Below are 72,089 nucleotides of genomic sequence, written 5' to 3'. Positions count from 1 at the left end.
TAAGTGTGATTTTCGATTTTCAGATTTCAGAGAACAGTATCAACAAGCTCCCGAACTAGAAGAAAATGTTGAAGATGAAACTAAGAAACCTTATTCATTTTTTAAGTTTGATTTGTTCCAAATCCTATATTACAACCCTCCGAGGGGATAGTCACTAGAAATGACGAGCTATGTCGCCTTTAAATGACAGCAGACACAAAATAAGAATCGCACGGTTCAAACTAATGGAGGGGTTGCAGGATATGTTGATACATTTTCTTCACCCACTTACTATGGACAAGTTCCCCTATTCACCTTGTTATTGACCCATGCAAACACTTTTTGAATGAAGCAGTCGCAGTAAAAGCGACAAGAAGCCAAACATGGATCTCATGATATGAACTCTTAATGACAAACAATATATCATTTATATTATTAATCTCCAACTGAAGTGTTCTAATTGTTTGGGTATATTCTTTACTTAGTATATTTCGTCTAAAAACAACCTAAACCTATGTGATTTATCCAAGTATAACGTTTATATTTTGGATTTCAACCTACAATGTCTAAGTGATAAACCCTTTTATTACCTCATATCGCTCACGTGTGCTCATAAAATCGGGTAACAATGCTCAACAATTAGCTATAATCCAAGGTAGCAAGTGTTCTGTAAACCATCAACTTAAGTTAGTTTAGTCATAGATAGGATTATAGTCCAGGTGAGTTTGTAACCATAGTTTTACAAGATAATGTCCTATTTTAACGATTAAAATAAGTTGTTATGTGTTATCATAAGTGAGCATGTTTCTTATTTTTGTTATAGATTTAAAATGTCTAGCTCATTTTATAACACATTGTGTGTGAATTAAATGGAAAATGTGGAATTATCGCACTTTTCATCTAATTATTTCTTTTAATATTAATTAGAACAAATTTCAAATTAATTAAAATAAAATTAAAATTAATTTTATACTTGAATTTTATAAATTTAAAAATCAATAAAATTAATTTGAATAAATAATTAATTAAACCATTTAATTAATAAATTAATTTAAGATCAAATATTAAATTAATAAATCACCTAATTCAAATATGTATAACTAAAATATTTAAATAATATTTAATTATTATCAATTTTCCAAAACCGTAACGTTTAATCCAATAACTGAACATTAGTGATAATCCAAAGCCTAATCCGAATATGAACATTTCAAATTCAATCAACACGCTATTCTGATGTTATACCATTTACGAGTTAGTAGAGGGACCTAATGAACCAACAGATCATGAGCTCCAACGATTTGAGATTAATCAGCTAAACTCCATAAACGTACCTAATCGATATTCGTTAACTACCGAGACTCTCCACTATTTCGTGGTCCATTTTCTTTATATTTCAAGTCAACTTAGGATTGAAATTGAGTTACCTTAGGTCATTTACGTTATAAAGAAAATGGACTATTTCGTGGTCCGGTCTTATGCAAACATATTTTGCATAAGATGCCCCCATTCGTATGTCTCTACATGAATGATTTCGAGATCACATCGTTTGTATCAAATATAAAACAGACTGCATCCATAATGTCCACAAGATAAGATGTCCAACCCTATCCTTATACTTATAGATCATTTTGGCTATATACTTATACTCGGTCCACTTTTATGTCTCTACATAATATTTGAGTATTCATGTTATAGCCATGGATTTCTCTTCCCCTAGGTCACGATCATTGCACTCGCCATCGCCGTCATGTGGTTGCTGGAAGGGCCAATCAGTATTTCTCAAAGTGTGGTTTTTGTTCTAAAGACCCATAATTTCCAAGTAAGCCGAATTTGTGATGGTTATTGGTCAATATATTGATTGAATATCGTCTTTGCTACTGCTTGGATTTTTGTCGGCCTCTTATTATTGGAGAAATTTGTTATATATTTAGCTTTAAATTTTGAACTTGGATTTTGGGATGCTGCTGATTTGATCTGTATTTCCATAATTCTTGATATAGTAATTTTATTTTTTTGTAGTTTGATTTCTTAATTGTGAGTGGTGATTAGTACTTGTATGTTTAAATTTTCAGATATATTCAAACAGTCGGTAAATAATTTATGTCTATGCAGGTAATGGATTGAAGATTGCAAGTCAGAAAGATTGAATAAGATCTACTTAAAATAATGTAATTGAACGTGGTCTAGTTTCGGGTTTGTCCATTTCTTCTGCTTTCTTCTTATCTTTCTTGTGATATTTCGATTTCATTTTGTTGTTTCTATTGCCATATCTTCTTTTTTTTTTTTTTTTTTTTTTTTTTTTGCTGAATTCTTCTCCCCCTCTCTACCCCCCTCGTTTTTCAAGGGTGTTTCGAGCTCAATTTGAGGTTTTAATTTTCTGGAATTTACTTCCTGTGCTTTGGTTTCTTCTAATTCTTGCGATCTCGCTATTTCTTGTTTGGATTTTGTTGTTAAAATACTACTGGAGATAGAACCTTTTTATTTCCTTCCATTTTAGTCTTACTTTTGCGTTTATGAAACTTAATTTTTGTAAGGCTATCTTTAAGTTAATGTTTAATTTGTTGCATTACTCCCGAGATCACGAAGGAACAACTGGTTTTTTGTTACTCTTGTTGTTCCTTTTCTTTCCTGTTTGACTATGCAATACATATGAATTGTGGTGTTTAAGTCAGTCTAAACAATTATTCTTTGTTTCTCAATTTATTAATTTTTTTTACCACTCCTGAAAATTTTGCTCTACCTGTAGATTTTTCAGTTCCATCATTTATTTGCTTTAAATAAATCATTTATTTATTTTTCCGTTCCATACATATGAATGGTCTAGTACCAATTCCCTCAATTTTACTTCAATTATTTACTTAAAATGTTTATTTTTGTATGTAAATTCTAATCCCAACTCAAACGAAGTTATTTCACAGGATTTGAAGCTAATTCGAGCCAAACTACACCAAAGAACCAATTAACAAGAAGATCCAAGACAAATTACCACTTTGCCCCTCAAGAGGAACAATTCAACACACTTCAGCAATGCTTGCAGCATCACAACGCTCCCTACAACAATGAGTCTGACGCTAGCTTGACACTTAAAGACAGAATACACCTATTTGCTGCAAATATAGGGCAGAGTTGCAACTCTTCACCCAGTGTCGTAACGCTCTGGATTTTGACCGAACTTTCCACGCGAGCGCGCGTCTTGCACAACCCAGCATCACGACTCAAGCCCAACGCTTTTTGGCTTTGTTTTTACGATTTAGCGTTGCAACGCTAGCCTCAGCATCGCAAAGCTACACCTACAGATGTAAAATCAGTAGTTTCATTTTCAGCGCAAGAGAGATAAACTTCATTTTTCATTACAATTTTAGATTACAATTGATGCCTGGAAAACTCAAGTCCAAGTGGCTAGGTCCTTTTGAAATTACTAATGTTTTCTTTTATGGTGCCGTCGAAATAAAAAGTCTTGAAATAGGAAAAATCTTCAAGGTGAACGGACACAAGCTCAAAATCTACAATGAAAGGCATGTAAACCAAGTCCAGTTGAATTCATGTTTAGCTAATTCCTCATATACTTGACACCTATATTCACCAATATCGAGTAAACGACGCTAAAAATTTGCAACAAGACAAATTTTCTCTTTCTTTCTTTCTTTTCTAATTTTTCATTTTTCTTCTTTCTTTCTTATTTTAGCATTTTTAATAAATAGAATAATTGATTATTTTCTTTTTCTTTTGTAGGTGATTATCTATCTATCTATCTATCTATATATATATATATATATATATATATATATATATATATATATATATAAAGATGCTCATCGTGAAAGAAAAACAAAAGTAAGAAAATTCTCTCTCAAGCAAATAAATGAACAACAAAACCAGGGAAGTTTCTCTCTACATCCCTTCCTTTTTGTTTCTTGAATTCATTTACTTATTTTAAACATTGAGGACAATGTTCCATCTTTAAGTTGCGGGTGGGTAAATATTGCATGTTTTTTGTATTCATTTTGGTATTCTTTGATTAGCTTTAAAAAATAAGCCTCACCAAAAATTTTTGCTTAATAATGATCCATATAGAATCATATATGCATGTTTGAAATGTTTGGAACCCTTGAGCATCTGAGCTCGGGTTAATAGATTGTTGATTACTTAGACTGATTACATAGATTTATGCAACTTTGATCTAACATATCTGAATAAATTTAAGACTCTGATTCATCTTGATAGCGTAATTTTGATTATTTGAAAAACATGTCTATTGAATTCTTTATGCTTCAAAAGACCATTTATGCCTTGAATGCAATAGATTCATGTTTGCTCATTCAAGAATTTTATTCACTTTGTTTTGTGCATCATTTCTTTTACACAATTTCTTGATTCTTATTAATAAAATTTTGATGATACACTCTTTCTAGTAAGGATACAAATAAAATTTTAGACCTTTTAAAATTTTCAAACAAAATTTTGAAACTCATATTTCAAAAGAAACTTTCTTTTCTTTTTAATTTCATAAAAAATCAAATACGTAGTCTTTTAGATTTATTTAGAATCTAAAACTCTTGGAAATGTCATATCTACTTAATTTTATTTGTCACCCCGATAGGACAAATTTTGGTCTAAGAACAACCATCTTGTTTTAGAGGAAAGTTTAGATATAGAGGAATAACAAGGGCCTAGTGTTAAATTAAAAAAAAAAAAAAAAAAAAAAAAAAAAAAAAAAAAAAATTGCTAAAAAAAAAGCAAATTTGCAAAATTAACATAACCTTCACTAATATGTGTGTTTGTGCATGGGCAGAGGTGAAAAGGGCTATCTTCATCGTGTTTCTGCTAGGGCTCACGAGAAAAGAGTGATAAGTTCCCGAGGGTGCGAGTGTGAAAGTTATCCCTCTAAGTAAAAGAAATGCCAATTATATTTTGTGTGCGTGATTATAAAAAGGCACCCTTGTGTTAGTATTGCCTTTCTCAAATGCAAGTTAGGTATATCCTAGACCGATAACCGGGCCAGTGTAGGGCGAAGAGGAACTGAAAGTTGGATGTCTTCTTTCTATTAGTTTTGGCTTTTAAGTAAACTAAAACTAGGTAGTCTTTTCATTTATAATTTTGCAAGAAAAAGACTTTTTCTTTTAAAAAATAAGCTTCAACCTTTTGTTAGCAAAACTTTGAATTTCTAATTAATTAAATTAGAGTGAAAGAACTCTAAATGTAGAGAACCAGTGAGCAGAAGTGGATCATTCCAAACTTCATTGTGAAAAAACATAAACATTTATAATCGATCAGAAACAATTATGCATCAAAGATAAAGTACAACATGCTTCATAAACAAAATACAAAAGATCGAGTACAATACCTTTGAAGAATCATTTCTTCACGTATTTCTCTCGATCTATCACCAACGCGTCCAATAGCACGAACGCAGCGAGCATCTGGAAAATCCTGGATCACTAGCGAATATAACTCGATCATAGACCCTCGAACAGAATTGGACACACCACTCGATTACTTTGGTATTCTCGGTGTGAGAATCCAAGAGTTGTGAGCTCTGTATGGATTTGGATAGAGGGATGGAGGAATAAATGATCGAGTAGACGTTCGAGTATACGACAGAAGGAAGAATTCTATGGTATAGACTTAATTTTCGATCGTGTAGTAAGCGAATAACTATCGTATAGAAAACTCGATGACTTATCGTTTACTCTCTCAACAAGTAATCTAATCACTTGTTTCGTGAAGCCTGGTTCCATGAATAATGAAAACTATTTTCATATTTATCCATCCGTTGCCATAAACCATCTAAAACAACACATTAAGGTTGGTTATCGAAGAAAAAGAAAATTAATTATCTTATAATTAATAATTGTAAATAAATATAATAACTAACTTATCATATTATATTTATAACCTATAGTTTTAATATTGCATCATATGCTACATATAAATCATAGTTCTTTTTCTCTTTTATGGAATTTAATATAAATCATATTTATATTAATTCCTCCAATCAAATCAATTATATTATATATAATTGAACTAATTTATTTATATCATATATAATCAAATTCTCTCTTGTTATTTCGAACATTTCAAACTAACCCAAAAATTGATTCTCAACTTGAATCCATTGAGCTACCAAGGGGACCTTATGGACCTGTAGGTTGAAGCTCCAATGGTACGTGAATAACTAAATAAACTCTTTAATCACGATATTCACCATCCGTTAACTGTCAGACACTCCACTAAAGACCGATAGCTGTAATCTTCGCACTATAGATATATTTATGTGTCCACCAAATATAACCAATCAACAGTACAATGACTTTTCACAAATTGCTCGTAAGTACAACTAGGTCAATTTATTGTTTTGCCCCTATAGTTACATCTAACTCCTTAAGTACTACCGATCCCTCTAATGAACAATATATCATAGTCCCACTATGACTAAACCTTTCTCGGGTCATAAGAAGGTGTGGCGCCACATTGTTCAAGCCCGGAATCAGCCCTTAAGGAAGCAATTTATCTACTTGCCCTTACTTTGGGAAATGAGTGAATTTTGTCTTGTGTAGCTCAGTTTTTAGCTCCCCAATCAGACGAATCCCCAAAGTGGTAGGTTTGAGTTTGAGATTTGGCCACTTGCACCGATGCAAATCAAACGACCACCTTCATAGGCAGGTGTTCACAACTCACTCAAGAATAAGGTCATGTTACATATGATCCGGTCTTATACAAACTTCTTTGTATAGAGCATCACCGCTCGCATGTCTAATACACGAATGATCAGGATTAGACAATTTGTAGCACTTTACAACATTTGTAACACCTACAAAGCGAGCCACACTCGTAGACACCAGGATAAGGTTTCCCTCCTTTATTCATATACTACAGACCATTTAGGTTATCACTTAAAGTACGATCCACTTGTATGTTTCCACATACATGCTTAAGTTACAATAATAACCATGGATCTTTGTTTATTGGTTTGTGGTTAATGCAACTAAAATATCTCATATTTTATAAACTGACGTGAATAAAATATCTCATATTATAAATCACAAAGTGTTTGTTCATACATGTGTTTAAAAACTACAGGACCTTACGATATTTAGAGCATCAACCCCAACAGATAGGTCTTGTAAAGAGCTATCTTATTAGTACGAATTCTCTCAATTTTACTTCAATTATTTGCTTAAAATGTCTATTTTTGTAGGTAAATCCCAATCCTGACTCAAAAAAAGTTAATTCGAAAAGTTTGGAGCTAATTCGAGGCAAAAGACACCAAAGAACCACATAACAATAAGATTTAGGACAACTTACCACATTGCCCCTTAAGAGGAACAATTCAACACACTTCAGTAATGCTTACAGCATCGCAATGCTCCTCACAACACTGAGCCTGACACTAGCTTGACGCTTGAAGACATAATGCACCTATTTGCTTCAAAAACAGGGCAGCGTCGTAATGCTTCACTCAGGGTTGTAACGCTCCAGATTTTGACAAGACTATCCGCGTGCGCGTCTTGTGCAACCACGTGTCAACCAAACGTCATGACTCAAGCCCAATGCTTCTTGACTTTCTTTTATGATTTAATGTTGCAATGCTAGCCTCAGCGTCACGACGCTACACCTGCAGATATAAAATTTATGGTATCATTTTCAGCGAGAGAAAAGAGAGAAAAACTTCATTTTTCAGTCGACAAGAACTTAGAACAAAATTAGAGAGAAAATTATTGAACTTTGTGATTTATATGAGAGATTCTTGTAACTTTTACAATTTCCTAGTGAATTGCTTGATGGAATTCATCATACTTTCAAGAACTTCTTCAAGATTTCTTATCTCCATGGCTAGGTAATTCTTTTTCTTGGGAATTCTCTAGGTTTATTTCTTGAGTTCTTTTTTATATTTTCTTAAATTGTCTTCATACTTGAATGTTCTTGGGCTGATTTTGAATGGAAATTAATGAATGATAATTGACGCGTTAATTCCATTGAATTCTTGTGTGTAATTCTTACTTGGCACTATTACATAATGGTGAGATAGGTTACAAAATTAAATTTTCTTTTGTTAATTAGGACTTTTTCTGAATTTAACTCTTGAAATTCCTAGTTAGAACATTCATTCAATCATTCTTGAATCTTACTCTAATGTGTTTCTTGAATGTCACAATCTTGATAACCCATGTCTTTAAACCAATCTATTAAAAGAACATGATAAATGCTATATGGAAGTGTTTTTTACTTAGATTAAGGCTAATTGATGTGATTCTTGTTAATTAGCTATTTGGGTATTTATATTGGGGATGATGCCCTAAACTCTCGTTGGATCCTGTAGTTTGTATACACAGTTTTGAACAAACGGTTGTGATGTAATAATATTTAATATTTTCTTCACTTATTTCTATGAACATTAGATGTTTTAATTGTTTTACCACAAACCAATAAACTAAGATCTCTGGTTTTCGTTTGTAACTTAAGCATGTATGTGGAGACATATAAATGGATCATGTCTTACGTGATAAGAAAAATGGTCTATAGTATATGGATAAATGAGGGAAACCTTATCTTGGTGACGCTACGGATGCGGCCTGCTTTGTAGAATAGTTACAAGTGTTGTGACTTCCTACAGATGGTTTGATCCTGATCCTTCATGTGGAGACATGCAAGCGGAGGCGTCCTATACAAAGGAGTTTGTATAAGAATAGACTACGATGTGTTATAATCTCGTTATATAACACCGTTCATGACAGAGACTTCACTTTACTAGGATGACCATAGGTAACATGACCTCAATTCTGAGTGAGTTGGGAACTTCTGCCTTTGAGAGGCAGTTCTTTGATTTGCATGGGTGCGAGTGGCCAGATCGCCGATGCAAACCTACCACTTTGGGGATTCTTCGATTTGGGAGCTGAGAACTCAGCTACACAAGATGGAATTCACTTCTTCCCTAAAGCAGGGGTAAGTAGATAGATTGCTCCCTTAAGGGTTGATTCCAGGGCTTGAACGATGTAGCGCCATACACCTTCTCATGGCCCGAGAAGTGTCCACACGTAGTAGGACTATGTTGTATTGTTTATTAGAGGGATCGATGGTACTTAAGAAGTTAGATATAACTACAGGGGAAAAATAGTAAATTGGCCTAGCTGTACTTACGAGCATATATGAAGGGTTATCATACTATTGATTGGTTATATTCGATGGACATAGACATATACTTGTGGTGAGAAGAGTGCAGTTGTCGGTCTTTAGTGGAATGCCTGGCAATTAATGGATGGTGGATCTCGTGGCTAAAGAGTTTAGTCAGCTATTCACGTACCGTTAGATACATTATTTTGAGGAAAATGATATAAATATCATTTTGAAGTGTTCAAATTGACAAGAGAGAGTTTGATTATATATGATATAATGAAACATGTCAATTATGTATGATATGGTTAACATGATGTATGAAATACATTATTTTGAGGAAAATGATATAAATATGATTTATATCTAGTGGAGGAGAAAAGAACTATGGTTAATGTATTACATATGATGTGATATTAAACCATAGGTTATAAATATAATAAGATTATATTTATTTTTTAATTTGACAATTATGGGATAATTGTTGCCCGACTTTTTCTCCGTAACCGAATGATAGTGGGAGGTTCCATTCAGTTTTCATAACTGAAGGATAAAACGAAAATTGTTTTCATTTTGTAACAGATCAGACATTCGCTCATGAGTGGTATATACTACCTATTGCATAGCAAACCGAGAGCATACACGATAGCTCAAAGTTTTTAAACGATCGTATACACATGCGCATTCTTCTAAATGATCGCATAGGATTTACTAAACGATCGTTTAGCTCTTTCTAAATGATTGTGCGCCCGAGCGTCTTACTAAACATTCATCTATACGATCGCACCCCTTTTACTAAACGATTGTGTACCTCTATCTAAACGATCAAGCATCGTCTATATGATAGACAACCGACTTCTCCCACTTGCTTGGTCGTGGTATACGATTTTCTTTTCCTCATTCCTTCTACAAAATCCAATAGAGCCCAAACGTCCTAGATTCTCACACCTAGAATACCGAGGGTTCCAAGTGGTGGTGTCTTCCTTGCTATCGTATTGGTGAGGAATCTACTTGTGGGTGGACGATTTGGTGGACGATTGCTTGGACGATCTCAGCGAGAGTGAGAGGTGCAGTCCGTGTGACGAGAGCAAAATTTTGGTGAAGAAGGGTTCTTCAACTGCTATGTATTTCGTTCTCTATGTTGTTTAAGTTTCATAACATACCTTAATTTGTTGTTAATGCATAACTAGTCTATTTGATTGTGAATGCGGTAATTCTGTCACAATGAGTTTGGAACGATCTTGCTTCCGCTCAGAGGTACTCTTTGATAAAAGTTCATTCACTTTAAGGGTTTTTCCTTATTAGATCGTGGGATGTTGAGTTTTCAAGCAGTTATTCAAGAACAATGATAGGATTAAACCTGGTACAAGAATTTTCAAGCATCTTTTTCTATCCACTTCCTTCTAACAAGAATAGTGAGTTTGTGTTACAATTTACCTTTATCCTCATCTTAGCTCTCTTTTAATCTCTTTCAAACAAACCCCTCCAATTAATATTTTTCTTTAGTTCAAGAACTATTTTTGATCAATTAATAGAGGTTCTCTTAGGATCGACCTCTTACTTACACTTAACTACGTGTTAGTTTTGGTAGTTATTAGAGTCTTATAAATTTTAATTGCTTGGGTAAGATAGAACTAACGACACATATTTTGCACCGATCAATAATAATTTATTTTATTTTATTTATTTATAACTTAATTAATTTAATCAAATGAAATTAATTTTATATTTTGAATTTCACAAATTTCGAATTTTAAATAAATATATTGTTAATTAATTAAACATTTTAATTAATTTAATATGAAATATTAAATTAATAAAACACATAATTCAAACATGAAACACTAGTCATGCAATTAATATTTAAATCATATTTAAATATTTTCCTCCCTCCAAAATTGTTTAATTCGTTAATTAAACATTAATTATGTTGAATATAAAAATCCAAACCCTAAATCGAATTTGAACATTTCAAATTCTCTCAGCACCCTATTCTAAGGTTGAATCCTTTTACGAGCTAGTAGAGGGACCTAATGGACCTACAGATCATCTCCAACGATTTGAGATTAAATGATTAAACTCTTTAAACCGAATTAACAAATATTTGGTAACTATCGAGATATATATTTGTCCACTTGATTTAACCATAATCTGTAAATCGATTCTTCACAAATTGTTCGTATTTACAGCTAGATCAAAATTAGCGTTTTATCCTTATAATATATCTTGCTCCTTAAGTCTCCACCGATCCTCAAATGAACAATTGGTTTATGGTCCTACCAATAAATCGAGCCCCTCTTAGCCATAGAGAAGGCGGGACCCTTTTGTTCATGACCAAAAGTCAGTACTTAAGGAAACAACTATCTGCTAACCCTAAAACGGGTAGGAGTGAATTATGTCTTGCAGGACTATGTCCCCAACTATCTATCTGATCTTACTCCTAAATAAATAGATTAAAAGGATAATCTTGAATAAATAAGATTTCATAATAAGTAAGGATTGAGATCGAGTTACTTTAGGTCATTGAATTGAAATAGTCAGTTTTGGCAGTAAATGATCATTATAAAGAAAAGTTACTATTTCATGGTCCGGTCTTATGCAAATATCTTTTGCATAGGATGCCTCCACTCGCATGTCTCCACATGAACGACTCTGGGATAAAATCGTTTGTATCAATATACAAAGTGGGCCGCATCCATAGTGTCTCTAGGATAAGGTACCCAATTATGTCCATATACTTATAGACCATTTTTGCTATATACCATAAAACTTGGTCCTCTTTTATTTATCTATATAAAGTTCAAATATTCATGTTATAGCCAAGGATTCATTAGTTTATTGGATTTATGAATCTATGATTGCAATTTATATATTCAATAACAACTTTATTGAAATACTTTCAATAACATATTTATTATTGATAGAATATGTTTCAATGTTTACAAACTACGAGTTTTAGGACATGTAACACAACATTAGTGATCTCCTAGATAGATGGTCATTGTGGTCTGACCCCTCAAATTTTGTCAAGACTTTCAATTTGTCCATTAGAATTGATTTGAAATTAAGTATATGTAGAATTTATTTGAAAATATGTATATATTAAAAATTTGTAATGTCTTAGAAGGCAGTTGGAAGTGGATTCCTCTATATTTACTATGTTTTACTATTAAAATAATGTTTCAAGTTTTTTTTTTTTTATTCTTATTATTAGCTGTCGATGGTTTTATTTGTTCTTCTAGCAAACTTAATGGATTTCAATGTATTATGGTAATTTTTTGAGCTGGGATCTCTAATTCTTGGTGGATCCTACTATTTTTTAGAGCATGGGAACATAAATAAAGCATATGCATATGGAAGGTGGAGGGGTTTGTTTTCGTGTCTGCTACATTTTGTTGCAATGGCATTTGGAGGGTGACATTAAATAAAATGGTTGATAGGATTTTCAATTCACATTGATATTTGGTTTTTAACAATTTGGTTGATAGGATTTTTCATGTGTTTTCATTTGTCAAGTATCTTCACATAATTTTGGCTATATGATATAAGGAAGAGTCTTATATTTGATGTCCTAAGCCTAAATATGAAGTCGTTGAGCTATTATTTGAAGACTTGTTCAGTCTTATATTATTATCATTGTCAATATTCATGTATAGAGTTGTACTCTAAAATTAGTTTTTATTTTGTTACTAGGTTTTACTAAAATCCATTGGAGCAATGAAGCTACAAAGCAATTGATTCATTTATAAAACTTTTTGTAGGGTCAGTGGCAAAATTTTGGTTGCAATGTATTTAATTCAAGCTTGTTTGTAGATTGTACTTAGTTAGCTTATTATAAAACCTTTACCAAAGATTATTTAGCCCACCTCTTTGTAAAAACACTATTAACTTTTATCATTGTATATACATATAAAAGTCCTTTATGTTTATGTTTTTTTTGTGTGTTTTAATAGGATAAGAAGTTGATTATAGATACACGCGTGATGACAGAGTTCCAAAAAATAACAAACTATCAAGTCATGTATAATATTGACAATACAAAAGTGTCATAAATATGAAATTTTGTGACAATAAAAATGTATTATGATAGAACATTTGTAGGCATAAAATATTTGTCATGGTCCAAATATTCTTGACAATAAAGTATCGTATTTCATATATTCTTCACAAGAAAAAAAATGTCATTATATATTCATTTTTTGACATCTTATAATTGTCATCAGCACACATAACCTTATAGAATTGAGCCAATTTGGATTCAATCGATGATAATGATAACATATCATAGTAAACTTGATGATGGTAGTTATCAGTAATTGTTCATTGTTTACATTTATTTATTGTCATGAGAAGAACAATTATGACATTTTATAAAACTTGTCATTGATATTCATACTTTTACAGATGATACAATAATTGAAAATAATTGTCACGAATTTAAAATCTGACAGTTTTTAAATGTCATGAAATCTCAATTTTGTTGTAGTGAATCTAGCTTGAGTTTTAAGATTTTTTTTCTACTTATTAATGTACTTGTGAGCATTAAACATCGTTTATATATCTGTATTTGTTGATTTGAATTTTGATTTAATAGATTATTATAATATTTTATGGTCATTGTTGACTGCATGATTACCACTTTAGATACATTGACATACAATAAGTAATATGTAATTGTCTGTTAATTTGCAAGATGCAATAACTTAGGTTAGCTTGTGAATCAACAACGATAAACATTACTTTAATCAACCTAAGATTGAATCAAACGAATATTTAATTGAGCGCTTGAAAATTGAATATTCAACTCGTTTTCTTAGATCTTAATGCAATGAGGACAATTTCGGTTGGCATGCTTTCCATCAATTTACTCGGGACTAATTAGTTAATTAGCATGATTAATTAGCTTTTGATCTAATAAATTTTGTTAAGTACAAATAAATACTCAAATCTAGTATGAGAATTCGATGATGGAATATATTGAATAGAAAATTTTCGCAATAACCCAAGCTAGGTCTTTTTTCATTGATCATCACAACTTCTAATTGCTCTCTTATTTTTATGCATTTTAATTCTTTTTGCAATAATCAATGTCAGAATCCCCTTAGTTACCTCGAGATTGTGGTCAATTAATTGAGAAATTCTTTGTTCCTTGAGTTCGACCCGTGCTACAACTACTGTACTTTTTGGGAGAAACAGTCAATTATTTGGTTATAATTTAGATGATAAATTCCGCCGACCACGTTTATATTTTAATAATTTTAATTTGGATTAAAGGAGGAGATGCATTTGCATACTAATAAAGTAGTCATTGTATTTATATTCCAATAACTTGCAATAAGCCAACACAATTCATAACTATAAATAACAATGACATAAAGAATATGAATTCATTTTGTAGTGAATACAGAACATCAAGTAAAAGTCTTTGAAAATTGAATTATATCATCCCACATATATTGCATTGTTTTGCTACTCTTATAGAAGTCCATTTTGAGATATTGTGATCAAACTCCTTAGCTAAATATAGCTTTCATGATTGGACGTGGTTTGCACTTGGCTACCAATCGTCGAGCTTTGGGCATAGTGATCCCTTCACCTTCACTCATATCAACCAATGAAGAGCCCTCTCTTTCCCACTCAAAGCATTGAATCATCGTCGCCAAAGTCAAGGTAGCCATCCGTTGGGCTATTCCTATTCCAGGACAGGCTCTCCTTCCCAATCCAAATGGTAAAAATTTATATGAGTCAGTTCCAATAGGATTTGTATGTCTTTCAGGCTTAAATTTTGTGGCATTCTCCCATAATTTGGGATCTCTATGAATAGCCCAAGCATTAATCAATACCATTGTGTCACGTGGTACATCGTAGGCTCCAATTTTACAATCTTCGGAAGCGCAATGGGGAACAAGCAAAGGAGCTGCAGGGGTCAATCGAAGTGTTTCGGAAATTATTCCTTGTATATAGTTCAAACTTGGCAAATCGGCTTCAGTTATTAGTCGCTCTTGTCCAATGGCACTGTCTATCTCAACTTTTGCTTTCTCCAATACATTAGGATTATTTAGTAGATGAGAGAGTGCCCATTCTAAGGTTACGGCTGTTGTGTCAATCCCAGCTATAAATATGATCTATCAATTCAATACTCACGTTAAGAAATATGACATTACATGATACAATGTCATACACAAATTAATGGATGAGAGAAAAGAAAAATGTCATAAAAAGGTTGAATTGCATTTTCAAAAGGAAAAACGTGATGTTTTCAAGCTTTTGAATTTTCAAAAAGTGTTATCAGTCGATGACTGTGAATAAAAGTCATTAAATAGGAATGACTAATTTTACTTACAAGGCATGTTTTTATTTACAAAAATAGATTAAAGTTAAAGAAATAAAAGCACAAAGCGAAAACATGTCTCTTCTCCTTTTTTTTTTTTTTAAGAAAATTATTTGGATGTATCTTAAACTGCACTGTTAGGAATACGATAAAAAATCCATACCAGTTAGATAAGGGGATGATCGCGAGTATACAAGTAAAGACAACTATATAGTTATTATCATTTATATACCCATTGGTATGAGCTATTGTGGGTGAATCCAAAAAGTAAAGTCATGAAGGTGTATGCCCAAAGTGGATAATATCGTATCATTGTGGATATCAATTGTCCCTAACTTAGCCATGTCGGTAGAATCTTCGTGTGCCCTACAAAGATGTAGTATAGCCTTGAAAGTAGGTCATAGTGTAATCCATGGTTGAACTCTATCAGATAGGCAGTGTGTTCTAGTGAAGATGAGTTACTCTAGATAAGAGTTATTAAATGAATGGATGCCTATTTGAAGGGAGGATTGTAGGGAATGCGACAAAAGTCCCACATCACTTACATAATGGGTTGATCATAAATATATATAAGTAATGACAACTATCTCCATTGTATGAGACCTTTTGGGATGAACCCAAAAGCAAAGTTACGAGAATTATACCCAAATTGCACAATATCATATAATTATAGAGATAATTCAAGGGTTGATATCCCTGACATGCACAAATCTTTTCGTAGCCTTATTAGTTATCATTACCCAACCAATGTTTGTCATGTGACAAAATTTAAAGAAAAATAAATATATATTTTTAAAGATTTTTTACCATGTAATTAAAAACTACTCTTTTCAAACCTTTCTTTCATTTTTTTTCTTCATTAAAAAAATTTGTGTGTTTTATCCGTCATTAAGAAAACATTAATGAAAATAGTCCTACTTTGACATATGATTTTTTTTTAGAGCTAGTTGCATAAATAGAATTCAAGCCCAAAATAATAAAATATGTAGTATAAAGATAAAATAATTGCATATATAGATCAAAAAATGATAAAATACTAAAATTTTTAACCCATGCCTAGCCACCATTTTGCTCGCTTCTTCCCATTTTTCTCAAATTAAAAACTATCGTTGATAGTAGCTATCAGTGATAGCCAATGATAGCTGCTATCAACTGCTAACGATAGTTGCTATTAGCGATAGCTTTCAATTTGAGAAAAATTAATGCAATCTTGAAATATTAGCTTTTAATTTGCTATCAATTATCAGTAGCTATCATTGATTCACTTTCATCAATTGGAATCAATCTTGAAATATCAATACTTAAAGCTATCAGTGGCTATTAATGATAGATTTATAAATAATGATCAACTTTGAAAGAAGACCAACAACTTTGATTACCACATTAGCTATCACTAATAATCTTTTATCATGATCATCACTGATAGCAGCTATCAATCGCTATCACTGATAGACTTTCATCAATTAGAATCAACCTTGAAATATTAACACTTAAGGCTATCAATGAGAGACTTCTATAACCAGTTATCACCTTTGAAAGAAACTCGATATATAGATATCACCTAAGTTTTATCACCGATATCACAAACATCATTCATATTGTGATTATCAGTGATAGCTTCTTTCACTGATAAGATATTATCAATGATCTCACTGATATCATGCTATCAGTGATAGTTCTCTATCACCGATAACGTGCTATCGAGTAGCTTATATCACCGATAATATGCTATCGGGTAGCTTCTATCACTGGTAACATGCTATCAGTAGTAGTTTCTATCAATCATAGCTACTAGACACCTTTCGCCAATTTCTTATCTTTCCCAAACATTTATAAGTCCCTTTGCTTTTCGATGATAGCTTCTATCACTAATAAACATGCTATTAGTGATAACTACTAGGCATTCCACTTATATTTTAGTTCGAGATTCAACTTTATTAATTAAATTCACTAAGTTGGCTATCAATGATAGATTTTTATAAGCGGCTATTAACTATGAAAATATAAGAGACAGTTGCAAATATAGACATTAGGCCCAAAGTATTAGCAGATATAACATAATGTAAAAAAAAATTGCAAATATAGTGAAATTTAAATAGTCAATCAGTGATAGACCATATTATTGGTAGAAGTCTATCAGTGATAGATCATATCACTGGTAAGAGGTTATCAACTATAGAAGTCTATCGCTGATAGACTTGGGAGTCTATCAACGATAGAGGTTTATTACTGATAGACTTGTCTATATTTGTAATTTTTTTAAATGATGTTATATACTTGGTTATTATTCCTAAAAATGCTACCAATTGCAATTATCCAAAATATAATCAAAGATTAAGTTATCAATGATAGAAAATATTATTGGCATTTACTATTTATATTTATTATTGTTATAAAAATCAAACTTGATGATTGACTTGTTGGTGTTAAGTCACTTATGAATTGAGTACTTTCATGTATTGGGTACCAAACTCAGCCTTATAATTCTTGTGAAAAAAAGGGGAAGAAGAAAAAATTCAAATAAAAGAAAGAAAAAATTTTAAAATAAGAGAAAGAGAAGAATAAAAAATAGAAGAAAGGAAAGCAAATTAAATAGAAAAAAAAAAAGAAGTAAAAACTGGATAAATGAAAGAAAAATTAAAAAAGAAAAAGAAAGAAAAAAAGCAAAAAATCGGAGAAAGAAAAGAAAATAATATAATAAAAAAAGAAAACAGAATAAACAAAAATTGGAGAAAGGAAAGAAAGTAAAAAAAAAAAAAAATGAATAGTAAAAAACAGAAGAAAGAAAATAAATAAAGAAAAGAATAAGCAAAAATCGAATAAAGAAAAGAAAATTAAAAAGAAGGAAATAAAAGGAAGGAAATAAAAGAAAATAAAAAATAAAGGAAAGAGAAAGAAAGGAAAAAAGGAGGAAATGAAAGAAAATAAAAAAAAAATGCAAAAATGGGATAAAAAAATTTTTAAAAAAAGGAAGATGAAAAATTGAGAAACAAAAGAAAATGAAAAAATGAAAAATGGAGGGAATAAGCAAAAATAGAAAAAAAAAAATGTGTACAACAAGATCAGACAAGAAGGGGGTGAAATAAGAAATTAAAAAATAAAAAAATTTACTAATCAACTCATCCATGTTTACAAATATATTAAAGATCTAATATATTTTTAAATTTTTTCTCTTATTCTCCTATGTATTACAAATATCTTTTTTTATTACTTGCCATTTCAAATTTTCAACCAAGAAAAAAAGACAATAAAAGCGTATATGTATAAATATATATAATGAGTTTGATGTGACTTTCATATGTTTTCTTTGCAGGTAATTAATTAGGTGTTGCACAGAAAAAGAATCATTTAAAAACAACAAATTTTTACTAGGTAATTGTATGGACGGGTTTTCTCGGTTTCTGGATAACAAACACTTCGATACCTTTAGAATGTCTAAAGTTAAGTCAAGCAAGGTAAAGGGAAGGGAGATAAGAGAGTGACGAAAATAGAGAGATACATACCTGTATTAGGCCTTTGATAATCTGGTCACTATAATTCTCAGGCTCAGTTTTCTGCAAATGAAGTAAACGATGAATCATAGCATTCCCTTCACCTTTCTCATTTCTTACCCCATCAACTAAGTCTTGGAGAAGTTCATCCATTGTCTTTCCAAGCTTTTTGATCTTCTTCTCCAAGCCACACGGATCAATCCAATTCCATATTGGTATGAAGTCTCCTGGATTTGTTGCCCCACCAACCTCCATAATCTTTGTCACCACCTCTCTAAATTCCCTCGAATTTCCCTTATCCTCTTCACAAGGCTTCTTCCCACCCACCATTCTTATAATAGCATTGTACATCAGATCTAAAAACATACTTTCTGGCTCTACTAGTGCGAATTCTTCCAACGAACTCCCACGTAATCGAACCATCAACCCTTTAACTTCGTCTTCTCGAATTCCCGAGAATAGATTTAGTCGATTCGTCGAGAAAAGCTCGAGGGCGCTAATTCGACGAAGGTTTCGCCAGTGTTCACCATAAGGGGCAACAACCATGGTGGTATGGTTGTATGCCAAGTGCTTTCCAGTGCCCAACAAGGGTCGATTTGCGAGAATGATATCGTTCTTTGTAAGACATTCTTGGACAACAGAAGGGGATGATACAACTACGACGAGTCGTGAACCGAATCGGAGAGAGAAGACATCTCCATACTTTTTGGAGAGATTGTGAAGGATTCTATGGATAGGATGTTTGACAAGATGGAGATGACCAATAATGGGAAGAGAGAAAAGTGGTGTTGGGGGAAGGTTTTGGCGATGAAGTTGAAGAAAAAATCTCAAGGCAAGGAGAGAGAATAGAGAGAGGGAAATGAAAAGGAAGAGAATATCCATAATGGTTTGCCGTTTTGGCTTTGGCTTCTCCTTCTTCATGGTGATGTTTATATAAAGACAACGCTAAAGAGACCCACATTTCGAGTATTGAATGTGAATGCAGACTTTTGGGAGCAACCAAGTTTGATTTGATTTACCACTAACTTGAGAGTAAAGGTATCTAATATGAGATATAATCGAGTTCGCTATTTCCCCATTTTTATAGGTTTGCCATTGACATTTTCACTATTATATATATTATAAAAAAAAATCCATGAAATATAACAATAAGCAACAAAAATGTTATTGATGTGTATATGGTATAAATAATAACAATTAAACTTTTTTAAGAATAGGATAAAATACCTATTTACTAATTTAATTTCTTTAATTATTTTTTTAAAATTACATTAACATCAACATTTTTCAATATTTTCAGATACATTTTAGTAAAATTGAGAACTCGATATTTTAATTTCGTTGATATTGACATTTTAGAACTTGTTCAATGTTAAATTAAGTTTATGTTTTAAAAATTTATGCTATAAAATATCTATTTAAAAAGAAAAAGAATTTGTGACGTTATAAATACTAGATGACATAATAGGTCCAATGGAGGATGAAACAAAGATAATTTTCTAGAAAAAAAAAAATATATATATATATCTTTTAGGAAAGACAAGGATGGTGCAACCAATCAAAAAATGGTTGAAATAATGGAGGATATACTAAAATATCTTTAAGGATGGTGCAACTAATGGAAAGACAAGAAGTATTCATTAGTCACAGATTTCAAGAATGGCCTATTTTGTTTTGGAAAGTACCGATGACTTTTCAGCGATGAAGACTTTCTTTTTTCCTTTTTTTTTTTTTCCTCTTTTGAAAGGGATTGAAAAGTTTATAAGGCTGCAGAATAGTACGAGGAAGAAAATTCCTCAGGTACGTACTTTAATGGCTAAATTACAAAATTTCGTATGATAATGTGTTATAATTTAGTATCTATAATTTTAAAAGTTTAAATTTAAATTTAGTTTTTATGGTTTGAGAAAAAGTTACAAATAATCTTTATGGCTTGATAAATCTAGTACGTACTTAAACACCTTGGAGAACCACATCCCAAAAGCTAATTATTGAAGTAGGGGAGTCAAGCCACTTAAGTAGTATATTGGTCATCTCATTCTAATTAATGTAAAATAAAGGTAACCTATACTATCTTGGTCCCTAACAAAATCTTTATAAATAATCCCTACGGTAAAGATTATTTATAAAGATTTTATCAAACAACAAGGACTAAATTTAATTATAAATTATAAGGACTAAATTTTAATTTTGTCTCAATTATGGAGGTTAAGTTTATAATTAAACCTTCCGAGATATTTTGGAGGATTAAATGTACCGTTCAAAAAAGGGAAAAAATGTAATATATGGTTAAAATATCAAGTACGGATAAAAACAAGGGGTTTTTTTCAAATATTTAAAAATATTTATATTTTGTAGAAAAAAGTTTCTAAAAATACAAATATTTTTGAAACATTTTTATTATAAATGTATAAATATTTTTTTAGATTTTTCTATTTATAAGAATTTGACCAACTTTGAGAATAAAAAATTTGTTCAATAAATTTTAAAATTAGTTTAAGAAAATACTTAAACTACTTCCGTGGGTATTTAACTAATTTTCTTCGAAAAATGCTTGCATGTCGTATCATATTATATATTATCATACTATCTTAATAAGTTCACTATTTGTAGAAAGAGATAAGAGAACTGCGTGAATCGATCTCTAGTTTACTTAGTTTCCTAATATCCTTCTTTGGAGATTATTGATAGAGTTATTGGAATTTCATGTGGGATAGAAATTGGAGAAGTAATGATTCAAGTGCTAACGACACACTATCGGAAACACTCCTAATATCCTTTTCTGGGTACTTTATTCTGGAAATACTATTGAATGCGGCACATTTTATATTTAGTATAAACGATGTGATCCTGAATCGTTCATGTGGAGACATGCGAGTATGGGCGTCCTATGTAAAAAGTTTCTATAAGACCGGACCAAGAAATAAGTCACTCTTATTTATAACGTTGTTTACTGTATAAGATTGACTATTTCAAAGCGATGGCCTAGGTAATTTGACCTTAATTCTGAGCTAACTATGAACTTCTATTTATTCAGAATTATCCTTAGATTTGGATGGGTAAGGGTTGGCCCAATAGCACTGGCTCAATAAACTCCCAATTTCAAGGGTAAGACTAGGTAAATAGCTGGGGACATAGAATGCAAGATGGAATTCACTCTTACCCATTTTTAGGGATAGTATAGAGGTTGTTCCTTTAAGTGCCAACTCCAGTCCTTGAACATAGGGCTCCACCATCTCATTGGCTCGATAGGGACTCGGTTTGATGATTAGATCACAAACCAATTGTTCATTAGAGTACCAATGTGACGTAAAGAGCAAGATGTAATCTCAAGGGTAAAATAACTTTTGACCCAGCCATTATTAGGAACATCCTATGAAGGGTTGACTTAATGATTATGGCTATATCAAGTGGATATAAATATATCTATAGTGAATGGAGTGCAACTACTAGGCCTTAGTGGAGTGACCCGATAGTTAATGAATGCTGATTATTTCGGTTTAAAGAGTTTAGTCGATTAATCTTGATTGTTGGAGCCCATGATCTGTAGGTCCATTAGGTTCCCCTACTAGCTCACAAATGGATTAAACCTTAGAATACAGTGATAAGAAAATTTGAAACGTTCAAACTCAAATCAAAGGAATTGTTAATTATATGTGATGTAATTAAACGTTTAACTATTGAACTAAACAAAAAGTAGGATAGTTGAAAAATATTTAAATGTGATTTAAATATTAATTACATGAATGGGGATTCATGTATTAGGAATTGATGGTTTGATAATATGATATTTGATACCAATTTTTTTATTAATTAAATAGTTTAATTAGTATTTAAAATTAATTTTATTAAAATTAATTATTAGAATTTCAATAACTGAAAGTGAGGATTCTAATAATTAATTTTATATATGAAAGTGAGGATTCTAAGCCAAAATCAATTGAAAAATATTGACGTATGTGAGAGTTTCTGAACGTAACTTAGATGGCCAAACAGGACGCAAACAATCAGCAGAAATAAAACGAAAGCAGTAAAGAACAATAAGATATATAGTGGTTCGACCAGTTTGGTCTACATCCACTTTGAGAACCAACTTGAATTAATTTATTAATGAGCAATAACCAAGCAGAACTGATCCCCCATCATTTTCCTGAAAGTCAACCAAGAAATCCCGATTTGGAGTCATGTGAAACGTGCACCCTGAATCCATGATCCAAGCATTCTGAATGACCCTACTGGACACCATCAAAACCTCTGCTGAATCATACCCATCAGAAATATTTGCTATACTAGAATCCCCTGTATGCTTGCTACTTGATGCTTCCTTGCTCTTATTCAAAGGGTAATTTTTTCTAAAGTATCCTTCTTTATGACATAGGAAACACTTTTTGCTTTTTCCCTTTGATTTCGACCTGGATCTCGACTCTTTTCCTTTTCTATTCTTTTTCTCATTTTTGCCTCTGGTCATGAGTAACTCTCCATCTTTGCATTCCTTTTTAATCTCGAGATTTCTCGTTCTCAAGGCATCCAACACTATATCCATGGACAATGAATCCCGTAATTTTAAGTATCCACTGATACCGAGAGATCCGCACACAACGTTGCCTCTGTCTAATGAGAACAACCCGCTGCAAAACAGCCCAAAACAGTGTGCTACCCGCCTCTGACCGGCGAACCATGCGTAGACCCGCGCCTCTCTCTCACTGCCGCCGGAACCAGCCTCCACGGCGAAACCAAACCGCTGCCTATGCCACAAACTGATCTGCAAAGCAGCTGCTACGATCGGCGACCTTGCGTGGACACCCACGCTGAACCCGCGGACATATGCCCACCGATCGATCATGATCGACTTCCACCGGTTGCCACTTTTTTTTCAGTCTCGGCAACTACCCAATTTTTGCCTCAGACACTTGCAGCTTACGATTTTCCCAGGCGGCTCCCTTTTGTTTTCAGTTCAGCAGCTGCCCTGCTCTCCCAAAGAGAGTTACACAAAAATACTGCCCTATTTTTTAAGAAGAAGAGATAATTGCAAAAATGCCACTGCTCAATAATTACGATAATGCCATTGAACTTTTAAATTTCCAAAAACCCAATAAAAAACTTGTTATTTTCTACCACGTAGAAAAGATTGGCTTCAGTCGAAATAAGCAATTAAAGTAAAAAAAAAAAAAAAAAAAAACTCTGTTAAAATGTCAAGTTTTCGGACCAATAATTCGAACACTAGAGGGTGTAAAACCCGTGGGATAAAAATGGGTATTTGTGACAAAAAACAATGAAAATAAGGAGGTCACAAGATATAAAGCAAGACTAGTTGCACAAGGTTTTTCACAAAGACCTCGTATTGATTATGAGGAGAAATATTCTCAAGTGGTGGATATAACTACACTGAGATATTTAATTGGTCTGACCGTGTATGAAAGTCTTGACATGTACCTTATGGATGTGTTGTTAACTACCGATACACTCCACTATAGCTCAATAGTTGCACTCTCTACACTATAGATATATTTGTGTTCAATTGATTTAACCATAATCAGTAAGTCGATCTTTCCACTACTGGAAAAAAAAGGCCTATGATAGCTTAAAAAAATGCTATAATAGGTCTTTTATAGCATTTTCAGCAAAGTCATAACAACCCAAGCTATTAAAAATATGTAGCTTTTTATTGTGTTTTTAAAATGCTAAAAAAAATTCGACCTATTATTCTATTTAGTAACATGCTATAAAATATTTGACTTTTTATAGCATTTTATAAACAACAGTTGATCTTTGCAACATTTAAGATAACATTTTAAAAAAAGCTATAAAAATATTTGTATAGCCAAAATTTGAGGTTATTGTTTGTTTATTATAACATTTATTTACAATATAACTATTTCTTTAATGAAAGCTTTAATGAGCCTTGAATGTTAAAAAAATTTGGTCCATAGCTTTTATAATTTTTTATAGCCCTTTAGGAACCTTTTATAGTTTCTCAATTATGTTGATGATACTATTATTGTGTGTCATACCTTGCTACACATTAAAAATGAAAAAAAAAATTATAATCTACATAATCAAAATGTTCATATCTAAATAAGCATTCATATAAGATTCATATTATCAAGAAAAAAGAGATATATATTAATTAGTATCATACATTTGACAATGAACAAAACATAAACTTTATAAATTACAAAATATTTATATAAAAATTCCAATCAATCCAAATTAGTTGCATTTGTCGTCTAGATATCACATGCATTGATAGTTCTTTAACAGCCTACAAAAAGTCATTATGTAATAAAAGATTAAGTAAAATTATTGAAACAAATAATGAAAATAATATATAGATATACGGACAAATTCAAACTTTATACTTCCAATTTCATCTTGGATGTGTGTCTTAGGATGGTAGAAGAAAATAAAGATGGAAGAAACAAAAAACTTATTGATATCTATACACAAAATTCGTAAAGTAACTTCCAACCAATTTCAAGTACACAATATCTATCTAAGCAAATCATATAGTCACAAAGATAACTCTCCTAAACTTTTTCACCCTCAACAACATGGTAGATTCCTTGAAGTTATTTTAACCAAATATACATTCTATAATCAAGAGATCACAAAAGTGTCACAAAGTTAAGATTTTACTTTCCATTATCTCAATAGTAAAAAGATGATAAAACAAAATCAATGACACCATTCTAGCTCTAATATTCACACCTAAACATCCTTCAATTTAAAATTACCAGACAACTAAATTGAACTACTTTTGTACAACTAGTGAAAGCTAATATCTATGCAATGAAAAAAGAAATATGAAACCAAGCATGAAAGATGAAAATCAAACGTTTAATTGCATTCTAGAAACCAGCTTTACATATATACTAAACCATAAAGGAAAATGTATATTAAACCACCATTTTACTCGAGAAAACTCTATACAGTCAATATCCTCAAAGAGGTATAAAGAAATGCATACCAATTAGAAGCAAAGTGTAGGATACAAATTAGTTATTGAGGAAAAGAAAAGGTGAACCAAGTAAATTGAACATTTGAAATAAACCTTACAAGCTACTTGTAATCTACTCATTTATTACATCATCTCACGATGACTAAACTGCCGAAAATGACAGACTGAAAATCCCACGCACATTAAACATTCAAAGAGAAAGTATAGAATAAATGCTTCTTGATGCTTACTTTAAGTATAAAATTAAATCAAGAAAAAAATTAAAAGATCATCATCATCCACATTCAATATCAATAACAAACTTTCAATTTGAGTTAATCATAGGAAAATTTTAACATGTACTCTGCTAAAATGACTAAGTTCAACATGGTTAAGAAACATATAAAGTAAAAAGTTAAATGTTACCCACCTCACAGTATTCCTCCAAAAGCCAAGGAAACCCATAACCATTTGAAAACATGAAGCCACAATGAGAGCCCCTTGAATTTGTTACATGGTTTGGATGAATATCTGGAAGTATAAACAACGAGTAAATTCCAAAATGGTTTCAGATTCCTTCCGAGCATTAGAACCAATAGAATTAGGAGAAAAGTAACAAATGAATATCTTGAGATTCTGTCAAGGAAGTATATCTCTTAGCCAAAACCATGAACTCACAACCACAATTGACAATCTAGTCCCAAACAAAGACTGAAATAATGTGTTCAGGAATGTAAAAAATCCACAAATTCTTCAACATGCATTGATTATGAAAACAAAAAACAAAGTTCACAAATCCAATTTTTCCTTTCGTTTTGTTTTCTTTGTTAACATCTCTTCCATTATTTTCTTTCATTCTCTTTCTTTGTGAAGTGTGGGTGTCCTAGTTGGGATATAACTGGTCCATTTTTATTTGAATTCGGAAACATACAGAGTCCACCACAAAAATTTCGGGCTTTACACAATAAAGCCCTTTAATGTTGCTTTAATGAATTTTTCAACCGACGTTAAAGCCCTTTAATGTCGGTTGCAACTGAAGCCCAAGAATCAATTGAAGCCCTTTAAACCGACATTGAAACCCATAATTTGTCCGTTTTATCAATTATTGTCTTTTTTTTAAAATTCCGTTGTCGAATCCATTTTTTTCGGTCAAAAAGTTAAAAACGACATTATATGTCTTGTGTTGGGTCAGGAAATGTCCGTCAATTTTTTTTTTTTATTAAAAAGTATAAAAAATTTTGCATCACAAGCCATCAATATTTTTCTTCCACCTATGAATTTATCCACAAACAAGAATTAATATTTCCAATCCATTACATATACTCATCAAATATGAAATAAATACACTAATCACCAACATTTGTATAACAATAACAGACTTTCATAGAATACTTACACCGGGCCATCATTTCTCTTATTCACAAATATCAATTAATACTAATTCCAGGAATACTTAACACCAAATACCCCATAAACACAAAAATATTATACATAAATCTTCCAATAAATAGTTCATGGTTAGATAAGTTTGCATTCATTCTAAGCTAGCATTTACATTCTATTGAGACAAAAAATAAGAATTACATCCTTACACAAATCGGCCAACAAAACTTGCCCATTGGGTTCAAATTACGTCAATCTCTTCTTGGATGTATGCATTTTTTTGTATTCAACTACAAAGAGGAAAAAAAAAATAAATCCAACATAAGTTTACATCCATTTATTAAATTACAACTAGTAAATAAAAATTAAATAATTTCCGTACGAGGCTAATAATGGGAGTAGTAGGATTATACACTATTTCGTGTATATACTTTTGCACATAGTACCCGCATCCTACAAAATCTAATTGACGGGGGCACTGCATGTAAAGAAGTTGAAAACAATTATTCTTATATTCGATTGAACATAAATTGTTAAAAAATGAATGCAAATTTACCTTTACAGGTTTCCATTTTGGAGAAGACAATGGTGTTGGAGATCGTGCTTTTGCCATGTTTTCAATCCACTAAATAGTTTGAAAACATTAGTTAAACATAAATACTTCAATTAAGAGCTAAAAAAGTTCGATTACACTTACATATTTATAACTCTATAAAAATCCTCTTGAACCTTACTTTGAAGAAAGTCCAAAACATAAACACAATTTTCTTGTAGATTGATTACAACCAATATCCAACGATAACTATAATAAGCAACAATTTTGAAATATTAGTATGTGTATAATGCACATTAAAAATAACTTAAGAACTTGTATTTACTTACCCTGTATTATATGGAATAAGGACTAACTGGTCTAAATTAACCAATTTTAGTTGATTAACTAAATTTTTGGATCGAATATCTTGAGACTTCATGTGTGGTGATATTCTTGCTTCATCAATTATAAAAAAACTTTTTCGTAATATCATGACCACATTCATCCCAAAGATACCTAAACAAAGTAAAAGTTATTATTTAAACGTGAAACAAAGTATACATGAGTGAATCTAGATCAGTAATACTTACGCAATGTATGTCAAAATACACATTTAGCCTATTTCAATCATATTGCAATATTGGATCAAATCATCGCGGCCTAAATAAATAAATTTGTCTCTTCCAAATATATGCTCGTCCAAATTGATATGGATCATGTCTACATCGTTCATGTTATGCATGGCATGTCCGTTCAAGAGTTTGATGGTACCATTTGCGTTAGTATATTTGGAGGACTGGCCGAAACTCTTATTTGTTGAATGGTCCTACCATAACCAAAGTTACCATAACTAGGAAAAATAATAAATAACCAAACTCATATACTGAAAAAGAGGCATACTTTTTTCTCGTCAACCATAACTACAAGTTCACGAGGCCATGTTACAAAGTTGCCCATTGCTTGATTTAAGGACTCTATTTTACCCTTCACAGGAATTGGTATAGGCAAATCTTCTCCCATGACAATGTCAATCAGAACTTTAACAGTTAAGCATGACACATCATCATCAAATACTGTGGCTACTGCAACAATATTATCTATAGTTCCTATAGCCAAGTGGCATGGTGTCCTCTTAATAAATTTAAAAGAACTAATGTCATGCATGGTTAAGCACATACAATATGATTAAAATTTAAAAGTCACAACAAATAAATTACCTCCAAGTCTTCTTTAGGCATCTTCGCAGTATCTTCTTGTTCAGATGCATTTAGTGCAACACTTCCAACAGATGATTTGGACTCATGAGGTTGTCTGTTGTGAGTTCTTTCTCTTGACACTTTACCATGTTGAACATCTTTTTCACTAGAGCATCCTTCAATTTCTTGGCTCATTGAGGACTTTGGTTTTACTAATTTGAAATATTGGGAATGCAAAACAAAATCACCCATTCCTCTAACACGTTTCCAATGTTCCTCTGTACTCAATGCTTTGGTCAAAACATCTTTACCTTCATAGACTTCAACCAATTTATCCTGTAAAACATATTACAATTTTCACACAATATATATATCATCACAAGTTTCAGACATTATATATATATATGTCATCTTTAAACTTTGCACAATATAAACTTACAATTCGATTGGCACATTCTCGAGTAGCTTCATCAAAGTATTCATTATTTTTTCCTTTTCTTGCTTATTTCCATAAAGTTGCCTAATAAGAAGGATCATTCGATAGGTTCTACATGAACATACATATTTAATTAGCATAAACATATTAGAATAAAAGATTTAATTTAATTCGAAAAATTTACTAATTCTTGGGCAAGATTCGCATAACCTTTCCGAGAAATGTGATGATTATATACACATTTCGCACGTCTTTCTTTTTTAAGACGACTGATTTCCTGTACAACAAATCTATATGAAGTTACCTATCAAAATAATAATTATATTGACATTTAATTTAGAAGTAATGTTGTGAGCTCAAATAAAGTATTTACGAAAATTTCCTGAATGCAAGGCAAATTTTTAATGTCTTCTTCCGTCATAAAGAGCCACCTATCATAATTGGAAACATATGCAATGTTGTTATTTTATTCATATAACGCCAAGTGGAAAATAGAACATAATGGAGGAGAAAAGAACTTTTGCTCTTTGATATTTTCGTCTTCACTCAGATTCTTTAGTCTTCCCTGCATTGTTCTGTAAACATAATTATGAAACTGAGCTCATCATTTGTGATTCAAAATATAGGAATTAATAACCAATCAAGTACGCAATGAACATCCACCTATTGGACACAAGATCCACTGTCAAATTATGACTGTTATCTAGTATAGGTTCCAGATAGAGTCAAAAATTAAAATAGCAATTTTGAGGAATTAAACTTGCATTTACATTAAAAAGCAGGTGGACAAGAAACTTTGCCATGAGTTATTTTTGAAGAAATAACTAAAGGATAGAAATTAAGGGTTTTTTGGACAAGAAAGTAAGAGAGAACCTAAAGTAGCGGACCTTTTTGACATTGAGGATAATGCCTAAGTAATCATTGTTCTTGAACACCGAGAAAAGGCAGTCGTCGTCAGCATTGAGGATGGTCTTGAGGCTGTTGCAGTAGGATTCTTTCATCTTGGTTGTTGGTGTTGTCATTGGAGATGAAGGCGATGCAGGCAGGCATGTTGAGGGGAAAGGGAGAAGTGTGAAAATCGACACCAAGAGGAACTAAGTGTGAAAATCGACAGCAAAAGATGACCATAGTGAATAGTGTGAGAAAAAATTTGCCCATGGCCATTTCCGAGGAAAAAGGGAGAAAATGTGGAAAGGAGAAAAAATAAGTGGGAAAATGGGGAAAAAGAGGAGGCAGGAGGGAGAAAGGCTTCATCCAAAATTAGGAAAAGTGGATTTTAAGATTTCAAAGAGAGGGAAACCTAAATTTCAACTAGCGCCTATTTTCCCTATACTTTCAATAGCGATTTTGAAAAGTGCTATAAGTATTTTGTTGGAGTGTTCACAAGTTGTTCGTATTTATAATTAGGTCAAAATTACCGTTTTACCCCTATAATATATATTGCTCTTTAAGTCTCTATAGATGCTCAAATGGACAATTGGTTTATGGTCCTACCAATAAACCGAGCTCCTCCCAGCCATATAGAGGGCAGGGCCCTTTGTTCAAGACCAAGAGTCAGTACTTAAGAGAACAACCTATCTGCTAACTCTAAAACGGGTAGGAGTGAATTCTGTCTTGCAAGACTATGTCTCCAACTATTTATTCGATCTTACTCCTAAAATGAGAGGCTTATTGAGCGGCGATGTTGAGCCACTCTCACCCATGGAGATTAAAAGATAATCCTAAATAAACAAGAGTTCATAGTTAGTTCAGGATTGAGATCGAGATACTTTAGGTTATCGAATTGAAATAGTCGGTTTTGATAGTAAATGATAATTATAAAGAAAAGTGACTATTTCGTGGTTCGGCCTTATGCAAACATCTTTTGCATAGGATGCTTCCACTCGCATGTCTCCACATGAACGACTTTGAGATCATCACATTGTTTGTATCAATATACAAAGTAGACCGCATCCATAGTGTCCCCAAGATAACGTACCCAATCCTATCCACATACTTATAGACCATTTCTGCTATATACTATAAAACTTGATCCACTTTTATGTCTCTACATAAAGCTTAAGTTTTCATGTTATAGCCAAGGGTTCATTAGTTTATTGGATTTATGAATCTATGATTGCAATTTATATATTCAATAACAACTTTATTGAAATACTTTCAATAACATATTTATTGTTGATAGAATATGTTTTAATGTTTATAAACGGCGAGTTTTAGGACATATAACTGATAGTGAAAATTAGGAGGTCAATTTTACTCGACAATCAAAATCCATGGACGCGGTATGCGATGCATGTTCCTGAGATATGCGTTGGACTATTGTAACCTCCTCCTTGAAGAGAATGTTTGATCAACCCGTGTTTTGGACTACTTCTCAATAATGAACGATGATTAGTTTGTTTCACTTATGCATTTAAGTTTGTAGTACATTTGGTACCTCAAAAAAAGGTCATATTTTAATCATGCAATCATGAGTTAGTTATTTTGTCTTACTTTTTTTTGTAACTAAAAAGAGAGAGGTTTATGTATGAAACACATGAATTGCATCCGAAAGTATATATTTTTTTCTTTTTTTGGCCATGTTAATCAAGGTATATCTCAAAATGATAAAAAATTGGTGGTTAGTCTTTAATATAAATTACAATCAAAATAATTTTGTATTAATTGGTGGAACATATAGTCTTAATTATATTTTCAAAATATGATATTTCATATTCATAATTATTAGTATTATAAAATATGGTAGTAGAAAAAGTTACACATGGTCTAAAATAATCTGCATTCAAATTACAGAATGTTTTAATACAAACTATAATAACCTGCACTCCAAACACACACTATTATAAGACAAAATACAATACTCTACACACTAAACACATACTATTATGAACCAGACTATAATAGTTTGTACCCCAAACACAAATTATAAAAATAGACAGTTTATTATAACTTACAGACTATAATAACCTACTCTGCGCCTCAAACGCCCTCTTAGGGTTTCATAATGCTTTATAATACCTTTGAAGATCTCTTCAAATCAACAACACCTCGCTCGTTTTTCCTCTTCAATGGCTTGTAGACTACCATTAGATCTTTCTTATTATTCTCTTGGACCTTGGATTGGAAGGTGGATTCCAAAATGAGGCTAAATCAAGAGAATTGGACAAATTTTCTGGTTTCAAGTATGAAGAAGAATCATTCTCCTTCTTCAAATTTTAGCATGCAGCCTAAATTTCTTAGCAAAATGAATTGGTTTTGTTCATTCTTTAGCATGCAATATGATTGCATGAAGGCGTGACACCAAACCACAATTTGGTGAGTGGAATGGAAGGTGTATTACTTCCATTATTTAAATTGAATTCAAAATTCAATTTTTAAATTTTGAAATCAAAATTTGAAAATTAAAAAGAAATTATAATTTTATATAAAATATAATTCAGTAACTAATATTATATAAAATTAACTCATTCTTAAACAAACATTAATTCCATAATTAATTTTGTATAAAATTAATTCTTAATAATTAAATTAATTTAATATCAAATATTAAATTAACTAAACACCAATTTTTCCGTCATGAATCCATATTCATTTAATTAATATTTAAATCATATTTAAATATTCCAATTCTTCAATTTCATTTCATTTGATAATTGAATGTTTTAATTATATCATATATAATTAAAAATTCTCGTAATTCGAATTTGAACGTTTCAAATTCTCTCATCACACATTTCTAAGGTTTAGTCCATTTGTGAGCTTGTAAGGGGACCTAATGAACCTACAGATCATGAGCTCCAACGATTAGAGATTAATTGGTTAAAAATATTTTAACCGAATTAATCAGCATTCGTTAGTTAGTGTCACTCCACTAAAGCCCAGTAGTTGCACTCAACTCACTGTATATATATATTTCTATCCCCTTGTTGATCCTTCATAGGTTGTTCGTATTAATAATTAGTTCAATATTACTGTTTTATCCCTGTAATACATGTTGCTCCTTAAATCTCCATTGATTCACTAATGAACAATTGGTTTATGGTCCTACCTATAAACCGAGTCCGTTAGAGAGGGTAGGGCCCTTTGTTCAAGACTAGAAAACAGTACTTAAGAGAACAACCTATCTGCTATCCCTAAAGCGGATAGGAGCGAATTCCATCTTGTAAAACTATATCCCTAGTTATCTACTCGGTCTTACCCCTAAAATGAGAGGCTTATTGAGTGGCGTTGTTGAGCTACTCTCACCCATGCAGATTAAAAGATAATCCCAAACAAACAAAAATTCATAGTTAGCTCAAGATTCAGATCGAGTTAGCTTAGGTCATCAGATTGAAATAGTCAGTTTTAACAGTAAACGGTCATTATAAAGAAAAGTGACTATTTCATGGTCTAGGCTTGTGCAACTATTGGGATTGATGCCCTAAAATCTCGTTGGATCTTGTAGTTTGTAAACACTATATCGAACAAACGTATGATATAATAATATATGATATTTTTCTTCACTCTTGTCTATGGAACATTGGATGTTTTAATTGCTTTACCACAAACCAATAAACTAAGATCCCTGGTGTTCGTTGTAACTTAAGCATGTATGTGGAGATATATAGGTCGATCATGCCTTAAGTGATAACCAAAATGGTCTGTAGTATATGGGTATAGTAGGGAAACCTTATCCTGGTAACGCTACGGATGCGGCCCGCTTTGTAGAATAGTTACAAGTGTTATGACTTGTTACAGATGGTCTGATCCTGATCATTCATGTGGAGACATGTGAGCGGGAGCGTCCTATACAATGGAGTTTGTATAAGACTGGACCATGAAGTGTTATAGTCTCGTTAAATAACATCGTTCATGAAAAAAACTTCACTTCACTAAGATGACCATAGGTAACATGACCTCAATCCTTAGTGAGTTGGGAACTCTTGTCTTTAGGGATTCGTCTGATTTGGGAGCTGGAAACTCAACTACACATGGAATTCACTCCTTCTCCGAAGAAGGGGTAAGTAGATAGATTGCTCCCTTAAGGGCTGATTCTGGGGCTTGAATGATATGGTGCCATACACCTTTTCATGGCTTGAGAGGTGTCCACACATAGTAGGACTATGTTGTATTGTTCATTAAAGGGATCAGTGGTACTTTAGGAGTTAGATGTAATTACAGGGGCAATACGGTAAATTGACCCAATTGTACTTACGAGCATCAGTGAAGGGTTATCGTATTGTTGATTGGTTATATCCAATAGACACATAAATATTTTTGTGGTGAGAATAGTGCAGTTTTCGATTTTTAGTGGAATGCCTGAGAGTTAACGGATGGTGGGTCTCGTGGCTAAAGAGTTTAGTCAGCTATTCAAGTACCATTAGAGCTTTGAGCCATAGGTCTATAAGGTCCCCTTGGTAGCTCAATGGATTCAAGTTGAGAATCAGTTTTTGGGTCAGATTGAAGCGTTCAAATTGACAAGAGGGAGTTCGATTATATATGATACGATTGAACTAGTCAATTATATATGATATAGTTGACATGATGTATGAGATACATTAATTGGAGGAAAAGGATATAAATATGATTTATATCTAGTGGAGGAGAAAATGACTATGGTTCATATGTTGCATATGATGTGATATTAAACCATATGTTATAAATATAATATGATTATATTTATTTTTTAATTAAACAATTATAAGATAATTGTTGGCGATTTTTTCTCCGTAACCGAATGAGATAGTGGGAGTTTGCAATCAGTTTTCATAAGTGAAGGATAAAATGAAAATGGCTTTCATTTTGCATATAAATCGGTTAATCGCTTCACGTTGAGTACATTGCCCATATTCTAGTAAACGAAAGTCTACATAATAGCTGAAGTGATTCTGAACAATTGTGTACACGTGCGTTTTTCCTAAACGATCACGGAGCATTTACTAAACGATCACGTGCGTGGAGCGATATTACTAAACGATCGTCTAAACGATCATCCCCAGTTTACTACACGATCGTGCACCTTTTACTAAACGATCAACCAGTAGTTTATGTGATAGACTTCAAATATCTCCCACTTGATTGTGAATGCAGTATTTCTTTCACAATGAATTTGAAACGATCTTGCTTTCACTCAGAAGTACTATTTGATAAGAGTTCCTTCAATTGGTATCAGAGTCAGGTTCTAATATTCTAAATTAATTGATGCAAAGAATAACATATACTTTCTCGATGGGTAAAGTATGTCTACACTCCTTTAATTGTTAAATAGTTTGATAGATGTGGATTAATGGAGTTTTCTGGGATGAAGCCTCTGATTATTTAATTCTTTTACATTTGAAGTTAATTGTAAAGGCCCATGTGTTTTGGGCAGATTAACTTGCTATCAAGTTTGTAAACTCAAAGTGTTTGAGTCTATGTGAGTCATTCATGATGAGGCTTCAAGGCAAGAAGTTGTTGTTCTTCGAGGATGAAGACGACCAAGCGTTGGTTGGGTCGTGTAAACAATGGGGTAAAGGATCGTTAAGTATTGGATACTCAGGAGCATGTTGACGCGTGCACACTAGAAGATCGTGTAGCTCAGGAAGCTTCATCGTTTAGTTCTTGACTACACGATTGTAGAGTAATTTTGTTACTTGTCACTTGTTGTACAATCGTCTAAACGATCGTGCTTCATAGCAACATCGTCGTCTAAATGATCGTTTAGACTTGCGGGTTTAACTCTGGTGCCAATCGAGTACCTCATGCTTCATCGCATTGTAAATGGTACTCGATCGTGGATACCCGACCAATTTACTAAACGATCAGAGGGAGCTTCGCTTAGGCGGTTCAAGACCCGGTTCGCCTGTGAACCGATTTGCTCGATGGAGAAATGTAATAGATAGATTTTTATTTCAGTTTTGAGGCGGTTCATCCCGGTCCATTAATCTTTTGTGAATGTATATAGGATGTATGTTTGATTATATGTCATATGATATGCCATATAGTTGAAATCCCACCTTAGGTTATATATTGGTCATGCATCATCTCTTTATTGTAAGTGTTATAATTTAGGGAAGCATGATTTAAATTACATAAGAGCATGCTCATGCATCATATAATATAAGAGTTATATTTATGCATACATTAAACATAGACATGAATCATCTTTATATTATAAGTGTTATAGTATAAGGGTGTATGGAAGCATGTTTTCTTGGTTCATTACAAGTGTATAAAAGTTATATACAGTAATGAATGGAAATTGCATGAAGCATGACACATAGGTTAAAATTTATCAGAGTTATAAATACCTAGTTATGCATGGCAATGTGTATGGTTTTAGTTGTTTCATAAGGACATTAGAACTAAAATCTATAAGAAAGGCATGCATGCGAACTTAGGCTTGAATCATGGTTTTAAAAGTGTTTTAAAACTTGGTAGAGATAGACCTAAGATCACGGTTCTAATAAGATTAGCAACCTAAGGTTTAATCTTTTAATCAGTTTAATAGGATTAAATTGACTAATAAAAGATTAAATGTCTAACAAATCTATCTATAAGCGACCTTTTTGTCTAAGGCGGGTTTTGTCTAGGCTGGGTTATTTAAGAGGACAGAAATGAAACATCCCTACCTGGGAACTTACCTGGAAAGGTGAATTAGATAAATTTGATGCATGCATGAAAATTTGAGGACAGTTCGTTAAAGAGTTTAATGTGACTACTTGAACTTGTTTAATTTCAAAGACAAGTGTTGTTTTTGAGCAAACTAAATTGAAATAGATAAAATCTGTAGCTGGATGGTCTAAGTTAATGAACCCCTAAGTAGAACATTTAGTGGGAGATACTTCGGGTATCTGATACTTCATTTAAGCCTCTTCGCGTTTCTCCCTTTATGCTCAAATTATGAGATCTATCCTCGGCCTCATGGTACCATAGGAGTGTTCCTCTAAAGGATGGTGTTTGGGTAGGTCAATATCAAGGTGGATGGAGAGAATATTCATAGTAAGTGGGAGCGGGACGTGCGACAGCATATCCCACGGTCTCTCTCGTTAGGTTGGATAAAGTTTCTGTGCATTGCCTCGAGGTACCCTGGGAGTGTCCCACTATACAATGGCAGTTTTGCACGTTTCTTTATTTGATCTCCTATATAGGATAAGGTCGCTTTAGTCTCTTATCCTAATATGCTTTTTCCTTATGGTGGGCGTATTAGGGTGAGACTCTAGGGCCGAAAACGAGGTTATACTTACGTAGAATTGTTAAGGGTTAACAAATCTGGACTAAACGAATGGTGACTGATAGGTGAAATTACAAGAGTTGTTTATGCCTAATGGTTGAGAGTGTCTCGTCCCAGTGAAGAGCATCTGATCACTCCACCGGTGATGTTTTTCCTGCCTCACTGGGGCATCATTACGAAATAGAAGTCTTTTCACTTTTACTTGAAAACTATTTTGCTAAAACTAAAATTGGTATTAAAATGTGGTATTGTATAGACTTAATAAGTTTGTTCGTTTTTCAGCAACATAATTATGGCCATCATCACATTAGCTTTACTTAGTTCTGATAAATTGATTGACGAAAACTACGCTAGATGGAAACACACGATCACAACAATATTAATCATCGATGATCGTCGGTTCGTGCTTACGGAGGAGTGTCCTTCTATTCCACCTCCTAACGCCGCTCAAAATATTTAGGAGGCTTATGAACACTAGACACAGGTGAACGAGAAGGCTCGAGCCTATATCTTGGCCATTTTTAACGACGTTTTCACTAAGAAGCATGAGCCTATGGTCTCAGCGCATGAGATCATGGAGTCCCTACGGGAAATATTCAGACAACCATCTGAACAGCTCAAACACGAAGCTCTCAAATGCATCTTCAACTCCAAAATGGAGGAAGGCACCTCCGTTCGAGAACATGTGTTTAATATGATGGTCCACTTCAATGTGGTAGAGATAAATGAGTCTCGGATCGAGGAGGACAACCAGGTTAGCATTTTCCTGCCTTCGTTGTCGGATAGCTTACTGCACTTTGTCAGCAATGCGATTCTGAACAACATGGACTATACCCTTACAACTTTCCTCAACGAGTTGCAGACTTTCCAGTCCTTGCTGAAAAGTAAGAAGAATAAGGGAGGTGAGGCAAATGTTGCTTCATCATCAAAGATATTCCATAGAGGTTCAACCTCAGGGACTAAGTCTGCACCTTCTACTTCTAACACTACTAAGTGGAAGAAGAGGAAGGGTGCTAAGGGAAAGAGGAAGGCACCAGCTAACCCACAACCTATCACTCAATGGGGTAGGTGTCTAACACCGGTTGATAAAGGAAAGTGTTTCCACTTCAACTAGGATGAGCACTAGAAGTGGAATTGTCCTCGCTGGTTAAAGGAGAAGAAGGTGGCCAAGCCTAAGGCAAAAGAAGGTAAATATGATTTACTAGTTTTGGAAACTTGTTTAGTGGAGAATGATGATTCTGCCTGGATTATTGACTCTAGGGCCACTAACATAGATCCTGACGGCAGCTAGAGGTTGGTGAGATGACGATGTAAGTAGGCATCGGGCACGTCATCTTAGCTGTGGCAGTGGGAGGAGTCCAGTTGATTTTACAGAAGAATTTTCTCATTTTAGATAATTTTTATGTAGTTCGTGAGTTGAAAAGGAACTTAATTTCTGTAAAGTCTAATACAGTGTAAATATACTATAAATTTTCAATTGAATAAAGTGTTTATTCATAAAGATAGTAGATCTTGTGGAATGCTTGGCAGTTAACGAATGGTGGATCTTGTGGCTAAAGACTTTAGTCAGTTATTCATGTACCGTTGGAGCTTCGAGGTATAGGTCTATAAGATCCCCTTAGTAGTTCAATGGATTCAAGTTAAGAATCAGTTTTTGGGTCTGTTTGAAGCGTTCAAATTGACAAGAGGAAGTTCGATTATATATGATATGATTGAACTGGTCAATTATATATGATATAGTTGACATGATGTATGAGATACATTAATTGGAGGAAAATGATATAAATATGATTTATATCTAGTGGTGGAGAAAATGACTATGGTTCATATGTTGCATATGATGTGATATTAAACCATATGTTATAAATATAATATGATTATATTTATTTTTTAATTAAACAATTATAAGATAATTGTTGTCGGCTTTTTCTCCGTAACCGAATGAGATAGTGGGAGGTTCCAATAAACTTTCGTAACTGAAGGATAAAATGAAAATGGTTTTTATTTTGCATATAGATCGGTTAATCGCTTCACGTTGAGTACACTACCCATCGTCTAGTAAATGAGAGCCTACACGATAGCTCAAGTGTTTTTAAACGATCGTGTACATGTGCGCTTTTCTTAAATGATCACAGAGCATTTGCTAAACGATCGCGCGCGCAGAGCGATATTACTAAACGATCAGCCCCAGTTTACTACATGATCGTGCACCTTTTACTAAACGATCAAGCAGTAGTCTATACGATAGACTTCAGATATCGCCCACTTACTTGGTCGTGGTAAACGATCGTTCCTTCCTCCTTTCCTCTACCAAATCCAACAGACCCCACACCTCCTGGATTCTCACTCCAAGAATACCGAGGTTTCCGAATGGTTGTGTCCTCCATTGTTGCTTGTTCGTGAGAAGTCCGTTCGGTGGTAGACAACATCGAGATTTGGTGGATGATATGCTTGACGATCTCAGCGACAACGATTTGCTGGATTGATGAGAATGAGAGTTCAAAGAAGAAGAGTTCTTCAACTAGTATATATCTTGCTCCTTTGTTGTTTAATTTATCAAAGAATGTCGTAATTTGTTGTTAATTGCATAACTTGTATGTTGTGAATGCGGTATTTCTGTCACAATGAATTTAGAACGATCTTGCTTCCGCTTAGAGGTACTCTTTGATAAGAGTTCTTTCACAAACATATTTTGCATAGGATGTCCCCACTCACATGTCTCCACATGAACAATTTTGGGATCACATCGTTTGTATAAAATATAAAGCGGGCCGCATCCATAATGTCCCACGATTAGGTACCCAACCCGATCCTTACACTTATAGACCATTTTGGCTATATACTTAAATATGATCCTCTTTTATGTCTATATATAAAGTTCAAGTATTCATGTTAGAGCCAGGGGTTCGTTAGTTTATTGGATTTAGGCTATTACTAATGCAATTTACACATTCAATAACAATTTCATTAAATAAATCTCAATAATAGCTTTATTAAAATTAGAATATGTTTAATGTCTATAAACTACGAGTTTTAGGACACACAATCCGACAAAAAGTGGACCCCATTTGATTATGTTTGTTGTTGTGTACTTATTATGTAATCATAATGAAATGTGTGGTCCACTTCGAATTCTATAATCAAGGAACATAATCTGATTGAGGAATTGAGGGTGCTCAATCTAATTGCGTTTGAAATTTGTGTGGGACCTGAAGGGATTGAATCCCAAGCGAAATTGAATGAATGTCACATGGTTTTAATTTCAGTTTGAGAAACAAACAGAAAATTCAAAACCAAGAATTTTACAGGATACACAACAACTGCTAATTTATACAACATGCTTTCAAAAGAAAAATAGAGAGGAAGATAGGGATTCATGGATCTCACCCTTGCAAACCAAAGAACTTCACAAATCCTCTTCGGTCAAGAACAAATCAGATTCTACCTCAAATTCACAAACACACAATCACAACAACGTCAATGGACACCAACAAGAGCTCTTCCCCATTATTCTTAATGGTTGAGAATCGACTAAAGAGGAGTGGGTTTCTAGGAGATTAATTTTGGTAGAAGGGATTTTGTTGAGAGAAAATCTTTCACAGAGAGTATTCACCTAGGGACCAATTGTTCAACGCTCTAAAAGAATGAGAGGAAGATAATAAGGATTAATTCTCTATGATTTTTTCACGTTGTAGAAAAGCAATAAGAGATTCCAGAAGAGATGGGAGGGAATTATTAAAACTAAATTTCCATCTCACATTTTTCAAAAATTCAAAATTAGAATTAAAAAAAATTATAATTTTGAATTAAATAATTTATAATAATTAACTTATTATAACTAACCATCCCTATGTTATATCATATATAATATATAACATATAGTTTATATTATATCACATATAATATAACCTATAGCTTATTAATCTCTCATATTAACTATAATATTAATATGAATCATATTCATATTAGTTTTAACATATAGTTTTTTATATGAATCACATTCATATAATTAATATTTGAATCATATTCAAGTATTTATTTCTTTCATTAAAACTTTATACTATAATGTATCATATACATTATATTAATTATATCTAATATAATTAATTTCCTTCAATTAATTTGAACAATTCAAATTAAACCAAAATTAGTCCGATTCTCATTATTCTCAATTGAGCTAAGGAGTGGATCTTATAGACCTATAGTTTGAAGCTCAAATGGAACTTGATTAATTAATTAAATTCTTTAATTAAATTAATCAACTTCTATTAACTACCAATCACTCCACTAAAAATCGATAATTGCACTCTTCGCACTATAGATATATTTATGTGTCCATTGGATATAACCAATTAACAGTACGTTAACCCTTCACAAATTGTTCGTAAGTACAACTGAACCAAAATTACCGTTTCGCCCCTGTACTTACATCTAACTCCTTGAGTACCACTAATCTCTCTAATGAACAATAAGTTATAGTCCAACTATAACCCAACTCTTCTCGGGCCAAGAGAGGGTGTGGTGTAATATTACTCAAGCCCCGGAATCAGCTCTTGAGGGAGCAATTCCTTTACTTACCCTAACAGTAGGGAATAAGTAAATTACTTCTTATGTAGTTGCGTTCCCATCTCTCCAATCAGACAAATCCCCAAAATGGTAGGCACATTGAGTCGGCGAAACTCGCCACTCTCACCCATAAATATCAAAGGACCGTCTTCATAAGTAGGAGTTCACAACTCACTCAGAATTCAGGTTAAGTCACCTATGGTCATCCTTGTGAAATGTAAGTCTCTTCTAGTAACGGGGTTATACAGAAAAACTATTCATTTCGTGTTCCTGTCTTATACAAACTCTTTGTATAGAATACCTCCACTCACATGTCTCCCCATGAATGATTAGGATATGATAATTTGTAGCACTTTACAACAATTATAAAAATTACAAAGCAGGTTGTACTCATAGTGTCACCAAGATAAGGTACTCAGCCTTATCCATCTTCTACACACCGTTTAGATTATCACTTAAACATGATCCACCTATATGTCTCCACATGCATGTTTAAGTTATAGAAGATAACATTGGATCTTAGTTTATTGATTTTTGTAGGTTAATGCAACTGAATAGAGAATAAAATACATCTTATTTTATTAGATAAATAAATTGTTTGTATAAATTCAATTACAAGCTATAAGACCATGAGATTTAGGGCATCAACCCTAAAAGGACCCACTATTCGTTATCGATATCATTACAACTACTATTATAGTTATAGATATTGTTACTGTTATGGTATTAGAATTATGAGTCTTTCATATTTATTGTTACTATTGTTGTAATTATTACTGTTGCCATCATTACTAGGCTATAGTAGTAATAGTAGTAGTAACAATAAAATAAATAAATATAACAGATTATGTCTAGTGGTAATGGTAATAGTAAAGATAATAATAATAATAAACTAAGAAAAAATTATAATTCTAAATAAATGTGATAAAATACAATCCAAATACATTTGTGATTGTGGCCAATTATGATTGATCTATCAGTAAAATTCCATTACGATTATACCAATTTACATTTTGAATTGGTAGATGTGGACTATAACCTTCCATTCTTTCTTCAACTCACTTCCAATGTTTTTCCCTTCTCAAAATGCTTTATTTTCTCTCTTTGTTAACAAGCCTTATACCCTACTATTCAAATTCCCAAATTTTCTCAACTTCCTAAAAATTTTCCTCTCATTCTTACATAAGTCACTTTCTTTCCTTATTAATACAATTGTACCTTCTCCATATTTAATTTAGAGTGGGCTACACCTAATCTCATGTTCACCCTTCCCTTACGAGCAGAACAATTTTTAATCATTTTTTCGGAAAAATACATTGCCACGTGACAACTTTTAATTGAGTATAGTAGAGGCTGCACAGTAGATGGGTGTAACCTAGGCTTCACCCAAGTTTTTTTCATTAAATTTATAGCTTATTTACCATTATGTGCCTCCATTTCTCTCTTACATCTTAGCCTATAAGAAGATTCTCTCTTCATGTCGTTGTCGTCTTCTTCTTGTCCTCTTTAGTTACCTCAAAAAATTTTCTTTCAACATTGAACATGAACATCATATGGAACAAAGACTCCATACAAGATTTAAAATAAATGAAAGAAACCTATAACAAAATCAATCTCAAACTTCCTATTCCTTTCCTTACCAAATAATTTCCACCAAACAATAAGAATTTGAACAATAACAAGGAAGAAGACCCTAAAAAACTTACAAACTTTCCAAATAATTAAGAAATGTAGCATATAAGATTAAATCCATACATCATTTGCTCTGCCTTCAAGATCCTAAAGGGGAAAGTTCATGTTGAACTACCCTAATTTACTCACAAACTCTCTCTCTTCTCCCTTATTCTCTCTCCTTTAATAATTCCCTCTTTCTTTGTCCAAATTTTAGCCTTATTAATATTTACTTATTTAATAGTTATTTATTTAAAAATATACATATATTTTAAAAATGAACTAAATTTATGTTGGGATTGGTGTCCTAAATCTCGCTGTTCTCATAATTTGTAAACTTGTATAAATAAATTGTTATTTATTAATTGACTGTCATCAATAAAGAGTTATACATGTTAATTCAATAAATGTTATTGTTTGTGTCGTTTGTCTATTTTTGTCTTAATAACCCAAAATCCAATAAACTAACATCCAAGATTGCCTCATGAGTCTTGAACTGTATGTATACAGGGATCAATGTTCAAGATATAGGCTGAAGGGTCTATAGTATAGGGATAAGGCTTGGTATCTTATCCTGGTAACACTATGGATACAACCTACTTTGTATTTGATACAAATGCAATGATCCAATGCATTTGTGCAGTTGACATTCGAGTGGAGGTATCTTATGCAATGAATTTGTATAAGATTGATTTGTGAAATAATAATGATTAGATATAACACCATTAACTAGTTAGATTCCTATTTCAATAGAATGACCTAGGCAATTTAATCTTAATCCTGAGTACATTATGAACTTCTGTTCACGAGGGATTGTTGTCTGATTTGTATGGGTGAGGGTGGTCAGCTCGCCGACATGCCTACCATTTTTGGGACAAGAACGAGTTGGAAGCTGGGAACATAATAATACAAGATGAAATTCACTTCTTCCTTACTTTAGATGAGTGTTTCCTTAAGTGGTGTCTCCGAGACTTAAACAAAGGGCTCTACCATCTGGGTTTCTATTTATTGGTTAGACCATAAATAAGTTGTTCATTAGAGAAGCACTGGTACTTAAGAAATCAGAGGTAACCAAAGGGTAAAGTGGTAATTTGACGAAGTTGGAGTTACGAACACTCAGGAAGGACGAATCTATTGTTATTGGTCTATATCTTTAGATACATAAATATATCTCTAATAAGAAGAGTGCAGCCGTGAGTTTTTAGTAGAGTGTCCCCACTGGTAACGAATATTTATTAACTTGATTAATGAGTTTAGCCAATTAATCTCATATTGTTGGAGCTTCTGATCTATAGGTTTACCTGGTCTCCTTGTTAGCTCACTAGAGGATATTTAAGAGAGATGATTTGAATTGTTCAAATTAATTTGAGGAAACCATAAATTAATGTGATTAATATACAATTTATTATGGATATGAACTATTGTAAAAAATAAAAATTGGAAAGTAATATTTGAATAAGATTCCATTAATTAATTTAAGTGAATTAAATTCACAAAGAATTAATTAATAGATAGGTATTGCACATATACATACGATGTTTATGATAATTAAATAGATATACATTAAAGGGTTGTTTTCAAATATAGAAAAATGAACCAACATGTTTACAAAATATAGCAAAATTTTAGAACTATCTTAGATGCTGCTATCAGTGTTTATCAGTGACATTGATAGATACTGATAGAAGTCTATCAGTGCCTATCACCGCCTATCATTGATAGTTCTAAGATTTTATTATATTTTGTAAATATTTTCAACAGTTTTACCATTTGAAATAATTTCTCTACATTAAATTATATTTAATATATAAATAATTATTTAATTAATGTGAAAATTAAATCAAATAAGTGTTATTTAATTGTGCTAATTAATTAAATAAGTGTTATTTAATTAATTAATTATGGAAAAGGGAAATAAGGAAAGGATTAGGGAAATTGCTTGACCCTTCTCTATATAAACCCTTCCTTTTGGCCCTTTTGGGGATAAGAGTTTATTTGTACAAGTATTCCCTAAGCTACAAAGAAAATTCTCTCTACTCTCCAAAAGCCTTTTCTCTTCTCCCTCTCCCAATAGTTACATACCACCTCTCCCTTTATTGGAATCCTAGAGAATAATGAGGTTACTCTCGTGGTAGTGTTTGAGATTGTTCAAGAAATCATTGGTGATCAAGATCATAGGAGGAGCCGTTCATTGGAACTTCGAAAGGATTGTTCTTGGAACTTGGGAACCTACAAAGGTAAGAATGCTTTAAATATTTTTCCCTAAAGCATGATATTTTACATGTTTATATTTTGTTTTAGTATAATGAATTTATTTATGTAAAAATAAAATTGTAGAATATAAGACATTCGCTCGCAACGCTTCCACTTTGGGATTCGATCACTTCAATTTGTATCAGAGCCAATTTCTAGCATCCAAATTCTTTGTATTTTTCCAAACAAAATCAGTATTCGCTCGCAATGCTTCCATTGGGATTCAATCGCATCTACGTACTGCCACAAACTCGAAACCCTAATGGCCATCACCACGAAAAGAAACTCATGTATTCTCTATTGGGATGAGAATCACTAAGGAGTTTGGTGGGCTCTTAGAATTTTGGAGAGGCGCAGCTTGAGAGGAAAAGAGAGTTTTTCTTGGATTTTTTTTACAGAGAGATTGCCCCAATTGAAGGTCTGTTAAAAAAAAAACTCTTATGTGAAAAGGAAGAAAACCCCCAATAACCACCCACACTTCATGTTCTCTCAGAGAGAATTAAGAGGATGAAAGATATTTTCCTCCCTTTAATTTAAAATAAAATTAAGTTAAAAATAAATTAATTTTAAATAAATATATTATACATACACACACACACACACACACACACATATATATATAAAATAACTAATTTATTATATGTAGATATAACTATGTGTTATATCATATATAACACATAACCTATAGTTTTTATATTGAATACGATATTCTTTATAGTTTTAATTGTCCCATTAATGCATGATATTTAATATAAATCTCATTTATAATAAATTCAATTATTTGAATCTAATTCACATCATGTATATTTGAATCATATTCAAATATATATTTCCTCCCAACTGAACTTTATATTATAATGTATCAAATACTTTATAGTAATTATATCACATATAATTAAATTAAATTAATTATATCACATATAATTAATTTCTCCATTTAATTTTAACAATTCAAATTAATCCAAAATTGATTCTCATTAAATCCCTGTTGAGCTATAGAGGGGATCTCATGGACCTGTAGATTGAAGCTTCAATGGTATTTGAATAATTAATTAAACTCTTTTAATTAAATTATTCAACATCCATTAACTGTCGGGTACTCCAGTAAAGACCAACAGCTGCACTTTTTGCACTATAGATATGTTGTTTGGTCCATTGGATATAACCAGTCAACAATGCGATGACCCTTCACAAATTGCTCATAAGTACAACTAGGCCAATATTACTGTTTTATCCTTATAGTTAAATCTAATTTCATAGTCCAACTATGACCAAACCCATCTCAAGCTAGAGAGGGTGTGGTGCCACATTATTCAAACCTCGGAAATAGCTCTTAAGGAAATAATTTATCTACTTACCACGATGTCAGGGAAGGAGTAAATTCTATCTTGTGTAGCTGTGTTCCCAACTTCTCAATCAAACGAATCCCCAAAATGGTAAGCTTATTGAGCTTGCAATCTAGTGTCTGTCGCCCATATAAATCAAAAGACTGTCATCATAAGCAAGAATACCCCCATCTCACATGTCTCCACATGAATGATCATGATAAGATAATTTGTAGTGTTGGCTTTTTGGACCTTAATCTCAAATTAATTAATTTTAATTAATTAATTAATTAATCAATGTTTTGATGATAACATACTCAATTTTTAATTACTGAAAATCTTGGTGTTTTAATATGTCCATAGCATAGAGCTCAGAACAACGATTCCAACACCTATTGAATCACTCAAATCGGAGCTAAAACGAAAACGATATGATCGAAACAAGTCTATAGAGAAAATACCGTGGTGGATGACATGACATAATCAGACTATTTGCATGTAGACATATGGCAGCATATTAGTTGAATGGTGGATCATTAAGAGATTAACATATGATGGACTTTTGATTTTTGGATTGATTTAAAAAAAATGAAATAAAAAAAACTTAAAATGAAAATAAATTTAATATTATTTTAAGTTTGTGTCTAACGGCTAATTTTTTTACACATGGTATGTTTTTTTTATTGACTTTAAAAAGAATGAATTTAAAAAGAAAATGAATTAAAAGGAAAATGAATTTAATATTATTTTATGTTTGTGTCTAACGGCTAGTTTTTTACACATAGTATGTTTTTTATTTTCTGGATTAATTTTTTTTAACAAAAAAATGAATTCCAAAAGAAAAGGAATTTAATATTATATTTTGTTTGTATCTAACAACTAGTTTAGTTTAAAATCTCAACCATTGATTTTTCTTTTCCAAAATCCAATGGTCCAAATTAATTGTGGTTTCTAAAATTTTTTTCATCTCTATATAAACCATCTTCCTCTTCAAATTTTGTATGAACAAATTTTACATTTCATAATCCTCCAAAACTCAAAAGTTCCATTGTTGCTCTCTCTAAGTTCCCAATCATTGCTCTCTCCAAAACTCAAGAGAAAGAAGCAATTCAAGAAGCATCTCTCCAACTAAAAAGAGTCAAAAGGTGAAAAGAGCAAAAAGGATGAGGTAATATGCTATGAATGCAAGAAGCCGGGTCATATTAGAACCAATTGTCCTTTTCTCAAATCATCCAAAAAATCCAAGAAGAAAGCAATGAAAGCTACTTGGGATGATAGCGATGAAAGCGAAAGTGGGAGTGATAATGAAGAAGTGGCCAATTTTTGCTTCATGGCTCATAGTGACAAAGAGGATGAACAAAATGATGAGGTAACTCTAGAACCTCTTTCTTATAATGAATTGTTCGAAACTTTTGAAAATATGCAAAATGATTTAGAAAAACTTAGTTCTAAGTATGTTGTGCTTAAAAAGAAATACAATGTTTTATCTAGTAAAAATAACTCTTTACTTGAAGAAATTGCTTGCTTATAGAGAATGAGCATGATGCTATGCATATTGATGAAATGAATATCTCTTGTGACAAGCATGCTTTTGATTGTGATGAGAAAGATGTCTTGCTTGACAAAGTTAAATTTCTTGAGCATAATAGTTGTGAAAAAGATAATTTGATTAAATTACTCAAAGAAAAGGATTTTAGTGCTTTGCAAGAACTTGATAAGGCTAAAGAATCTATTAAAAAGTTGATAATAGGTGCTCAAAGATTAGGCAAGATAATTGAAGTAGGCAAGCCTTTTGGTGATAAAAGAGGTTTAGGCTATATTGATGAATGTTCTACTCCTTCAAGTTCTAAAACTATCTTTGTTAAAGCATCTCATAATATGCCTAAGGTTGTGTCTAAGCATGTTAAATCTAACTTTGTGCCTATATGTCATTATTGTGGTATTGAAGGCCATATTAGACCTAAGTGTTTTAAATTGAAATATGCTCATACTACTTCTCCAAGAAGAAAATTTTCTCAAAGGGCAAAGTTTGACAATACTCCAAGGAATAATTTCTCCAAGAAAAGTAGAGTGCATAAATTTGTTGTAAGAGATAAATCTTTGCATAATGTTGTTTGTTTCTCATGTGGCAAGTTTGGACATACAACTTATTCTTGTTACTTGTCTAAATCCAATGCCTTAAATGTCTATGCAAAAATGAAATGGATTCCCAAGTTTGTCAATGCTAACCATCTAGGACCCAAACAAGTGTGAGTAGTAAAGAATCAAACTTGAACATTTGTGTTTGTAGGTTTGTTTGAAAGCCTCTAAGAAAAACAAGTGGTACTTGGATAGTGGTTGCTCGAGGCACATGACAAGAGACCCATCCAAGTTTGTCTCTCTCTCCAAAAAGGATGGAGGTCTTGTAACCTTTGGTGACAACAAGAAAGGTAAAATAATTGGTAAAGGTAGTACAGGTAATGAATCTTCTATTTTAATTGAAAATGTACTTTTGGTTGATGGTTTGAAGCATGATTTACTTAGTATTAGTCAATTGTGTGATAAAGGCTTTAGAGTTGTGTTTGATAAAAAGAATTGCATTATTGAAAATGCTAGTGATAGAAAAGTTATATTTGTTGGAAATAGAGATGAAATGTTTATACTATTGATTTGAATGATTGTCCTATTAATGATAAATGTTTATCGGCTTTGCATAATGATTCTTGGTTATGGCATAGAAGACTAGGACATGCTAGCATGCACTTAATTTCAAATATTTCCAAGAATTCTTTGGTTAGAGGTCTTCCCAAATTTAAATTTGAAAAAGACAAAGTTTGTGATGCTTGTCAAATGGGTAAGCAAACTAAGTCCTCTTTCAAATCTAAAAATGTAATCTCTACAACTAGACCCCTTCAACTATTACACATGGACTTATTTGGCCCTTCTAGAATTGCTAGTTTTGGAGGGAACTACTATGTCTTTGTGATAATTGATGATTTTTCAAGATTTACTTGGGTTTTGATGCTAAAACATAAGGATGATGCTTTGAAAAGCTTTTCTAGTTTTGCAAAAATAGTTCAAAATGAAAAAGGTTTTTTGATTTCTAAAATTAGGAGTGATCATGGAGGAGAATTTGATAGCAATACTTTTGAAACTTTTTGTGAAGAAAATGGTTTTTGTCATAATTTCTCCGCTCCAAGACCTCCTCAACAAAACGGTGTAGTTGAAAGGAAAAATCGTACTTTGCAAGAATTTACTAGATCAATGTTGCATGAGTATGGTTTACCTACATACTTTTGGGCAGAAGCCGTTAACACCGCTTATTATGTTTTAAATAGAATTGTAATTAGATATTCTTTGGATAAAACTCCTTATGAACTTTGGCATAACAAATTTCCAAATATTGGGTATTTCAAAGTTTTTGGTTGCAAATGTTTTATTTTGAATAACAAAGAAACTTGGAAAATTTGATTCTAAGACGGATGTTGGTATTTTCCTTGGTCATTCCTCTACTTGTAAAGCTTATAGAGTTTTCAATAAAAGAACTTTAGTAATTGAGGAATCTATGCATGTGGTATTTGATGAATCTTGCAATGTTATTTCTAATGAGCCGAAAATTTTGGAGATCTTGTTATTCTATTGAGGTAAGTAGATTTAGTTTAGATTAGGTTTAATTCTTGATTTTCTTGGTTTGAGGCATGAACTATCAAAGTTAGATTGTGATTTTTTTTTTTTTTGAGGCTTGAACTTTCAAAGTTAGGGCTTAATCTCTCATGTATATTCTTGAATCTCATAATAAATTCTTCTTTCATATTGTTCTTGGTTTGAAGCATGAACTTTCAAAGTTAGGACTTGATTTTATTCCATCAATCTTAAAGAGATTCTTCATTGAGATAAGTATATTTAGTTTAAATAGGGTTTTTTCTTAATTTTCTTGGTTTGAGGCATGAACTTCAAAGTTAGGGCTTGATTTTTTTGGTTTGAGGCTTGAACTTTCAAAGTTAGGGCTTAATCTCTCATGTATATTATTGAATCTCATAATAAATTCTTTTTTCATATTGTTCTTGGTTTGAGGCATGAACTTTCAAAGTTAGGGCTTGATTTTATTCCATCAATCTTGAAGAGATTCTTCATTGAGGTAAATAGTTTAGTTTAGACTAGGTTTAATTCTTGATTTTCTTGGTTTTAGGCATGAGCTTTCAAAGTTAGGGCTTGATTTCTTTTGTTTGAGGCTTGAACATTCAAAGTTAGGGCTTAATCTCTCACGTATTTTCTTGAATCTCATAATAAATTATTCTTTCATATTGTTCTTGGTTTGAGGCATGAACTTTCAAAGTTAGGGCTTGATTTTGTTCCATTAATCTTGAAGAGATTCTTCATTGAGCTAAGTAGATTTAGTTTAAATTAGGTTAAATTCTTCATATTCTTTGTTTGAGGCATAAACTTTCAAAATTACAGCTTGATATTTTTGATTTGGGGCTTCAATATTCAAAGTTAGGGCTTAATCTCTCATGTATATTCTTGAATCTCATAATAAATTCTTCTTTCATATTGTTCTTTGTTTAAGGCATGAACTTTTAAAGTTAGGGCTTGATTTTATTTCGTCAATCTTGAAGCGATTCTTCATTGAGGTAAGTAGATTTAGTTTAAATTAGGTTTAATTCTTGATTTTCTTGGTTTGGGGCATGAACTTTCAAAACTATAGATTTAGTTTACAAGTTATAACTTTCCAAGACACTGCTAAAGCTGGGGGGTCTGTTCAAGAAGAATTATGAAGGTCTGAATTATTTGTATTATTTGTATTACTTGTAAAATCATAATGTTTGTAAAATAATAATGTTTTTATTAATTGTAATTTGTGTTTTCAAGGCCTGAATTATTGTACGGCCTTTTAAATTATAATTTATAGTAGAATTTGAATATTAAATGTAATAGATTTTCAATCCATAAATGAATAATATGTCATAGCCACATCATTCGATGATGATGTGTCATGTTATACTTTTTTACAAAAAAATGGATTTGGCAATGGAATTTTTAAAAAATGGCTAATAATTAATAAAACGGACAGATTCTAGACTTCAATGTCGGCTTAAAGGGCTTCATTTGATTCTTGGGCTTAAGTTAAAATCGACAATAAAGGGCTTTAATGTCAGTTGCAACCGATATTAAAGGCCTTTAATGTCAGTTGCAAATTTCATTAAAGGGCTTTAATGTCAGTTGCAACTAACATTAAAGGGCTTTAATGTCAACCAGCATTAAAGGGTTTTAATATCGGTTGGAATCGACATTAAAGACAATGTTTTTAAAACCCTAAAACCGACATTAAAGACAACCGACATTAAAGGGCTTTAATAACACTATCTTTAATGTCGGTCTAAAACCGACTTTAAAGCCCGAAATTCTTCTAGTGTTAGGGCTTGATTTTTTTGGTTTGAGGTTTGAAATTTCAAAGTTAGGGCTTAATCTCTCATGTATGTTATTGAATCTCGTAATAAATTCTTCTTTCATGTTGTTCTTGGTTTGAGGCACGAACTTTTAAAGTTAGGGCTTAATTTTATTTTGTCAATCTTGAAGAGATTCTCATTGAGGTAAGTAGATTTAGTTTAGATTAGGTTTAATTCTTGATTTTCTTGGTTTAGGGCATGAACTTTCAAAGTTAGGGCTTGATTTTTTTTTTTTTTTGTTTGAGGCTTGAAATTTCAAAGTTAGGGCTTAATCTCTCATGTATACTCTTGAATCTCATAATAAATTCATCTTTTATGTTATTCTTGGTTTGAGACATGAACTTTTAAAGTTAGGGCTTGATTTTATTCTGTCAATTTTGAAGAGATTTTTCATTGAGGTAAGTAGATTTAGTTTAAATTAGGTTTAATTCTTGTTTTTCTTGGTTTGAGGCATGAACTTTCAAAGTTAGGGCTTAATTTTTTTAGTTTGAGACTTGAACTTTTAAAGTTAGGGCTTAATCTCTCATATATATTCTTGAATCTCATAATAAATTCTTCTTTTCTATTTTTCTTGGTTTGAGGCATGAACTTTCAAAGTTAGGGCTTGATTTTATTTCATCAATCTTGAAGAGATTCTCCATTGAGGTAGGTAGATTTAGTTTAGATTAGGTTTAATTCTTGATTTTATTTGTTTGAGGCATGAACTTTCAAAGTTAAGGCTTGATTTTCTTGGTTTGTGGCTTTAACTTTCAAAGTTAGGGTTTAATCTCATGTATATTCTTGATCTACATGTGATATTATTATAACTTTCAAGTTATTGACATTGCTATTGGTATGTTGCATACATTTTGTCTAGAAAGTCACACATTTAAATATGGCTTGATTACCATTTCAAAAGTTGATTTACCTCCTTGGTTTAAATGCAACTTTGGTTTAAATGCATTTTTCTTGTTGTATTTGAAGTCATTTTCACTTTCCCTTTTGTAGTATATTTTACATTGATCTTGATGTGTTGAGTAAAGTTGGGGATATTTGTTTGAAACTTTGTGTTTGTATCATTTGTAAGATATTTTATTCGAAGTGGTTCGTTATTAACGTCAAGGTGCTGCTATGAGAAATGTTCTAGCTTCGTAAAAAGTAATTTGTGGACATTTGAGCTATTGGACTTTATTTTATTATGTCTAATTGCTTTTCCTTCAAGAGATATGATCTAAAATTAGGTACCATAATACAACGTCAAAAGTAGTTTTGGATTGGTACATGTGATAGTTGTTATGTGGGTAGATTGATAGTTTTGATAGAATATTTGAAAATGTATGTTTTGAAACTGTTCATATTGGTTGACTCTAAGAATTCTGTTCCTTATATTGTTTTAGAAGTGCCCATATGGGTCTGTCCATATTCTTCTAATTAACTTATAAAATCCTTCATGGAGTTGTAAAGTTTCCATCTATATGTTGTAGTTTTTATATATATTTTTCATTGATGTAGGTGCTCAAAGCTACAAGTTCAAAGTGGGCTACTTTATTCTTGTGGAGGCAGGAGTTTAGTGAGCGAGATTTGGCTAGGATTACATCATACGGATTGATAGATGTATTTTTTTTTTTATTGTTCTTAAAGGGGATGAGGTTGTTGATTGTACAATAGGAAATGTGTTCATATGAGGGTTGATAGTTGTTAGACTTTTGAAATTGTTTATATGGGGTTCATTATAATGTTGGAATTGTTCATATGGGGTTTTCCATATTCGTTTAACTTAGAAATACTTTATGAGGTTGTAATATTGACAATGTTAAAGAAGTGAAGTTTTTATAAAGAGATATTAGTGGAAATTTGGTTGATATATAAGATTGAAAATGCATGTATTGTTTATTTGATTTGTGAATGTATGTCATATATATACCAAATGTGGTTGTTGGATTAAAATACAGGAGTAATTATAGGTAAAAATGTCAACATTATAGATTTTTTTAAAAAAATCACAAGTAAATTTCTTGACGTTTTTTCCTTGTCAAGATTATAGATATTCTTGACATTTTTTCCCTGTCAAGATTATAGATATTCTTGACATTTTTTCCTTGTTAAGAATGCTCATATTCTTGGCATTTCAAACATGTCAAGTGTCAGTGTTTCTTGACGTTTTTTAAATGTCAAGTGTCACTTTTCTTGATGTTTTTAAAACCTTAAGAAAATCGATATTCTTGACATTGACTTCCTCGACGCTTTTTAAAACGTGAAGAAAAGTGATTCTTGATATTTAAAAAACGTCAAGAAACACTGTTTTTGTAGTAGTGTAAACAATATGATCTTGAATCGTTCATGTGGATATATGCTAGTGGAGGTGTCCTATGCCATGAGTTTGCATAAGACCGCACTACGAAATAGTCACTTTTCCTTTATAACGTCATCCACTGATAAGGCTGACTATTTAAATTCGATGACCTAGGTAACTCGATCTTAATCTTGAGCTAAATATGAACTCTTGTTTATTCGAGATTATCCTTTAATTTGTAGGGTGAGAGTGACTCAACATCGCCGACTCAATAAGCCTTCCATGTTAGGGGTAAGATTGGGTAGATAGCTAAGAACATAGTCCTGCAAGATGGAATTCGGTTGGGTAGTTGGATCACAAACCAATTGTACATTAGAGAATCAGTGGGACTTAAGGAGAAAAATGTAATTACAGGGGTAAAACGATAATTTTGACCCATTTGTAATTACGAAAAATCTGTGAAGGATCGACTTACTAATTATGGTTAAATCAAATAGATAGAAATATATTTATAGTGAGGAGAGTGCAGCTGCTAGGCTTTAGTGGAGTGTCTTGGTACTTAACGAATGTTGGTTAATTAGGTTAAAAGAGTTTAGCTTGTTAATCTCAGACTTGAAGCACATGATCTATAGATCCATTAGGTTCCCTTGCTATCTCATAACGAACTAAACCTTAAAACAATGTGATGATAGAATTTGAAATGCTCAATTTCGTATTAGGGAATAATGTATTGATCATATACAACTAATGTATAATTGTTGAATTTACATATTGCATATGTAAATATGATTTGCATATTGTATACGTGAATGGGGATTCGTGTTCAAGATTGGTTTTTTATTAATGTAATATTTAGTATTAAATTTTAATTTGATTAATTAAGTTATTTAATTAATTATTTAAAATAAATTATTAGAATTAATTTTATTTAAAATTGTTTTATAAGAAATTGATTGTATTTAAAATTAATTATTTGAATTAATTTTTATTTAAATTAAAATTTGAATTTATGGAACTCAATTTGAAAATCAAAATTCATTTTAAAATATAATTTGTTAAATTCATTTTTAAAATGAAATAGGATTAGTGGGAAAATTCCACATTTTCCACTTTGTCTAACACCCTTAATCCCACTCAATGCATGATGTCTTGGTGTCAAAATTTAATGTAATTTGAATGCATGTATTTATTTTATAAATTAAAGAAAAATTATAGAAAAAGAGTTCATGCAACTTTGTCAATTGAAGAGAATAATTCTCTAAGTTCATCTTACAAAACTCTCATAAATACTCTTTTCCCTTAAAATTAATCACAATTGGATCCCATAATCCATTTTAAGGCCAAATACTAGCGGGAAAGACTTTAGCAATGGTCCTCGAACCATTCATGATCAAAATCGAGCTGACGATTGCTAGAATTTTGAGATCTACAAAGGTTGTAATATCAAACCATAATTTTTATCCTTTGAATATGCATGCTTGATTCTCAAAATTAATGTAGTTAGAGTGCTTAAGATCCAAATTGCTTCCGCATGCGAGTTGTTAATGCTTCCAGAAAGGGAGAACACATGGATGCAGGGGAGTGTTCCAACACTACCCAAGAGTGTTGTAACACTATAAATTTTGATGGAGTGCCTCCAACGCACGTGCACCCATGGCAGTGTCTCACCAGAGTTGCAATGCCACTCCAACACTAAGGGTTGTTTCGACTAAAGAGTTGCAACACTTTCACCAACGTTGTGATGCTATGCTTGATTCGTATGTATATTTCTCTTCGATTTTTGTCAAAGGAATGCTGATTTTCATGAAGGCCGAAGTGGAATTTCAATTTCCTTCTTCTCCCTTCATATTTTAGCATCTCAACTTAGGTTCTACATTTTATTTTTGGTTGTAATCGATGGACCAGATCATTATCTCGAATTTTTCTATGAATTTTTTAGGTAATTTTGATCTAATTTCTTTGAGCAAGAGTTCCTATGTTCAATTTCTTGAGATTTCCTTGATTAAATTTTATATTCTTCAACTCTATGTTTTCTTTGAATTCTGATGTAATTTAGATTTACATTTATGTGTTGGATTGATGATCCTATCATAATTGCATATATTTGCTAGTTAATTTTGAGCTCGCGCGTTTCCTTGTATTTGTCTATGCTTGAATTTACTCCGGTAGCATAGGATTGAATGTGAATGCTTGGATTTATAGGTTGGACTAGAATCTTAGCAGCGCATGTTCAACCTAGATTCAAAGAAAAAATTGATCAATTGAATTAGCTTGTCCAATCAATTAGTCAACACAATTGATCCTCAATCTTCATGGATAGGAACTATAATTCTATATGGATGCTATCGAACCCAATAGAATTAAAAACATATAGTTTAGTTAAGGAATGATTCTTTAACCTTAATCAATGCTTAGGATGCTTGATTGATTTGTATTTAGTTAGTTGTCGGCCTTTGTAAAGACTAATGAATCAAATTGATTTAGTTGTTGTGCATGCATAAAATGAAATGATTGTCTAATTATTGAATTCCATGACAGAAATTGCATAGGATTCTACTCTCTTGCTCTAGAATTTAGATAGACCCCTATCCTAGATTGCATTTACCCTTGCATTTTATGTTTCACACTTTGTTCTCTTTCCACACCAATCCCCATTTACCGCTCTAGTTATGAAATTGACTTAGTGAAATAAATCGCACTTTCTTATGGATCGATCCATACTTATCACCATTGCTACGTCTTTGTAGTGATAGGAGTAGTTCGATATTACAAATTTTCTTATGATTTATGGCTCTTTACGAGAAAACGACACTGGAAAAGGACTCGATCACCAGGCAAGATTGGGTGCGGTGAAGGTTTGTAATTTTGCACATTTTTCCTAATTTTGCACATTTTTCTTGATGGGCAATGCCCATATAGATAATTACTTTCCTTGATGGTCACAATGCACCCAACCTTATCCCTATACTGTAGACCTTTTAGGCTATATCTTGAACATTAATCCCTTTATGTCTCCACATACTGTTCAAGACTCACAAGACAGTCTTGGATGTTTGTTTATTGGATTTAAGGTAGACAAAAAAGAATACAACACAATCAAGAACATTTATTGAAATAATATCAATAACTCTTTATTAATGACGTAACATCAATAACTCTTTATTGATGACAGTCAATTCATTATATTTACTATCTACAAGTTTTAGGGCATAAAACCTAATAAACTCCCACTTGAACTAACACTCTAGTTAGCGGGATGTACATAATATCACCATCCAAGACAACGTGGATGGTAAATAAACACAATAAACTAGGGAATCCATATACCCATTACACATCTCCCACTTGTCCTAGATTATATAATGTACATGTCTCGCAAACCTAGATTCTCTAGATGACTCTCAATCACTTTAGTTGAGATAGCCTTTGTAAATGGATTGACAATGTTGTGCTTCGAAGCAATCTTTGTGACGATCACATATTCTCATTGCAGAATCTATATGTTTTCCTTGTTTGTGACTACAAGGTTCTTTAGAGTTGACTACTACTTCACTTTGTCACACATAAAGTGATAGGCAAGTCTATGTTTAGAACCACTTCCAAATCACTTAGGAACTTTCAGAGTCAAACTACTTCCTTTCTTGTTTCACAAGAAGCTATATATTCAGCCTCCATGGTGGAGTCTGCAATGCATCCTTGCTTGATGCTACGTTCTATTACAGCTCCCCCATGTAGGGTAAACACTAATTCTAATGTTGATTTTCTAGAATCCTTGTCAGTTTGGAAATTAGAATCGATGCATCCCATAAGGTTCAAATCCCTAAACCTATACATAAGCTTGTAGTCCCTTGTTCTCCTAAGATACTTAAGAATATTCTTAATCGTTGTCTAGTGGTCTAATCTTGGATTGGACTGATACCTATTGACTATTCCCACTGCATATTAAATGTCTAGCATAGTGTAGAGCATAGCATATATTAAGTTGTCCACAACTAAGGCATAGTCAATACGTCTCATACACTCAACTTTTTGAGGTGTCATAGGACACCGTTCCTTAAACAAGTGAACCCCGTGCCTGAAAGGTAATTAACCATTCTTAGAGTTCTACATTGAATATCGAATCAACATTTTGTCGATATAAGTTGTTTGAGGCAAAGCCAACATTCTATTCTTGCGATCCTTAATAATTTAGATCCCGCGTACATAGTGTGCCTCTCCTAGATCTTTCATTTGGAATTAGGCTGCCAACAAATTTTTAATATCAGTGGGTACCCTACATCACTTCCAATGAGTAGGATATCGTCCACATAAAGTACTAAGAAAACTACTTTATCGTTGATGATTTTCTCGTAGACACAAGAATCGTTAACGTTCTAATCAAAACCAAAAAATTTGATCGCAGTATCAAATCTAATGTTCCAAGATCTGGATGCTTACTTCAACCCATAAATGAATCAATTCGGCTTGCAAACTTTTTGCTCTTGACCTTTGGGCTACGAACCCCTCAGGCTAAAGACAGAAACATGTTCTTTTCAAGATTGCCATTCAAAAAAGTAGCCTTGACATCCATTTGTCATATCTCATAGTCATAATATGTTGCTATGGATAAGAGAATTCTTATAGACTTAAGCATAGCAACAGTGGAAAAAGCTTCCTCATAGTCAACCTCTTCCTTCACTGTATAACCCTTTGCTTTAAGTCTAGCTTGAAGGTCTATACCTTTCCAGCTATATCTCTATTTCTTTTATAAATCCATTTACACCCTATGGGTTTAACTCCTTCTGATAGATCTACAAGTTTCCATAATGAATTAAAGTACATAGACTCTACTTCATGGTGTTGGACTGGTATGGCAACCGTAGAGGGGGGTGAATAAAGTTTAATTAAACTTTTTCTTAAAGTATGCCTAATTTCATCTAACTAGATATTTTAAAATTAAATCGATAAAAACTCTAATTTATGCTAAATAACAAGATTGATAAAAATTATGTAATAATATAGTAAATCAATTTCAACCAACAAAATCAAGCAATTAAAATTAAATGTAGGAATAACTTGGAAAGAGATAAAGAAGAAGACATCGTGGTTTTTAGTGGTTCGATCAAGCACAACCTACATCCACTTTCCCAAGCGCTTCTTGGAACTTCGATTAAAAAAATATTTTTTTGACTCTTTCCACGGACGAGAGTCAAACTGCTACCTTGCTATTTTTATGTGTTCAAGAACAAACCCGATCTTTTCCACGGGTTAGGATCCAACCGTTACAATGTTTTGAAATTTTAAATCACATAATGAAACTCTCTAAAAATAATGGGTATACAAGACTGAGCTCACACACTTTAATTTTCACAACAATAGAAATTTATCTCAAGATTAAGATGAAAAGAAATAAATTGGAAGCTTGTAGAAAGAGTAACTGTGGTGGTTTTTTTTTTTTTTTACTAATTTTGAGGATCGTAAAATATGAAAAGTTAAAAATAATTTTGGAGAAGATGAAGTATAAAAAGAGAGGGAAGTGGGGTAAAAGAGAGGGAAGTGGGGTAAAAGGAGGGTTTTAATTTGAGTAATTGGATTGTTCAAAATGTTAAATTTAATTGTTGAGATTTAAACTTAACTAACCGTTAGACACAAACAAAATATAATATAATAATATATATCTTTTAAAAACATTTCTTTTAAAACCCAAAAAAACAAGAGCCCACCATTTATCAAAAAACTGACCGTTAGACACAAACATATTAAATTCATTTTTTAAAAATTTATTTTTCCTTTTTTTTATTTAACAAAATTATTTTTTTTACAAAATCAATTTCTTTTAATTCTCTTTTCTCTCAATAAAAACTAAAATCCACCAATTGCAAATTTTAAGCCCCATATGTCACTCACTCTAAGGCCTTCTAAGGCATCTATAATTGGAACTAAATTCATATTTAGAAATAAAATGGATAAAAATGGAAACATCATTAGGAATAAAGCTAGACTTTTAGCTCAAAGTTATTGTCAAGAAGAAGGTACACTAGGAAGCACAAATACTTCTAATTGTGTAGAGAATCAGTATCAGATACGGATACGATACAGATACATCCAGATACGGATACGATACAGATACATCCAGATACGGATACGATATAGATACATCCAGATACGTGAAGATACGTGTTTGATATGTGATTTGAAGTATCTGATTTTTTTTAAAAAAAAAAAATTTCAGATACGTGTATCTACTTCCAGATACGTGATGAGGATACGTGAGTCTTTTTTTTTTTCAAATTTAAGTCCAACAATTTAAAAAGCCCAACTCACAACCTATTTTATTTTAGTGCATGTTTAGAAGTGATTTTAAAATCGTCAAAAATCACTTTTTTTTTCATTTTTAAAATCACTCGAAAACACATTTTTAATTAGTCAAAATTAATTTAGTTTTAAATTTTATACTTTTAAATGCAATTTTCTAAGTGTATGCATAGTGAGTTTGAGATGAGTATCATGGGAGAACTTAGTTTCTTTCTTTGAATCCAAATCAAACAACTCAAGGATGGTATTTTCATAAGTCAAGAAAAATCCATAAGGGATTTACCCAAGAGATTAAAATTCAATGAAGGTAAAATTGCAAAAACTCCTATGAGCACTATCACACAAAGATGAAATAGGTAAATATGAGGACATAAAGACTTATCGAGGTATGATTAGATCTTTACTTTATTTGACCACTAGTAGGCCCAATATCATGTTTAGTGTATGTCTACATGCTAGATTTCAATCTTGTCCTAAGGAATACCATCTACATGCCGTTAAAAGAAACTTTAAATATTTGTTTGAAACAATTGATGTAGGCTTATGGTATCTTATAAATGTTGAATTTAATTTGGCTGAATATTTCGATTGGGATTTTGCGGTAGTTTATTTGAACGTAAGAATACTAGTGAGATTTGTCAATTTTTTGGTAGTTCCTTAGTATCTTAGTTTAGTAAAAAGCAAAATTTGGTTACATTGTCTATTATCGAAGCAGAATATATTGCGGTTGCTAGTTGTTGTGCACAAATTCTTTGGTTGAAAAAAACTGTTTGTGATTTTGGATTAAATTTTGATAGTGTTCCCATATTTTGTTATAATACTAATGCTGTTAGTTTGATTAAAAATCCTATCCATCATTTTAGGACTAAGCATGTTGATATTATGTATCATTTTATTAGAGAACATGTGCAAAATGGTAATATTACTCTGGATTGAGAGCTCTAATAATCAATTAGCAGATATTTTTATCAAGTCATTGAATGAAGAAAGATTTTGCAAAAACAGGCTTGAGTTTGGTATTATTCATTTTGATGCATCTTGATTTCCTATCTTACTTGATATTATTATATAATGTGTATTGATAGGAGGAGAATTGAAATTTTTATATATGTCATATGTTTAGGGGGAGCACTTATATGTTTATTGTTTCTTTTTATGATTCCAAAGGGGAAGAAATGTAAGAAAAATGTGTGATTGTGTTAAATGATTGTTTCTATTTAATATATTATTTAGAGGGAGAACTAGTTAAAGGAAAGAAGTTGATGCTTTTGAATGAATTTCAAGCATGAACTTTGTGGTGATATGTGTACTTGAAATTAAAATTACTTGTCAATCATATGTGTTGTTATAGTTATGTGCATTTTAAGTTATTTTTCTTCTATGGTTTGTCATTATAAAAAAATGGGAGATAGTTGGCTTTTTGGCCCTTAATCTCAAATTAATTAATTTTAATTAATGAATTAATTAACTTTTGATGATAACAGACCTAATTTGGTTTGCTCATAATTTTATTATTTTGAATAGTCCATTGCATAGAGCTCGGAGCAACGATTCCGATGCATCTTGAATTGACCAAATCGGAGTTCAGATGAAAAAGATATCGCAAATCGGAGTTTGGATGAAAAAGATATCACAAAAAGAAGTGTCACAATTCGTCAGGAAAGTGTGGAAAATTCGTCGGGAGAGGATCTTCTGACGCATAAACGGTCGTCGGGAGTTTGGTCGGAAGAAATCCATCAGCAGAGTAACTCCCGATGCACTTTTAAATGGCGTTGGGAGTTATGGGGGAACTCCTGACGCATTGTAGTGCTTCGGGAGTTCCTGGAATTGCCGACGCCTAATATACGACGTTGGCAGTTCCAAGAACTCCTGACGCACTTCAATGCATCGGGAGTTCCCCCTAACTCCCGACACCACGTAGGCGTTGGGAGTTTCCCCTAACTTCTGACGCCATGTAGGCGTTGGGAGTTCCACCATAACTCCCGAAGTCGTTTTAAAGTACGTCGGGAGATCCTACATGTGTGGGGAGTATTAAAATTTAATATATCATTTGTAATTTTTTTAAAATTTAATCTGAAAACCTGTAAAACATATTATACCAAATAAAGATTCACATAACTAAAAAACGAAAATGAAGTCCATATTATAACAAGTAAAAAATTACAATATCCAAACGAAGTCGATAAACATTCATATCACAAATACATAAAAGAAGTAAAATCAAAACAACATCTAGAACACTTCTTGAACACAGCATCTTTAATAATTGTCTCATCTCATCTCCGAACAGCATTCTACAATAAAACAAAAACATTGAAATGTTATATCGATAAACATTCACAACGCGTTCAAACTTCAATACAGGTGGTAATGAAACTCTACCCACCCCCCACGACAAACATGTAACCTCCCGAACATCAAAAACACACAAAACGCCTCAAGAATGACCAACACACATAAAACTTAAATTTATCCCAAAAATGGTTTATCTCAATTTCCCCGCCCCCCCACCACAACACATTAAACTTCGTAAATATTCATAAATATACAAGATAGCCAAGTTCAAGGACAAGACAGGTGTAATGAAATTCTACCCACCCCCCATGACAAACATGGAACCTCCCGAACATCAAAAACATATAAAAGAAGTAATCAATGATGACCAACACACATAAAACTCAAATTTGTCCCCAAAATTGTTTAACTCAAATTTTACACCCTCCTCCCCTCACAACACATTAAACTTCGTAAACATTAATAAATACACAAAATAGCCAAGTTCAAGGACAAGACGGGTGTAATGAAACTCTGTCCACCCCCCACGACAAACATGGAACCTCCCCAAACATCAAAAACATACAAAAGAAGTAAACAATGATGACCAACACACATAAAATTCAAATTTATCGCCAAAATTGTTTAAATAGCCAAGTTCAAGGATAAGATAGGTGTAATGAAACTCTACCCATCCCCCATGACAAACATGAAACCTCCTGAACATAAAAAACATACAAAACGAGTAAACAATGACCAACACACATAAAACTCAAATTTGACTCCAAAATGATTTAACCCAAATTTTACCACCCCTCCCCCCCCCCCCCCCCCCCACCCCCCCCCCCCCCCCCCCACACACACACACATACACACACACACACACAACACATTAAACTTCGTAAACATTCATAAATACACAAAAAGTTAAGATAATGAAAAACGTAAGAGAAGAGGAGACTCAAAAAGCGAGAGGCAGAGAGATTCAGGGAGAGAGCGAGAGGCAATGAGAGAGCGAGAGGAAAGGAGAGAGCGAGAGACAGGAAGAGAGCGAGAGGCAAGGAGAGAGCAAAAGGCAAGGAAAGAGCGAGATACAGGGAGAGAGCGAGAGGCAAGGAGGGAGCGAGATACGAGGAGAGAGTGGAAGGCAAGGAGAGAGCGAGATACAAGTTTTGAACGTGAAGAACTCTCAAAGACTTTCTTACTCCTGCTCTCATCTGTGATCACAGGAATTTGCCCAAGGCAGAAGTATCAGATGCTTTGAATTTAAGCTTCAAGACTCTATTTATAGATCTCAAATGTCGACAGCTTTGGTATTCCCGTTCTGAATTACTACCATTCCTGTCACGGTAGGTGAAATGTCATCATGATTTTATCTCTTTTATACTTCCAAGTTATGCGTTCATGATTTTTTCTTCTGAAGTATCAACGCAGTCAACCCACTTTACGATCATCCTCCTATCATGGTTATCACTGTAGTTGCGGCATTTCATGCGACCAACTTGTCTTCATTTAGATCAACGCATGCGATCAACTTTGCGATGGTTTAGGATCAACGCATGTGATCCACTCTTGCGACAATTAAAAAATAGACATTTTGACGCAAAATAACACATGATATAGGTTTAGCGAGAATTTTTAATACTGATCAATGCAAGCTCATTATTCCACATGAATTCTTAGAAAAATTAACACATTTTCTACTCATCAACCCTCATAATTCTAAGTAAAAGGCTGCAATAGCTTGTATTTCCACAAGCTATCAGTAGGATTAGAAGTTGATTAAGCAAAGATTGATGTGATTACTAAGTTGCGTGCCCTTGCCAATTTGAAGGCATTCAAAAGTTTTCTTGGCCATGCTTGTTTTTATAGGAGATTTGTCAAAGGCTTCTCTATGATTGCCCGACCTCTCAGTGCACTATTGGAAGCAAACAAGTCCTTTGACTTTGATTAACAATGCCAGCATGTGTTTTAAATACCATGGCATGCGTTGCTCACTGCACCCATACTCGTCGCCCCTGATTGAATGCAACCTTTTGAATTAATGTGTGACGCAAGCGATTATGCAGTAGGTGCAGTGTAAGGATTGTTGGGATTTATTCTCTAAAGCCTCGTAGTTAATTAGTTATTTGACATAATAGTTTATTATTTTAAATATGCAATAATGAGTTATCTATTACAGTAAAAATCCAAGGTTATTTCATGAGACTTGAACAATATGTAATTGACATACAGGTGGATAATATTCAAGTAATAACCTAAAGGGTCTATATTATATGGATAATGTTGGGTGCCTTATTCTTGTAACACTGTGGATATGACCCATTTTGTAAGTTCTACAAATAATGTGATCCAAATTGTTCGTGTGGAGACATACGAGTAGGGGTATCATATACAGTTAGTTCATATAAGCTTGGACCGAAAAATCATTAATATCTCTTTGGAATGTCATTAACTGAAAAGATTAATATTTCATAGAATAATCATATGTAACTCGATCTCAACCCTAAGTGAGTTATAGAATAATCATAATCATATGAACTTCTTTTAATTTGTATGAGTAAGAGTGGCCCAAGTCGTCGACTCAATATGCCTACCATTTTGAGGACGAAACCGAGTGAGAAGCTGGGAACATAACTATACAAGATAAAATTCACTCTGTAATGACCCGACCCCCTAGGACTTAGGTTAGGCCGTTACTAAAATAAATACATGCATAGGATTTGAAACGACGCTCAGTAATGTTGAAATAAATGATAAATAGACAAGAGAAGTTCAAAAGAAATTTATTAAATGCAATTTTTAAAACAATAAAAGGGTACCCATAGTTCGTAAATACTATTAAAATATAAAAGTAACAATCCTTCATAATAAGTTTCAAATAGTAAAACTAGAAATTGAGGGTAAAATAAGGATTCTAAATTTCATGATGCGGAAGCGTAAAAACTAGTCCTAGTGGCTCGATCATGAATTCTGCTGCGCCATCGCAGGTGCATCTCTATCCTTACCTGAAACATCAACATAAGAAAGAATGGGTATGAAATACTCAGTAAATAGCCCCACCACTGGGGTTAGGCTAGGCATCTATGTTCTGTAGATACCCGCATATGGCACATAAATACATGTAACAGACAAGAGACTGAGTCCTATCCTATTGTAGTTAAGTATGCCCACAAAACTAGTGAATCCCGAAGGAAACACAAAACTGGTGAATCCCGAAGGAAATACAAGACTGATGAATCCCGAAGGAACCCTAAACTGGTGAATCCCGAAGGAAACACAAAACTAGTGAATCCCGAAGGAAACACAAACTGGTGAATCCCGAAGGAAACACAAACTGGTGAATCCCGAAGGAAACACAAACTGGTGAATCCCGAAGGAACACAAACTTGTGAATCCCGAAGGAAACACAAACTGGTGAATCCCAAAGGAAACACAAAACTGGTGAATCTCGAAGGAAACAAAAACTGGTGAATCCTGAAGGAAACACAAACTGGTGAGCATCTAACTAATCAATGAGGATATTCCCATAGTCTTAACGTGCTAAGATTCAACATTGTACAGTTCTCAAACATACATAAAAATCCTTGATACCGTGGCTTCATCACACACATAATTCATAATAACATATTATACATCATCCATGTATAACTTACATCATAAATCCACAACATGTAAGTATGCCTCAACACCAGCAGATCAGACATCGACATATGAAAATACATACTATCACATACTAAGTACTTAGGTGTGTATGTAAACAAATCAAAATTCCAGTAGTAAGATTTAGGTCATACTGTCAATCAACATGCTAACATTTACCATAACATACACTTATCATGCTAGCATACAACTAAAGCTTGGCCCGTGGGCAGTTCCAGTGGTAAGATTACTTACCTCAAATTTGGTCCCAAATTAACCCAAGTAATTAACCTTCTTACAACTCATGGAAGACTTTGAATCCACCCTATAACATACATTACAAACATTAATTTAGCACCCTAGTCCAAAAATAATAAATCCAAAGTTTTAAACTCATTTTTGGGATCTAAATCTAATTGACCAAATTAAATCAAATGACCACAAATTTAACTTACTGAAGTCGCGACTTGGTTCGAGGCCAGTTCCAAAGTTCTATTTATTTGTCCAAATTGAACTTAAATTAAAACCAAAGTATAATAACTAAATTTTCAACGATTACCCTTAATCAAAAAGGGAACCAAACCAACTACTCACCCAAAACTTACCAAAATTGACGAAACTCATAATTTTGTCAGTAGCACCCAAAAGACTTTAAAATGCCTCCAAACTTTGTATCTAAAATCCAACATCACAATTAATCCAGTAATTAGGCACATAATTGGTTGGTTATTCAAAACCTGAACCACAAATCCTCAAATTCCCAACAAAACTCACCCAAACTAGTAGATCCAGCGAGTGGCGACGACATCCTGCTTGACGGTGGTGTTGAAGTGGAGTTGCACAACCTAGGCAGCAGCGACTCACAACCAGAGGCGGCAAGCTATAGATTCATGGGTCAAAGAGAGAGAGGCGGGCGTTTGAAGCTCGCAGTTGAGTGGCGCATCGCTGGTGGGAGTCAGGTCCAGCCGACTGAGAAAGGGGCGGTGCCGGGTCGCGAACGGCGAGGCGGCGCTTCAGATCTGGATTTTTCGGCGAAGTCGACACGAAGGTAGAAGGAAAACAGCTAGATCTGGGATTGAGACAGCTAGGATGTGCATCTTAGATCTATGACTCGATGTCAACTTCAGCAGCTTGGAGGAAGCGCCGGCGCGACGAGCAGTGCGAAGGAGAGCGAGCAGCGCGAGAGGCAAGCGGTGCGTAGGCGGGAGAGTTTCGACTCAGATCTGGCAGCTGGCGAGGCTGGGTGACTGAGGCGACGGCGAAGCAATGAAGGTCGAGGAGGGGGTCTTGGTGGCTGCTAGAAGAAAGGGGGAGAGAAAGAAAAGAAAAAGAGAAAGAAAAGAGAGAAAAAAAAAAAATAGAAAAGGGAAGGATTAAATAAAATAATATATTTTATTTTATTTATTTTTTTCTTCTCCTAATCCCCATTATTTTCTTAAATTCCCTCATTTTCCAATTTAGAATTAATTCCTGCCATCAATTTCCAACATAAATTTCCAACTTCAATAATCAAATTCCAGTAATTATTCTTAAATGTCCAAAATTCCAAAAATTTCCCCAATTAATATAAATTAATGAAATTACACTACAACAAAATTTTGAGGTGTTACACACTCGTTTCTACCTTTACGGTAAGTAGATGAGAAGTTTCCTTAAGTATTGATTCCGAGTCTTCAATTAAGGGTATCTGCCTTTTCATTGGCCCAGATGGACTTAGTTTATGGTAGGACCATAAATAGAATGTTAATTAGAAAGATCAGTTATACTTTAGGAGCAAGAGGTAATTACAAGGGTAAAATGATAATTTGACCCAACATATTCTACAATGCAAAGAGGACAACTTTGGATATTTGATGGAGTGACCCATAATTAATGAATGTTGGTTAATTTAATTAATTAACCTCAAATCATTGAAGCTTATAATCTATAGGTCCATTAGGTCCCTCTGCTAACTCAAAATGGAACCAATAGTTTTGAAAGAATTTAAACGGTTCAAATTAATTTAGAGAATAATATTAATTGTATGTGATTCAATTAATACAATGTATATAAATACATTATAATATAAAGTTAATTTTGAATAAGATTCAAAATTAAACTATATAAGAAAAGAAGATTTATATGACTCAGTTTCATATTAAAACTATGGATTAAAAGTTAATATGAATGAGATTCATAATAAAAATTATAGGTTATGAGAGAGATATATTTGAATAAAATTCAAATATTTAATTGAATATTAGATACTTAATTTTGTAAATGAATTTACTACTTAATTAACTAATTTAAGTTAGTAATTGATTATTGTAATTAATAATTAATTTAATTAAAATTAAATTTGTTTAATTTAATTAATGGGTGAAGTGGGTAGTTCTCATTTTCTCCTACTTCATGTTAAAAAAAGAGAAGGTGTTTCTTTTTGAAGGATAAAAAGGGAAGTTAGTTCCTCGAGAAGAGAGGGTTTAATCTCCCTCGCTCTCCCTCTACTCTCTCAAGCGTTTTACAGAGAAGAGGGTTCAATGTAAATACCCTCCTCCACGACGAAAATTCTCTTCTATTTCAAGAGAAAGTTGTCACAAATCGGTCATCGTCAATAGATTAATTGAGAAAACCCAATGGAGGCGTCATGTTACTATATGTCGAACATCTGTTTATTGAGGGAGGAGAATGTTGTGTTTTCTGTTTTTTTTTTTATTTTTTTAATTTTAACTCCAAGCAAAATCGAAGCAAAATGATCACTCATTTTCGCTGTTAGATTTAATCCCATCAAATGGTATCAGTGATAGAATGTACAAGCATGCTATGTAAGCAATCATAATCAATAAGCACTCTATATTACACTTTATTTGAGTTCTAAAAACATGCAAGATAACAACTTATCAAAGAAGAGGGTTTCAGAGCTTATACTTTTGATGAATTCTCTCAAATCTAAGCTACTTTCCACGAAATTGACCTTCAATTCAATAGTAGACCACCAAGAATATCTTCTCTACAATTCTCAACCATAGATTTGAGTGATGGAACTCACTATTCAAAAGAATTGAGTATGGAATAGGATAGGGTTTTAGAGAGAGAGAGAATTTCCCCAGAATTTCCTCAAATTCCAACCTTTAGCCCTTTCAATATGAAAATTAGCTTTTATGTAACCTTTACATGCCAGCACTTAAGCAGACAGCAATTGACACTTTAATTGCAATGAGAAGATGGGCTAGGTGTTTAGATTGAGATGAAGACACTATACAGTCCAAAAATTGGATGTTTCCATTATCTCAAACTTACTTTCAAATTTTCATTGATTAAATTTAAAAATTAATCAATTGAAAAATCAATTTCTAAAGTTGAAATGAATAATTGAAAAATTAATTTGATTTTAATTAGTTAAATAATAATTTAATATCAAATATTAAATTAACCAAACACCTAATTTTAAACATAAATTCTATTCATGTAATTAATATTTAAATTTTTTAAACTCTCCAATTTCGTTTAATTTAAACAAAATTAAAAGTTAATTATATCGAATATAATTATCTAAACCCTAATTCTTTATTGAACATTTCAAATTCAAACCCTAATTGAAAATTTGAGCACTTCAAATTGAAAATCCTAAATTTAATTTGAACATTTGAAACTGAAAATCTTAATTTTGATTTTGAACATTTTAAATACACTCAATTCACTAATCCAAGGTGTTAATGTTTTACAAGCTAGTAGAGGAACTTTATGGACCTACACATCATGAGCTCTAACGATTTGAGAGTAATTGGCTAAACTCTTTAGACCGAATTAATCAATATTCGTTAACTACTGAGTCGTACCACTATAGCTCGATAGTTGCACTCTTTTCATTGTAGATATATTTCTGTCCACTTGATTTAACCATAATTAGTAAGTCGACCATTTATAGGTTGTTTGTAATAACGCTGAGTGAAAATGTTGTTTTACCCCCGAAATTACATCTTGTTTCTTTAAGTTCTACTGATCCTCCAATGAACAATTAGTTTGTAATCCAATCACTAAATGGAATCCCTCTCGGGTCAATGAGAGGGTGGGGCCTCTTGTTCAAAACCTGAATTCAGTACTTTAAAGAACAACCTTTCTACTATCCTTAAATCGGGTAGGTGTAAATTCCATTTTGCACCTTTGTCCCCAACTATCTACCAAGTCTTATCCATGAAATGCGAGGCTTATAAAGCTAACGCTATTGAGACAACCCTCACCTATGAAAATCTAAGGATAATCCCAGATAAAAAGAAGTTTAAAGTTAGCTTAGGTTTAAGGTCGAGTTACGTAGGTCATCTATTTGGAACAGTCAGTCTTAAATAGTAGACATCGTTATAAAGTAAGAGTGACTTACTTCATAATCCGATCTTATGCAAACTCATTGCATAGGACACCCCCACTTCTCATGTCTCCAAATAAACGATTCAGGATCAAATTGTTTGTACTATCTACAAAGTGAGCCACATCTAATAGTGTTACCAGAATAAGGTACCTAAACTTATTCATATGTCATAGACCGTTTTGACTATTTACTCGAACTTGATCCATCTTTATGTTTCCATATAAAGTTCAATTATTCATGTAATAGCCATGGATCTTTTAGTTTATTGGATTTAGTCTTTACAAGTGCAACTTACATACTCAACCACACTTTTGTTGAATAAATGTCAATAACATTTTTATTGATAATAGAATATGTTTAATTTTTACAAACTGCGAGCTTTAGGATATACAACCTAACAAACTCCCACTTGGACTAAAACTCTAGGG

The 72,089-nt window shown here is 32.5% G+C and overlaps 2 protein-coding genes and 1 long non-coding RNA gene across 7 annotated transcripts; 1 reads left to right on the top strand and 2 right to left on the bottom strand.

The window, feature by feature from the left end:
* Window positions 1-1,850: 1,850 nt before the first annotated feature.
* Window positions 1,851-3,467, top strand: LOC120088863 (uncharacterized). Of its 3 annotated transcripts, none has more exons than XR_016523940.1 (3): window positions 1,851-1,958; window positions 2,095-2,175; window positions 2,901-3,467. It is a non-coding gene; the product is annotated as an uncharacterized LOC120088863 (long non-coding RNA). The 3 variants fall into 3 exon arrangements; XR_016523938.1 differs by having other exon boundaries at window positions 1,917-1,981; XR_016523939.1 differs by having other exon boundaries at window positions 1,937-2,016.
* A 10,912-nt stretch (window positions 3,468-14,379) lies between these two features.
* LOC120087733 (cytochrome P450 81Q32-like) lies at window positions 14,380-19,850 on the bottom strand. Its single transcript, XM_039044616.2, has 2 exons — window positions 18,928-19,850; window positions 14,380-15,218 (listed from the first exon to the last, which is right to left on the bottom strand). The coding sequence occupies exons 1-2, from the start codon at window positions 19,834-19,836 to the stop codon at window positions 14,607-14,609; spliced, it is 1,521 nt and encodes a 506-aa protein (XP_038900544.2). The 5' UTR covers window positions 19,837-19,850; the 3' UTR covers window positions 14,380-14,606.
* A 7,535-nt stretch (window positions 19,851-27,385) lies between these two features.
* LOC120089444 (uncharacterized) lies at window positions 27,386-30,623 on the bottom strand. 3 transcript variants are annotated; one of them, XR_016524035.1, is made up of 9 exons: window positions 30,290-30,623; window positions 29,921-29,977; window positions 29,776-29,833; window positions 29,406-29,679; window positions 28,118-29,302; window positions 27,933-28,037; window positions 27,792-27,860; window positions 27,618-27,713; window positions 27,386-27,525 (listed from the first exon to the last, which is right to left on the bottom strand). XR_016524035.1 is itself a non-coding variant. In XM_090306161.1 (8 exons), the coding sequence occupies exons 5-8, from the start codon at window positions 29,216-29,218 to the stop codon at window positions 27,487-27,489; spliced, it is 435 nt and encodes a 144-aa protein (XP_090162287.1). In that variant the 5' UTR covers window positions 29,219-29,302; window positions 29,406-29,679; window positions 29,776-29,833; window positions 29,921-29,977; window positions 30,290-30,623; the 3' UTR covers window positions 27,386-27,486. The 3 variants fall into 3 exon arrangements, 2 of the variants coding, with proteins under 2 accessions (XP_090162287.1, XP_090162288.1); XM_090306161.1 differs by lacking the exon at window positions 27,933-28,037 and having other exon boundaries at window positions 28,988-29,302; XM_090306162.1 differs by lacking the exons at window positions 27,933-28,037; window positions 29,776-29,833; window positions 29,921-29,977; window positions 30,290-30,623 and having other exon boundaries at window positions 28,988-29,302; window positions 29,406-29,740.
* Window positions 30,624-72,089: the final 41,466 nt, after the last annotated feature.

Source organism: Benincasa hispida, chromosome 10 (genome assembly GCF_027475165.1).
Source record: "Benincasa hispida cultivar pf3 chromosome 10, pf3_genome.v1.1, whole genome shotgun sequence".
NCBI lineage: Eukaryota > Viridiplantae > Streptophyta > Magnoliopsida > Cucurbitales > Cucurbitaceae > Benincasa > Benincasa hispida.
The sequence above is the reverse complement of the archived record's forward strand: the minus strand, read 5'-3'. Positions and strand labels throughout refer to the sequence as shown.

What these genes read in the sequence shown, in the direction of transcription:
- LOC120087733 (XM_039044616.2), bottom strand. Translation starts at nt 19,836, where the DNA reads ATGAAGAAGGAGAAGCCAAAGCCAAAACGGCAAACCATTATGGATATT. An exon ending in TTATCAAAGGCCTAATACAG is followed by an intron (nt 15,219 to 18,927) that starts GTATGTATCTCT and finishes TTGAATTGATAG; the next exon opens with ATCATATTTATAGCTGGGAT.
- LOC120089444 (XM_090306161.1), bottom strand. Translation starts at nt 29,218, where the DNA reads ATGGGTGATTTTGTTTTGCATTCCCAATATTTCAAATTAGTAAAACCA. An exon ending in TGCCTAAAGAAGACTTGGAG is followed by an intron (nt 27,861 to 28,987) that starts GTAATTTATTTG and finishes CAAACTATTTAG; the next exon opens with TGGATTGAAAACATGGCAAA. An exon ending in CTACTCCCATTATTAGCCTC is followed by an intron (nt 27,526 to 27,617) that starts GTACGGAAATTA and finishes TCCTCTTTGTAG; the next exon opens with TTGAATACAAAAAAATGCAT.